Source organism: Talpa europaea (genome assembly GCF_964194135.1).
Source record: "Talpa europaea genome assembly, chromosome: 16".
Classification (NCBI taxonomy): domain Eukaryota; kingdom Metazoa; phylum Chordata; class Mammalia; order Eulipotyphla; family Talpidae; genus Talpa; species Talpa europaea.
Genome location: NC_140084.1, coordinates 47,682,201 through 47,752,341, shown reverse-complemented (window position 1 = coordinate 47,752,341; position 70,141 = coordinate 47,682,201). Strand labels below are relative to the sequence as shown.

The 70,141-nt window shown below is 54.6% G+C and overlaps 2 protein-coding genes across 2 annotated transcripts; one reads left to right on the top strand and one right to left on the bottom strand.

Annotated features, from left to right (window-relative positions):
* Positions 1–37,187: 37,187 nt before the first annotated feature.
* VRK3 (VRK serine/threonine kinase 3) lies at positions 37,188–61,390 on the top strand (the record flags this gene model as incomplete). The annotated part of the gene is made up of 13 exons (XM_084256990.1): positions 37,188–37,326; positions 39,415–39,468; positions 40,556–40,750; positions 44,257–44,339; positions 45,822–45,888; positions 46,457–46,541; positions 46,781–46,886; positions 48,522–48,614; positions 52,009–52,141; positions 53,078–53,198; positions 56,367–56,425; positions 58,240–58,388; positions 60,812–61,390. The coding sequence occupies 12 exons, from the start codon at positions 37,188–37,190 to the stop codon at positions 58,386–58,388; spliced, it is 1,284 nt and encodes a 427-aa protein (XP_084113116.1). The 3' UTR covers positions 60,812–61,390.
* Positions 61,391–64,323: 2,933 nt separating this feature from the next.
* On the bottom strand, positions 64,324–69,731 carry LOC311186101 (sialic acid-binding Ig-like lectin 5; the record flags this gene model as incomplete). The annotated part of the gene is made up of 8 exons (XM_084256989.1): positions 64,324–64,515; positions 65,726–65,780; positions 66,127–66,223; positions 66,450–66,743; positions 66,821–67,078; positions 68,635–68,682; positions 68,834–69,127; positions 69,287–69,731. 8 exons carry the CDS (start codon positions 69,729–69,731, stop codon positions 64,324–64,326), a joined length of 1,683 nt encoding a protein of 560 aa, XP_084113115.1.
* Between the last annotated feature and the right edge of the window lie 410 nt (positions 69,732–70,141).

Sequence of the window (70,141 nt, the reverse complement as noted above, 5' to 3'; positions counted from 1 at the left end):
TAATGACTTTAAGTGCTGACAGGGATCGCCTGTTTTTTTTCAGCTCTACCTCTCTCCTAGCTCCCGCCTAGCACATAGTAGGTGCTTAGCAAACACGTGTCTGCCCTGAGCGACCACACAGTAGGTGCTCAACAAACACGTGACTCGCCCCAGCGGGGGGGCGGGGCGGCCACCTGCTCCTGTGACGCCACAAAGGTCCGGCCATGCCTCTGGCCTTGGCCCTCCTGCTGCTGCTGGGCCTGGGCGCCCGCGGAGGCGGGGGCTGCCTGCAGTGCGAGGTCACGGTGGTGGATGCCCTGAAGCAGCTCCGCGGGGCCCTCATCCCCCAGCGCTTCCACCTGCAGGAGCTGCGCACCCGCGCGCAGGTCCTGCTGTTGGCCATGGAGGGGCCTTTCTTCCGGGACTACTCGCTGCACGCGTTTGTGGGGAAAGTGGGTGCGTGCAGGGAACAGCCCTGACGGGAAGGACTCGTGTGGGGGGCGCTCCGAGCTTGGGGGGACACCACGCCCCCAAGAGGGGAGGGCGGGAGCCAGGGCTGAAGAAAGATGGGGGGTCACTTGCCTCCTCCCCTCTCCCTCCCCAGGCTTAGATCCTCTGGAACAGGTGGTGACCTTCCTCAGGAATGAAACGAACACCGTGCAGCGGAGTTCTCTGAGAGGTAGGAGCCGAGGGGGGACCTCCCCGCCATGGCCACCCGCCTCCTCTTGCTATAAAACGAAAGCCAGCTCAGGAGCGCCTTGGCTGTTTGCCTGGCAGGGGTCAAAGTGCCTTGTGCAGAAAGTCTCCGACAGTCCATTGTGGGGGGCACCTTGGTGCCCCCCTTTACAGAGGGGGAGAGACTGAGGCTCAGAGAGGTTAGGCGCCATGCCCAAAGTCACACCGCTGGTGAGTAATACCTCAGAGGATCTGAGCCCAGAATACCTGGCCCAAACTCCTAGCCATCGCCTGTCTTTCTGGTTTGGTGTTGGGGCTCCCGGCGCCGGTTCCCCCGGGCGTGTTAGTAGGTGGAGACTTGCCCGGCGACCACCGCAGGTTCCCGGCAGAGGGCGGTAGAGGACTCTGGACTGGCGGCCCCGCCCCAAACGCCTAGCCTTGCTGTGAGGGGTGGGGCTGGAAGGACTCCCCAAAGAGCCCACCTTTTGGGGAAGATGTGAAACGTGCGTGTGCTTCGTATAAGGGGATGCCCGGAAGGGGGGCCGCCCAGGCGCTGAAGCCCAGGCCCTGGTGTAAAGGGACCGGTCAGCGATGTTTGCTCCCTCCCCTGTGCTCGTCCAAGTCTGATCGTTTTCCAGCCCTTTCCTTTCTCCCCAGCCCTTGGGTCATAGAATCAGAAATGGTAATCATTGTAATTCTGTAAAAAAAACAATCATCGCATTTTTTAGAAGTACTCTTCCATTTAATGAACAGGAAAATATTTTAGTTTTTTTTTTTTTTTTTTAAAGATTTGCTTATTTATGCATACAAGAGCTGGGGTGCAGCCCAGATGTGCTGGATTTGGGGGGTGAGAGGATTCACCAGAGACAGAGTGGGGAGCAGAACAGACAGACTGACTGAAATACACTGCTGAGGGGAGCAGCCGGGAGATAGGAGAGGTCTGCTGCGCTATGTGGGTAGCTCCCTGGCCAGGGATCAAACTTGTGCTGCAGAGGCTGGGAATAGCTTCACAGTGCTTTGCTTAACCCCTTCCTCCACCAGAGAGGCCAATTTTTTAAGTATGCTTTCTGAAGTAGTGAATATTCTAAGTTGGTTGTGGTGAGAGTTACACAACGCTGAATTGTACACTTTAAATGGGTGCATTGCAGTGCCTCCTCGGTGGTGCAGTGGGTTGAGCGCAGCGCCGTGAAACTGTCTGCAGCCTCTGCAGCACGGGTTCAATTCCCGGCCAGCCAGGGAGATTCTCACATGGCATGGCAGACCTCTCCTGTCTCGCCCACTGATCCCCTCAGCAGTGTATGTCGATCCGTCTGCCTGTTCTGCTCCCCACTCTGTCTCTGGTGAATCCTCTCACCCTCCTGTACCTCTGGCCTGTACCCCAGATCTTGTATAAAAACAAATAAATCTTTAAAAAAAAAAAGGGTGCATTGGATAGTATGTTAATTATATCACAATAAAGCTGTCAAGAGAAAAGACCCACATATGTAGTCCCCTGTGATCCAACTCCTGGGGAAATGAAATAGAATTAACCACCAGATCATGTTTCTCAGGGAGGCTGGGTTCTCATCTCAGCCCTTGGACAACAGTGTGGAAGGTGGAGGGGAGGCCCCAAGGGTCAGTTTTTCTGGGTTTGATGCCTGGCCAACGGTAAGCAAGCTGTTTAACCACCTCGTGCCTCAGTTTCTTCATCTGTAAAATGGGAATAACAGCTCTCATGCATAGTTACCTAGAAGTGTTTGTGAATATGCACTGACAGCAAAGCCTGCACCCAGGAAGTGCCCCCAAGTGTCAGCTTGATGATGGTGATGCTGGGTCTTGCCTCTAGACAGGGACAAAATACAACCTCTGGTTTTTGTAAATAAAGTTTTATTGGCACATTACCACACCCGTTCACTTAGAATTGCTTGTGGGGCTGCTTTTGCTCTCCAAGCAGAGCCCAGCTGGGGTCAGGGATATGTACCCCCCAAAGCTGACTGTGTGGATGAACTGGACCCTAAACAGAAAGCATTTAAAGTAGCGGGTTTCAAATGAGGCCCCACATAAGGAATCACCTGGGGTAGCATGTAAAACAAGGCAGAAGGCAGCTCGACCAGTTAAATCAGCATCTTGGGGTTTGGGCCTGAATAGCAGTAATGTTTAAAGCTCTCCCCCTGAAAAGGGAGAATTTTATGTTTGAAAAAATTCAAATGAGAAGTTATAAGAATAGTATAATATAACTTCTCATTGGAATTTTTTCAAAAGCTGCCTAACAAGGATATTCTTATACACAATGAAGCAACCTCCAGGATTCTGATTTAACTGGCTCGATAAATCAGCGCAACGGGGTCATTTAACACTGATTCCACACTATCACCCCATCAGTCCTCATGCAGATCCCCCATCATCCCCAGCTGCCTTTTGAGCCTTGATCTATCCTGATCTGTGATTTCACATTCCCTTCAATTGTCTATTATGAAAGTCACACTTTTGAAGAGATGATTAATATTGGGGCTCAGTTACGCAGGCAGGCAGTGCTTGAGGGACTGACCTTACCCAGTCCCCCTCAGCCCCTCCAGAGACCAAACTGCTGCCTTGTGTCTCCCTTCCGCCCCCCATGAATCTCATTGTTGGTGTAGATTCTCGGTGTGGCGCAAGGCTCCAAAGTACAGAAACACTCTCCACACTGGCCATTCCAAAGCCTGGAAGGTCACCTCCAGGAGCCAGGCAGGAGCCAACTCTTTGTGGAATGTGTAGCCAATTCTTTCTGGGCAGCTCAGAACCGCTGAGTTAATCCTTGGCTGCACAGTATAAGAAATCAAATGGGAACAAAGACTATGGAGGAAAAATAAAGCAGAGACCAGGGGATAGGAGGTGCTGGGAGTAGGGTGGGGTGTGCACTTTAAAATAGGGCAGCCAAGACGTCACTGCAAAGTCAGCTTGTGAAACCTGAAAATGGGGTGGGGGGCAGCCACAAGGGGGTCTGTGGTGGAAGCTGGCAGAAAGAACAAGTCATGCAATCCCTGACTTGGGACTGTGTTTGGCCTATTTGCAGAACTCAGGTTGGCAGGGTCTGCCGGAGTGGAGAGAGAGGGGGAGGTGTGGAAGATGAGGTCCCAGGGGGACCTCAGGGGAGGATGGGTAGCTCAGGTAGGACATTGGCACGTTGGTCCCAGGTCACATGGCAAGGTTCTGAGTGATATGAGTGAGCGGATGGGTTTCTGTCGCATCCCTCTGGCTGTGGGGATGAGCAGGGCGAGGGGGCAGGCTGGTGTAGCAACCCCCAGGGAAGAGACTGTGGTAGCAGCAGAGAGGATGAGAAGGGATTGGATTCCTGGATCTATATTGACTATTAAACAGGATTTTCTGACATGCAAGTTGCATCTCCCTTGAGAGGTGAGAAAGAGAAAGGAGCAAAATACCAAGATTTGGGGGCTAAGAAAAGAGAATCCCGGCCCCGCCTTCTGCTATGCTGGAGAAGACTCTGGAGCTGGAAGAGCGCTGACAAGAGAATATCAGAGGTGCAGTGTGGGATTTATTGAGTGTGCCTTGCAAGTGGAGATCCTGAGTGGACATGTGCATAAATGAATCTGAACTTGAATGACAGGTCTGGGCTAGGGATAGAAACTTCAGAAAGCATCAGCGTGTAAGATAGTGCTGTGCAGTGGAAATCAGATGAGCCACAAGTGAAAGCCACGTATGTCATGGGAAACTTTTTAGTAGCCAAATGTTTTAGGTGAAATGCACAGTAATATATTTTATTTAACCCAATATCTAAAATATGGCCTTTTCACATGCAATCAACACAAAAATTATTGAGCTCTTTTTAGGTTTTTTTTTTCATGCTATAGTTTTATAATCTAACATATACTTTACACAAACAGTACAGCTCAATTCAGACTAGCCATTTCCAGCACCCAGTGACCTTGTGGCACTGCCTGCCACCCTGTTGGGCAGGGCAGGTCTAGGTATAGACCCGTGGGACTGGATGAAAGTATGAAGGAGCGAGTGTAGACAGTGAAAAGAGGAGGAGCGGGGAGTAGAGGGAAGGACAGAGGTTCTGGAGTCCACTCCCTTAGCACTAACCAGATGAGGAAACTGAGGCCAAGGGAGGACAGCTTAGCCCGGGGCCCCACAGGGGATCTGAAGCCAGAGTAGGCCCTCCCAGGCCATGGATTTGGCCAGCAGACCAGTTGAAAAGGAGCTTTCCCACCCCTTCTCTTTGTTTTTTTTTTGTGTGTGTGTTTTTTTTAAATAATAAATTTTATTTTTATATTCCCCCATACAACTGCACATGCCCCATTCTGACCCCAATCCCTCCCCTCCCGGCCCCCACCCCCCAAAAAGTGTCTCTGGCTCATAGTTTTTTGTTGATTTTGATTTTCACTTTCTTATAGTTATTAATTTTCCTGATCCCTTATTTAAGTTTTCTAGATTCCTGCTATGAGTGAGACCATCCGGTATTTTTCTTTTTCTTTTTGGCTTATTTCGCTGAGCATGATCCCTTCCAGCGCCATCCATGTTGCTGCAAATTGCATGTGTTTATCTTTTTTGAATGCTGAGTAATATTCCATGGTATATATGTACCACATCTTCTTGATCCAGTCATCTATTTTTGGGCATTTGGGCTGTTTCCAAAGCTTAGCTATTGTAAACAGTGCTGCTATAAACATAGGGGTGCAGGTGTTCTTTGGAATTGATGTTTCTGTGTCCTTTGCCACCCCTTCTCTTTGAAACTGCAGATGGGAGGGCTTGTGGAGCGCCTCCCATCCACAAGGGTCTCTCTCTCCTCAGATGTGCCTCTCATGGAGGAGCTGGTGGCTCTTAGGGAGAGGGTGCTCAAGAGGCTCAAGAAAGCTTTAATATCATATGAATTTAAAGGTGCTCATCGCTCCCCCAACTAGCCCCTTCTTGTCTCGCCTCTATTCCCTCCATCCCCTTCATCCACTTTCCCTCTCAGACTCCTTCCCCATTGCCCTTTCCAATAATCTAATCCGACTTCTCATCCTCTCCCTCCTTCCCTAGACTCACCACTCCCTCCCACTCCTAGTCCCTTCCCCTGAAGCTCTCAGGTTGCTGTGCCAACTGAACTCACACCAGCTCTTTTCTCTTGCAGCCTGTGACCCTAAAACCTGCCGTGAGTCGTGGATTGATTCTGTCTCTCCCTTCTCTGCCCTCCTACCTCTTTAACCTGCTTCCCCAAATTAAACTCCATATCACACCTACTCCATGCAGTGGTTGCCAAGCCCGAAGCTAGAATGCCTCAAAGAGCTGATTTTTGAGGGTGTATGAAAATGGTTGCTACCTGCAAAAATAGTTGGGAGGGATGGATGTCATGTTAACAAATACCCCTCAATATTTCAGTATTTTAACAAAAGTTGGTTTCTCGCTAATGCAGATTCCACCGAGAGTTGAGCATTTCTTCCAAGTGGTAGGTGACTTAGGAATCCAGGCCCCACCTTTGTGTGTTTTCTTTGCTAACTTCATAAGGGATAGAAAGTAGGACACTTATGGTCAGGCTTGGAAGTCGCAGCCATTCCATTGGCTATAATTCGGTCACATGGTTGTAACCTGCTGCAAAGAAGCCTGGGAAAATGTAGTCTTCCAGTGTGCACAGGAAGAGAAGGAGAGGCGTGCGCATCCTCCAGCCCCTTCCAGCCTGAGCTGCAAAATGGGAGTAAAGAAGGGCAAACTCAGAATTTATAAATGTTTACCAGCAGGATGTTGGGTCAGCTGGACAACTGCCACTCACCCCATTCTTCCATGATATAGAAAGTGTTTTCAGGGCCTCCCCGGTAGCGCAGCGGTTGAGCGCTGGGTTGCGAAGCTGCCCGCAGCCTCTGTAGCGCCGGTTCGATCCCCGGACGCCAGGCGAGGGTCCCACATGGCGGGCAGACCTCTCCTGCCACCCACTGCGCCCCTCAGCAGTGTACCTCGGTCCATCTGCCTGTTCTGCTCCCAGCTCTGGCTCTGGTGAATTCTCTCACCCTCCCGCGCTTCTGACTGTACCCAGTGCTTGTATAAATAAATAAACAAATAAATAAATCTTTTTTTAAAAAAAGTGTTTTCAGTGTGAATCATCAGCACCTTTCATCCTGCATGCACTGTACAAACTCAGAAGGGCTGGGGACTTCTCTTCCCCCTCTGCCTCTCTGCCCCTTGCCAATCCTCTGCCATTTGCCCTCATCTCACGTCTCCCTTCCCCTCCCCAGACTTCCTAAAAGAAGAGGTCATGGACTGTCTACGTTGCCAGAAGATCAGCCCACAATGCATCAAAAAAAAGTACTGCGTCAGTAAGTACCTGGGGCTGGAAAAGACCTGGGACAGGTTGGTGAGAGAAGAAAAGTCGTGTCCCATGGGTTGTGGAGTTTGGGGACCCCAGGCAGCCTGGAATCCTGCCCTTCACAGTTACTGTGTGGTTCAGAAGCTGTTTGGACATTCTGAAATGCCCTTGCCCTCTAGCAAGGTCTAGAACCCCACCTGCCATAGAGAGTTTTAGGAGCAGATGGACAGCCAGACCCCAGGAGAGGTCAGGGGTCAAGCAGGTAGTTGAGGGACACTACCTGTGCCCAGGTCGCCCCGGTGGGGGGGGGGTGGCCATGGATGGGTGCTGATTTGGGGGTCTGTGTGGTCTCCCCTGCTGGCCCAGTGGATGGGCAACCCCGCATGGCCCTGCACTACAGGACAGAGAGAAAGATGCAGAACTCGGCCCTGCTCGGCAGCATTGCCGTTGTGTGTCTGGCTGCCTTGTTCTTGGGGGTCATCTTGGTTTCGTGAGTCATCCCTGCCCTCTCCTAAGGTCTCCAGATGTCCCTCTGGGCCCCTCAAAATTGGCAGGTCCCTGGATAGGTCACCATGTCCTTTAGGCTATCCCCATCAATTCATGTCTCTCTCTCTCTTTCCCTCCCCCCCCATCCCCGACCTCGTTGTCTTTCCCAAGTCTTCAGTACTTTCCGCCTTTGTGGGTCTCTTCCTCCGTAGAGCAGCCAAAACAACAAAGAACAGAAAAACCAAACATCACGTTTCATGGCTGTGCCGGCGTCAAGTCCTGCATAACCCAAACTGGACTCTCTCATTATCTGTGCCTCTTTCATTATCTGTACATTTATTTCCTTCTGCTCTTCATAGCATTTTAAATCAGGATCTTTCCCTGGGCCCCTGCACCCCCTCTCTGTTTCTTAGGGTTTCTCCCAACCCCTGTCTACCTGTCGCCCCATTCACTCATCCCCTCTCCAGCTCCCCTCCTCTCCTATCATGCTTCATTTCTATCCATCTCTCCTGCCTCCTCCAGTCATCCTAGTGTCCCGTTGCTTCCTATTCAAAGTGGGGGCGACCCCTACCTCCTGCTCAGGTGAGCATTACCTGCCCTCAGTGCCAAGGCTCACTGTGAAGTGTGCTGTGCCCCCCCTTCTCTCTTTCCCTAAAACAGTCTCCCTCCCCCTGCTTCTCCCGGGGGCTTTCTCCTCCCCTGCCCTGTCCTGTCCCAGTATGTCATACATCACCTTCCTTCCAACCGGGACCCTCACTCCTGCCCCCCCTCGTGCCTCCCCCATTGAGTGTGGGTGACTCCCAGGGACTCTCTCCCCACCTGTCGGTCCCTCTCTGCTAAGTCAGATCTCTCCTCTGGTCTGCCTTTTCCGGAGCATTCTGCACCTGAGGAGTTTTCATTTCTGTGGCTGAGTCAATCATTTCCTCCCCCACCTCCAGTTTCTGGCCTTGCGGTGCCTTCATCACTTCCACGTGTAGGGCCGCCAGTCTTTGATGTAGGGTCCAGCCTGAATCCAGGGTCATCTCATCTCACCTCCACTGGAGACCTCTGCAGAGATTTGACCTTCCGGAATCATGTCCCCTGCACAGGCACTGGGGGTTAGGATGTGGTTACAGCTTTAGGGGAACACAGTTCAACCCAGCCTGCTGCCTGCTGCTTCTCTCTCCTCACTTATCTCGCTGCCTCTGGCTTTTTTTGAGTCTGTCGTCCTGTATCTCTGCCCCACCTACCTGGCTTGCTTCCACCTTTCACCCTCCCGTGCACATCTTACCCTCACTCCCCACCCCACTGGTCTCTACGCGTACGCCAAGATGGATTGGCTGAGGCCCCCGGAAATCTGCCCAGAGACCCATGACGTCACTGACGTCCATCTAAGCCAGTGATTGGAGGGAAGTTGGCTGGGGGCGGGCTCTGGACGCGGACCTGGCGGGCCTGAGCTTTGTCTTCTAACCTCCGCTCTCTCTAACCAGGGCTGTCACATACAGGCAAAACCGGAAACTCTTGCTGCAGTGAGATGGTGGTTTTGGAGTGTGTAAGGGGAAAGGAAAAGAAGTTTAATAAAGTCTATGACAAATTGAGCGACTCCATCCTTTTCTGGGGGGACGCGCCCCTCAACTGGCGACCAGCTCTCTCTGCCCGGCTGGGTGCTTCTCAAGGTTTGGGACCAGGTCCCGCTCATCTGTAGAGACAAATCACCCCGATTCAAAGTGGAAGCGACCTTCAAGAGGGATGGGCAACCTGCGGGGGGAGGGGTGCTTGAAGGGCCCACGGTAGGTTCCTGGCCGGGGAGGGGAGTATCCTGTAAAGACACTGCCGGGGGACCCTCGGGACACAGAGGGACCCAGCGGTCATGTGGAGAATGCAGGGGGCCTCCCTACCTGAACGCTTCCATCTTCACCCTCGGAGTTCCTGAATAGGTTTGGGTGGCGTTCATGTAAATCTCTCGCTGCCCGAATTCTTGGTACAAGTTGATCCAAACCGCTAATATCCCTTTCCGGATTTCAACGATATGTGCCTGGGAAGGAGGGGGTAGGGGTGATAAGGCGGAGTTTAACCGGAGATGCGGTGCCCAGCACTATGCTGGGCCCAGAGCAGACACTTGGAAGACATTTGTTGCATGAATGGGCATGGCGGTGGTGGAGGCAAAAACCACGAAGTCGGCGTTGACGCCTGCACGCAAGGGCTTTAAAGGCCAGCGGCAGGGGTTTGCAGGTTTTCCCAGGGTGTGGGATTGAAACCTCCCATTTTTCATGGGCCCCTGTAGGTAAAGTGAACAACTGCAGGTCCCGCTCAAAAAAGGGAGGAAACCCTCCGCTCCAGCCTCAGCACCTTCAGAGCGTCGTATTTTTCAATAGAACCCCAAACTTGCGAGTTTTTGGTGAAGTCTCTCCTTAAGTAGTGTGGTATCTAGTTTATTTCCCATACGGCTAGCAGACCAAGATCCATTCTGCAATCATTGCGGAGTGACTATAGAATTGAGAGTACCAGAGGGAAGAGGGAGGACAAAGTGGGGAGCACAGCAGACTAGGGTGGAGGACCAGGGTGTCTTCGTGGTGGGTGCAGTGTGGTAACAATAACTGAACGAGGTGATCCTGTACCTCTAAATCGTACAGTGTTGGAAATCAGTGTTACCTCAATAAAAATAAATTTAGAAGACCGTGGGCTTGGATAGGTTAAATGGACTATGTCGTCACCTTCTGTGAGGGTCAGTGAAGACTGGTTGACATGGGGATCTTCGCGGTGCCGAGGCGGCCAGACACTTCCCAAAGACCAGGTTTCCTTCAGCCGCAAAGATGCTTTGAATTTAGAACGCGTTCTACTCCCTTTGCCCTGCTGCCGGACTTCATTTCCCAGCGTTCTGTCGCCCTCAGAGGCATTAGGCTGAGAAGAGCGTGTGCGCAATGGTTTCTGGGAAGTGTGGTCCAGCCTAGCAACCGTATTTAAAGGTCCGGGACAGCGAGTGCGCAGGCGCATTCCGCGGCGCGCGGGCGGTGGAGGCCTGGCCGCTCAGGTGAGTCCTGGACGCCTCGCCTCGGGGAGCCGGAGCCCGAACCCGAGCGGGAGCGGGAGGGTGCGGGCGGCCGGGCAGGCGGGTGCTCGGGCGAGCCCCTTCGTCGGCCTGGACAGGAGGGCAGCGCGCAGGGAGCCGCCCCCGCCCCCTCCTGCCACACTCCTGGTGGGCGCGAGCCCCAGCCCCGGGAGCGGGGCGCCCTTGTGAGCCGGAGTCCGCGAGCCCCCGGGGGGAGTGTGTGCCTTCCTCGCCTCCCAGGGAAAGGAGCGGCTGGGACCCCGCCCGCAGCGCCTCCCGGGTCACAGAGCGTGGGAGCCGCGGACTTGGGGGGGGTCACACGCTGGGGAGTCTCACGGGAAAGCCTCAGCTGCCCTGCGCAGTGACGCCCCCGGCCTCTGGCCCCTTACCCTGAGCATCGTCCCTGTCTCTCGGTCTCCCTGTGATCTCCCCCTACCCTCCCAACCATCATTAGTCCCCCCCTCTCTGGGTCCCTGTCCCCCTCTTTCTAGGCCCCTGTCCCCCTTCTCTCTGCATCTCGGTTCCCCGTTTTCTGGGTCTCTGTGCCCCAGTCTTTTTTTCCCCCCTAAAGTCAAGGTCATTCTCTTCCTTAATGATCACAGAAAGTTAGCACTGAGGGCCTCCCTGGTGGCGCAGGCGGTTGAGCGCAGCGCTGTGAGGCTGACCTGTGGCCTCTGCAGTGCAGGTTCTATCCCCGCCGCCCAGGGAGATGCCCACATGCCCACATAGTGGGGCAGACCTGTCCTGCCTCACCCGCTGCTCCCCTCAGCAGTGTATTTCAGTCAGTCTGCCTGTTCTGCTCCCCACTCTGTCTCTAGTGAATCTTCTCTCTCTCTCTCTCTCTCTCACACACACACACACACACACACACATACACAGCCCCCACACATCTGGCCTGTACCCCAGCTCTTGTATGAATAAATAAATCTTTAAAAAAAAAGGGAAGTTAGCACTGATAAATATCAGCTCACCTGCAGACCTCCTCCAAAGTCTGCTCACTGCCCAACACCGTCCTCACTGGCAAAAGAAAGTGCTGGCGCAGCCCACTCAGCCTGAGCTGACAGGTCTCGTCTGCCTCCTTTAAGCTGGAACAGCCCTCAGTCCCGCTTTTACCTGATCTTGGCAGTTTTGAAGGTTACAGAACATTTCCTTCCAGAACGTCCCTCCGCTGTTTGCTCACAATGAGACTTAGGTTGTAGGCTGTTGGCAGGAGGACCCCAGGAGCCGTGCCTCGTCCTTCTCTGTTTGCCTCATCACTGGTCACCTCAGCCTTGACCTCTTGGCTAAGGCAGTGTCTGCCAGGGCCCTCCCCTCTATAAAGTTAGCCTCTTCTTTCTGGGATTAATACGCGACTGGAGGGGAGCTAGTTAAGACTCTGTACGGCTCTGTTCCTCGTTTCCTCACTAAGACAACACCCGCTAGATTCAGCTTCCAGAGCTGGTTCCCCATGGAGTTTGTCCCATTCAGGCCAGGCACAGAGTCTTCTTACTCCTGGAATGTATCAGTGTCTTGCTGCTGCTGTAACGAAGGACCATCATCTCAGTGGTGTAAACCACTGGGCTGAAGTCAAGGTTTCAGCGGAGCCAGCATCCTTCTGGAGGCACCCAGACATCCCAGCTGCTGTGGCTGCCTGCATGGCTTAGGTAGTGGCCCCATCCTTTGCCTTCAGCACCCGGGGGACAGTGACTTTGCGTTCCGACTCTGCTTCTCCTCCTCCTGTCACATGGCTGCCTCCTCTGGTCAAGCCTCCTTCCACCCCGCTCTGTTAAGGACACCTGGGATTTAGGGCTCTCCCAGGCCAATCCGGGATCATCTTCCCATTGAAAGATGCTTGACTTAGTCCCATCACAGCTTCCTAGGATATCTTTCGGTTTCCTTATTCAGCCCCCACCTGGTCAGTGTCCAGATCTGTCTCCCTCACCAGTCAGGGAAGCTCGGGAAGGCTAAGCCAGGTTGCGCTCACCTTTCTGGCCCCTGACCCTGCCTGGATGGAACCTTTCACTCCAGCACACTCTGAGTGTGTCTGATGAATGATGTATGAATGAACGAACCCTCCACTTCTCATTGGCAAGTTTATTTCAGCAGGTGGAACATCTTAAGCAGGTGTCCAGGATACTTAAGCAGGAGGAGGGGACAGAACGACAGACAGAAGGAACTCTGGAGAGTGGGTCTCTCCGTCGGGTGGGCTAGCATTCAGCCATGAGAGCAGGGACACTTGCTGTCACGTGGAAGACCCCCTTTGTGTCAGATGTTGTAGGACCCCACTTCTGGGAAATGTCCTGAGGAGGCAGATCCAGAGAAGCAGACGAGTAGACTGGGGGGTCGGGCCTGGAGGAGTGACTGCTGAGTGGGTAGAGATTGTCCTTTTGCGGTGACGGTGAAATTGTACTGGAACTAGAAAGCAGTGATCGTACTTCATGTTTAACTGCTTCTCCCTAAGCAGTTAAAATGGTCCACTTTATGGTATGTGTCTTTTCCCATAACTAGGTTTAAATGGTTAAGATGGCAAATATTATAGTATGTGGATTTTTCCACAAAAATACATAGAGCAGGGGCCTCCCTGGTGGCGCAGCGGTTGAGCGCTGGGTTGCGAAGCTGCCCGCAGCGTCTGAAGCACTGGTTCGATCCCCGGCTGCTCCCCGGCCACCGGAGGAGGGTCCCACATGGCGCGCAGACCTCTCCTGCCACCCGCTGCTCCCCTCAGCAGTGTACTTCGGTCCTTCTGCCTGCTCTGCTCCCCGCTCTGGCTCTGGTGAATTCTCTCGCCCTCCCACGCTTCTGACTATACCCAGTGCTTATATAAATAAATAAATAAATAAACAAACAAACAAATAAATAAATAAATAAATATCTTTAAAAATAAAAATACGTAGAGCAAATATGTATTTTTTTTAAATATAAGAAAAAAGAGAGGCCGGGTTGGCTCTCTGGCCAGACCTTGAGCTCAGTCCCTCCCTGACACTTGGTGTCCCTGTGACCTTGAGCGAGTGCCTTGACCCCTTGTGCCCTGATTTCCTCCTCGGTGGATAACTGAAGTTCCTGTCCTGAGAACTGTGGGTGCAGGGAGCAGAACCCCATGATTGCTGGTTGGTACAGAATGGGGTCCCGCAGCAGGCAGCCGGTCCTGAGCCCGCAGCCAGGGCCCTCTCTGTCTCTGTCTTTGGGGATAGTGTGTCTGTCTGTCGGCCAGAACTGACCCTCCCTCCTCCATTCTCCTCTAGCTGCACAGACTCAGGCCTGGACATTCCTCCAGACGTGCGAGTTGGGACCTCAGCAATGGCCTCCAGGGCCCTGGAGGCCAAGGACCAGGTGAGCCGGGCTCCCTCTTCCCTGTCCCCGTGTGCAGCCTGAACAGCTTCTGCACTGCTCCCTGGTACTGGGGCGGCCCCGAAGGGAGGAGCTCAGGGCCGGGGGAGAGGAGCCCAGGGTCAGGGCGTGCTGATGTGAATCCTATGGGGTGACCTCAGAATCCGTCCCCTGGCGCTGGGGGGCAGCAGAACCCTGGGGCAAGGTGGTAGATGTGTGCCCACATTGAGGAGTGGAGCTGTGACCCTGGCACTTAGATGATGCTTAGTGACCAATCCATGCAGGTTTCATTTTTAAAATAAATAATACGAATCAACCTCTAATGCTCAACAGCCTATTTGTTAAAAAAAAAAGCACTGCCAGGTACAGGTGTGCAGGCTGCGCACTGCACCGACCGCCCCACCTCAGCTGCACGCCCATGTCGCAAGCCTCCTGCGTGGGTGTGAGATGGCAGCTGCACGCAGAGGGCAGTCAGCGTCTCCTACTGAAGGGATTGCTCTATTTGAAGGGTTTCCAGCCGGTGGCCCTGAAGAGGCATGTGAAGGGGGGCCTTGTTTTACTTTCTGCCAAGGTCCCTCAACCTTTCCGTACTCCATGGTCACTTGGATCCAGTCCTGTCACATCTGATTCAGAATGTTCCAGGTGGTTCCACTACCAGCAGGTGGAGGCTCTTCATTCTCCTGCCCCCGAGTTCTCAAAGGATGTACCCCTCCAGCATTTGAAATTGGCCTTTGCAGGGATCGGTGACTTTCATGGACGTGGCCGTGGACTTCACCCGGGAGGAGTGGGGCCAGCTGGGCCCCGGCCAGAGGAAGCTATATCGGGACGTGATGCTGGAGAACTACCAGAACCTTCTCTCGCTGGGTGAGGCCCCACTCCTGCCTCCCCAGGAAGCAACACATACACACACACACACACCCCACCCCCCCACCCCCGTAGGCCCTCGTCTCTACTGTGCCCAACTCCAGCTGACCCCCCGGTGTCACTCACTGGAGTCAAGGTGCCTCTTTCTTTCCTCAGGACCCTTCTGCGTGGCCTCTGTCTGTTTCCCTGTTGGCTTCCCCAGGGGCCCTGAGTCCTCGGCCTGTCCCAGAAGGTCTTCAGCCTGTGCCCCCACCCTCTTCTCGTGCCTCTGTCTCCACACGTGGTAACCTCCCCTGACCCATGGCCTCAGGCTGCTCACAGCATCTGGTGTCTTGGCTCCAGGAGGTCACTGGTCTTCTCAGTCCACGGAACTTCCTTCCCAAAGCACATGGCTCTTTGCTCTAAATGTGCCCCCAGTACTATGCTCACCCACCTACCAGCCTCCTGTCCATCCAGGCCCCTCACAGTCGCTACACCCCACTCTGAACTCCTCCACCTGTTCTTCAGGTCCCCTTCTCTGCTTGGCCACGCCCCTCAGCCCCACATAGCGGAGCCCCTGGGCTCCATCCTCACCCGTGCTAAGTCTCCTGCCTTTTCCAGGGACAGGGCTCCTGGGGCCTACACCGGATGTGATCTCACACCTGGAGAGAGGGGAAGAGCCCAGGATGGAGGAGAGAGGAAGCCAGCGAGCAACCCAAGCAGGTGGGTGCGGCCCGGCAGGGTCTAGTCTTCTTAGCCACCTGCTGTGCCCAGTGCCCGCCAGTCTGGCCATCACTGTGGGCCTCTGGCCCCAAGTCCTGCCCCACCGCCTCTGGGCTGGCAGACCATTGGGCAAGTCAATGAGCTGTGCTGTGCCTCAGTTTCCTCACCTGCAAAATGGGGTGAGTATCCCTAGGGTTGGGAGGACTTAGTGAGCTAAGACACAGCATACCCCTGAGCCTGGCGCAGTCACAGTAGGCCACGAGGGTTATCACTGTGGTTATTTAGTGGGAGCTGCCAGGAAAAGGCCAAGGAGTGGGGAGGCCTGGCCTGACTTGTTGGGGAAATGGAAGAAACCAGATTTTTGCACATGTACGCACACATACACACACACTCACACACACACACCACCATGGCCTGAACTCCAACAGGGCAGGACTAAAGCATCTTTGTCTCCTGCCATTATTCACCCCACCCTGTGACCAGGCCTTATCCCCCGTCACCCACCACAGCCATCAGGTCCTGGCCCTGGCTGTCCTGCCCCAGGAACTCTCTCCTTGCACACTCCCTCCAGCCTGGCGGGAATGCCCCCGCTACAACACTGGTCAACTCTGGTTATTTTTGCCGTTTTTAAGATTTTCTTGCGTAAAGGTGTTAGATGACACCATAGTTGATTATTTAGACCGGTACCGGCGTCAAACGTCTTTTCACACACTGGTCAGCCCCTTGATTTCCTTCTGTGGATTGTTGAGTGATATTCTTCACTGTCTACTAGATTTTTCTCTCTCGCTGATTTGTAAACATTTATTATATACTGTGGCTAATAAAGCTGTGTGCGCATAAACTGTTTTGCAACTCGGTTCTTTTCATCTTTAGAGTACACTGAGGCTTCCCTTCCATGACACAGTGTGACTGTATCTCCCTCACACCTCTCCAAAGAGCAACAGAAACTTTGAAACTGTTTAAGTGCACAACGCAGGTGCTGCAGTCGGCGCCCTGTGTCCCGGAGTATACGACTTTCATGTTTTCCGTCTCTTTCAGACTTGGCGTCAAGCTCTGCGTCTGCTCAGGAGACTTGTCCAAAAAAGAGTATTTCTGAAGAGGCAGCTTCCCAGCTGGGGAAGGTGGAGGGAATTTTGAGGGCTGTACTTGGAGATGCCAAGTGGGGATGTTCCAGGCTGGGCCCCTGTCTGTCAGAGGACCAGGGAAGTCAAGAGAGGCATATGGGATGTTTGTTTGCCCCTCCCAAGGAAAACACCCGTGGGGAGAGAAGCCTTAGCTATAAAGAACTTGGGAGAAGCCTCCGGCGTGTCTCTGTCTTCACGAGGAAGCAGAGAGTGCTGGGTGGAGAGAGGCCTCTGAAGAGGAAGAGGCCAAGAAAGAGCTTGAAACACCACCGGACCTTTGTGGAAAAGAAGCCATTTAGCTGCGCAGAATGCAGGAAGGCCTTTGTGTACCACGCAGACTATGTGCTCCACCAGAGAATTCACACCGGGGAGAAACCCTACAAGTGTCAGGATTGTGGGAAAGCCTTCAGTAACAGCTCGTACTTCATTCAGCACCACATCATCCACACCGGGGAGAAGCCGTATACGTGCAGCGAGTGTGGCAAGACCTTCACCCAGAGCTCGTCGCTCACCGAGCACCAGAGGATCCACACCGGAGAGAAGCCATACAAATGCACGGAGTGCGGAAGGGCCTTCACCCAGAGCTCCTCCCTCATCAAACACCAGCGCTGCCATACCGGGGAGAAGCCCTATAAGTGCAGTCAGTGTGGGAAGTTCTACTCGCAGGTCTCCCATCTCACCCGCCACCAGAAGATCCACACAGGGGAGAAGCCCTACAAGTGTAGGGAGTGTGGCAAGGCTTTCTGCCACACCTCCTCACTGGCGCAGCACCAGACCATCCACACCGGGGAGAAGCCCTACAAATGTAATGAATGTGGGAAAGCCTTCAGCCACAGCTCCTCCCTCACCCAGCACCAGCGTGTTCACACTGGAGAAAAACCCTACGAGTGCCCTGAGTGCGGCAAAGCCTTCAGCCACAGCTCCTCCCTGACTCAGCACCAGAGGATTCACACTGGTGAGAAGCCCTTCTGCTGCAATGATTGCGGGAAAGCTTACACACAGATCTCCCACCTCATGCGGCACCAGAGCATTCACATGGGGGAGAAGCCCTATGTCTGCCACGAGTGTGGAAAGGCTTTCAGCCACACTTCATCCTTCACTCAGCATCAGACAATTCACACCGGCGAAAAGCCCTACAAATGTAATGAGTGTGGCAAAACCTTTAGCCAGAACTCCTCTCTGACGCGCCACCAGAGGATTCACACAGGGGAGAAGCCCTATGAGTGTAAAGTCTGTGGGAAGGCCTACATGCAGATTTCCCACCTCATTCAACACCAGAGGGTTCACACCGGAGAGAAGCCATATGAGTGTGGTGAGTGTAGGAAAGCCTTCAGCCGGAGCACCAACCTCGTTGAGCATCAGAAAATCCACACGGGCGAGAAACCCTGTAAGTGTGGGGAATGCGGGAAAATGTTCAGTCACAAGTCCTCCCTGACACAGCATCAGAGAATTCACACTGGTGAGAAACCCTATGCCTGTCAGGAGTGTGGGAAAGCCTTCAACCAGAGCATTCACCTTATCCAGCATCAGAGAATTCATTCTGGGGAGAAGCCCTATAGATGCAACTGTGGGAAGACCTATGCCCAGATCTCACACCTTATACAACACCGGAAAGTTCATCTGGGTGACAAACACTATGTGTGTAGAGAATGTGGAGAGGCTTTCAACTGGAGTTCACACCTAATTGAACATCGCAGACTTCACACTGTGCAGAATGCCTGTGTCTGCAATGAAGCTGAGGAGGCCTTTGCTTGGCACCTGCAGCTTGCTGACTGTCAGATGACTCCCGCTGTCTAGCAGGCCTGAGGGTTACATACTGGCTGTTCTGTCAGGTTCCGGTCAGCTGTCACTCATGCTAGTGACTTCCTCCTGGGGTGGGGGGGAACTCTACAACACACTGAAAAGTTGGTTTCTCTGTTTCCTAGAGGAAGGATGGTGCCAGCTGGGACAGCTTCTTTTCAATTTCGGAGCTTCCTCCATGGATTTGTCAACCCTGAAACACCCCCAAATAGTGGGGTGCCTAGGGGCTGGTCTAAATGGGAGGTGTCTTCATCTGTGATTTTTTTTTTTAAGATTGATTTATTTATGCAGACAAGAACTGGAGTACAGGCCAGAGGTGTGGGGGTGAGAGGATTTACCAGAGATAGAGTGGGGAGCAGAACAGTCCGATCTACTGAAACACACTACTGAGGGGAGCTGCAGGGAGACAGGAGAGGTCTGCTGTGCCATGTGGGTAGCTCCCTGGCCAGGGATCGAACTTGTGGTGCAGTGGCTACAGGTAGCTTCACAGTTTGTGTCTTAACTCCTTGTGCCCCCAGGGAGGCCTTTCATCTGTGAACTTTAATAAGAAGTGGTCTCTCTGAGTCGCTTTCATTTATCAACCATTCATTAAATTGGAGCCTGAAAGTTCCCCGGAAAACCATAGCTGTGAAGATTCCAGTAAAAACTTTAGATAGGCATAACTGAACAAAAATAACTGCCTGATTTTAGTTTCTTTTTTTTTTTTAAGATTTATTTATTTATGTATACAAGAACTGGGGTACAGGCCAGAGGTGCAGGGGGTGAAAAGATTCACCAGAGACAGAGTGGGGAGCAGAACAGGCAGACTGACAGAAACACACTGCTGAAGGGAGCAGCGGGGAGACAGGAGAGGTCTGCTGCTCCATGTGGGTCAGCTCCCTGGCCAGGGATCGAACTCAGCTTGCAGTGGCTAAGGATAGCTTGATAGCGCTGAATTTAACCCCTGCGCCACGGGATTTTTATATATTGACCTTTGGGGATTAAAAAAAAAGTGAATGTCTCTACCTACAACTAGGTCACCCTCAGTAGACCTGTTTTTATTTTTTCATGTTTCCATCCAAATATTTGAAATGTTATTTTATTTAATTGTGATCAGTGTAGAAACAATGTTAGCTTCTCTTTCCTTCATCATGCCATGAGCACTGCCCTCGTCCCCACACACACCTCATACTCATCGATGACTTTGTACCCGACTGCTACAGGGTGTACGTGAATTTTCGCAACTATGAATGTTACTATGAGCATTTCTGTGCTTCCTCTCTCCATTTTTTTTTTTTTTTTTTTTGTGGGACCCTCGCCGGTGGCCTGGGAACGAACCAGCGCTGCAGAGGCTGCGGGCAGCCTCGCAGCCCAGCACTCAACCGCTGAGCCACCAGGGGAGGCCCTCCTCTCTCCTTTTGAGGAGATTCTTTCTCTAAGTCACATCCTCAGGGTAAGAATGACAGAATCTACACGCTGACCATCTTCCTGCTTCCTGAAACGCGTTGTCTTACTGCCTTCCAAGGGCTGGACCTAATCTGCCTGCCAGACTCGGGGTGAGCCCCCAGACCCACTGCGCCAATCACATCATCTCTTCATGTGTCACATAAAGTGACTGGTTCTTTTTGGATCTTGCTTGGCTCTCTTCTCAACCCTTGGCCCATGTGAACTACTTTCACTCTCTCAACAACCCTGGTGTTCTGGGTATAGAAATAATGTTGGCTTCACCCCTTCAGTACACCATGAGCATTGTTCCATTTCATAGGTGAGGACACTGAGGCACAGGAAGTGGCCAAAGTCTTAGGGCTATGAGGTGGCTTAGACTGCATTCAAGCCCTAGGAGTCTGGCTCCAGAAGTTTCGCTCTGGACCCTCTGCACGCTTCAGGTGACTATGTTCCATATATGTAACACACATGAAATGTCTCTGTGACCCCTGTGTGGGGCCAGTGCTTTCCCAGAAGTTCTGTGTCAGTTAGCAATTTGATTGGCTCTGGCTGTGGCTCGCCAGCATCATCCGTGTAACTATTAACAGGCCTGAAAGTCTTAACCAGGTTATTTCCACTAATCTTCTATGACGGCTTTTTTAAAGATTTATTTTATTTATGCATGTAAGAACTGGGGTACAGGCCAGAGGTGTGGGAGGTGAGTGGACTCACCAGAGACAGAGTGGGGAACAGAACAGGCAGATGGACTGAAATACACTGCTGAGGGGAGCAGCAGGTGGATCAGAAGAGGTCTGCTGCACCATCTGGGTCAGCTCCCTGGCCAGGGATCAAACTCAGGCCACAGTGGTTTCCTATAGCTTGATAGTACTGAGACAACCCCTGCGCCACCATTCTGTGGTGGTTTTTGAGGGTGAAGTAATACTCATTTGTTGTGAACAATTGAGACAACAGAACATGAAGAAACCTACAGCTCTATAAATCTCCATCCCAAAGATTCTAAACTTTATTCTATGAATGTGAACCTCCCTTTTTGTTTTTATAAAACTGATGTTCCGTATATAAATATATAAGCTTTGTAGTACAAATCATGTGCATCCGTCAGATTTTAAATGGATTTTTTTTTGTAATTTTTTTTTTTATAGAGGCATGCTTTATTTATTTTGTTTGTTTGTGTGTTTGTTTGTTTGTTTATACATGCACTGGGTACAGTCAGAAGCGCGGGAGGGTGAGAGAATTCACCAGAGCCAGAGCGGGGAGCAGAGCAGGCAGAAGGACCGAAGTACACTGCTGAGGGGAGCAGCGGGCGGCAGGAGAGGTCTGCGCGCCATGTGGGACCCTCCTCCGTTGGCCGGGGAGCAGCCGGGGATAGAACCGGCACTGCAGAGGCTGCGGGCAGCTTCGCAACCCAGCACTCAACCGCTGCGCCATCGGGGAGGCCCAATCCGTCAGATTTTAGAAGTCACTTTTCATTTGACATCATGTGAACATATTCTTATGACAACATAAAAAACGTTTCATACATGGTGTAAAAATAGGTGCTGTGGATGGGAAGTGTCTTCATCTGTGATCTTTATTTTTTTAAGATTTATTTATTTTTGCAGACTCTTAAGAACCAGAGTATAGGCCAGAGGTGTGGGGAGTGAGAGGATTCACCAGAGACAGAGTGGGGAACGAAACAGGCAGATTGACCGAAGTACACTGCTGAGGGGAGCTGCAGGGAGACAGGAGAATCATTTAATAATTGCATACCATTTCATGCTAGGCGAGGGTTTAAATTTTTTAAATTAATCTCTATTAATGGAAATTTAGGTGGTTTTGTTTTCTTTTCCATCATTGGACATTGAATTTCTACATGAATTCCTAGAAATTAACTCATGCGATCATAAATGTCCATGTTTAAAATTTTAATAAACACTCTCCCCCCAAAAGCAGTGAACCTGCATGACTCTGGAGGCATTATGAGTACCTGTTTCTCTGTTCCTCCACTTCCTTCACAGATACTTGGTATTAGTGTTCTTCTCTTTTTTACATTTCTGATCAGACAGGTTAAAATTGTGAAATGAATTAACTTTTTATGAGTTTATTGATGTTTTGCCTTCTGTGGGTTGCGTTTTCATGCATTTTGCCCATTTTTCACTGGGCTGCCTTTTTGTATAAACAAACAGGCAGGTGTTTGTACATATAAACACATTCTCCCAGCTTTTTATTTCCTTCTCAATTTTGTGATATACTTTGCTATACAGAATTTTTTAATTTTTAGATATTCAGGGCCTCCCTGGTGACGCAAGGGGTTAAGCACCGCACTATGAAGCAATCCGTAGCCTTTGCAGCATTTCAATCCCCGGCTGGCCAGGGAGCAACCCACATGGCACAGCAGACCTCTCCTGTCTCGCCCACTGCTCCCCTCAGCAGTGTAATTCAGTCAGTCTGCCTGTTTTGCTCCCCACTCTGTCTCTGGTGAATCCTTTCACCCCCCACCCCACACCTCTGGCCTGTACCCCAGCTCTTGTATGCCTAAATAAATTTTAAAAAAATTTTAGATATTCAGATCTGTTCGTATGTTTTTTTTTTTTTTTTAAGATTTATTTATTTATTTATACATACATACATACAAGCACTGGGTACAGTCAGAAGCGCGGGAGGGTGAGAGAATCCACCAGAGCCAGAGCGGGGAGCAGAGCAGGCAGAAGGACCGAAGTACACTGCTGAGGGGAGCAGCGGGCGGCAGGAGAGGTCTGCACGCCATGTGGGACCCTCCTCTGGTGGCCAGGGAGCAGCCGGGGATCGAACCGGCGCTGCAGAGGCTGCGGGCAGCTTCGCAACCCAGCGCTCAACCGCTGCGCCACCGGGGAGGCCCTGTTCGTATGTTCTTTTATAGCAATCAGATTTACTAGCATGCTGGAAAAGGCTTTCCTCAGCCCTGAGATTATTTATTTTCTGAACTTTTTAATTGTTAGCATCTTTTAAAATTTAATTTTTAAAATCTTACCCCATCTGTGCTTTTTTTATGGTTTGTGGTATGAAGTAGGTATTTATTATCAGCCAAGAGTTTTCTGCTTGCTTAAGAAACAAAGAGAATTTTACAGACTTCAATTATGGAATTGAAGTGTTCCTGCCTCAGGAACAGCTGTATCCAGGTGACCTGTCAGTTCTGCTATCTTTTGGTTAAGCTCATTCCAAGGCAGGTTCTCCCCTTATGGGCTCCAGCAACGTGGCCCTCCTTGCTGCTTCTCTACTGCACCAGCTCCATCTCAATACCTTCACTTCTGCTGTTTCCTCTGCCTGGAACTCTTCTCACAGATATGCTTGTTACACATTTCCTTCTTTTGGGGCTCTATTCATTCATCTCAGAAGGGCTGTTCCTTAGCCCCCCCCCTTCTTTTTTTTAAAGATTGATTTATTTTTATAGAATTGCTGGGGTATAGGCCAGAGGCACGGGAGGGTGAGAGGATTCACCAGAGACAGAGTGGGGAGCAGAAAAGGCAGACAACAGAAATACACTGCTGAGGGGAGCAGTGGACGTGACAGGTCTACTGCGCCATGTGAGATTCTCGATGACCGGCCAGGATTGAACCCGCACTGCTGAAGCTGCAGACTGCTTCACAGCACGGCGCTCAACTAGCTGTGCCACCGGGGAGGCCCAGCCCCTCTCTTCAATTAGCAGTCCCCCTTATCCTGAACCTCTGTAGCCCATTCCCTGCTTTCTTGTTCTCCCTAAGGTGTATCTGGGATCCTGTGTTTCACCTATTACGTATTGTCTGTCTCTTCTCCAACTGAAATGTGAGCTCCGCAGGGGTGGTTTGACTCCTGACTCCATCCCCAGCACTTTGGACAGTGCCTGCACCTGGTAGACCCTCAGTGTGCATTTGTTCAATGACAGAAAATAAAATGCTTGAAGATCAGACACCTGTTATTTAAAAACTTAATGTTGTTTGAACAGCCCTGTGCTACTGGGCATTTTGGTTCGTGGCAGATCTGGTGTGCACAATGGGCCCTGTGCGTGGCCCAGGTGGGCAGCACCATCTACTCCTTTAGACCACACCCCACAACTTCGTACAACGATAAAACGACCGCTCAGGTGTCCTGTGGTTTAGCAGCACATTACTGGCTAGTCTGCAGGGGCTGCCCTGACAGTCCCCGTCTGGCAGCTGCATTTTCTCACTGCTCCAGAGGCTGCAGGTGTGAGGTGCAGCTGTGGGTGGGGTCAGCTTCCCCTGAGGCCCCTCTCCTGTCATTGAAGGGGGGGAAAACAGGAGAGGATTTAAATAACCATCCACAGGAAAATAATATTGTTCCAGCTGCAATTAATGCTCAAGCCTGGCTGCGTCTGAGTGGGGAGCGGACAACACACCATCCATGGGGTCTCCTGCCACAGGGACAATGCCAGAAGTGTGTCCTGATGCCCCATCTCAGGGCCAGCTGAATGGCGGCCCATGTTCCACCCAGACTCCAGGGCAACAGGCTGACCTGCCCCTCATGGGGCACTTTTCCCAGTGCAAGCACCCGTACCCCAACAGGGACACTCGTGGCAGGCAGGAACTGGGCTAGCCAGCATCCGCCCATGTATTTGGCGTGAGCTCAAAGAAGCAACCTATGTTTTTAGATTCAAAACTTTAATCAGAGAACAAACACGCGTACAAGAGCATTTCTTCATTGTAGACATGGAGGGCAGCTCTACACCAACCCACAGCGACGTAAGGCACAAACAACAGACCGCTGTCTCCCACCTCTGCCCCTGGCTGTCAATTTCCCACCAGCCTTCACCTCTATTTTAGGGTATCAAAACATACTGAACATAGACTTATCAAATTGAGCCCCTCCTCTGCCTGATCCCACCCCACTTGCCACACAGCAGGTCACTCACCCGACGGGCGGGCGGTTAAATGTTGGGTCACTGAACAACTAGCTGGCACCCTACTGTGAGCCCAATATGTTCCCAGTTTCAACAAAACTAAGCAGGTGTGAGGCTGACAAAGCCGGGGCACATGCCCCTAAAACATCTTCAGCACCAAAGTCAGGAGGCAGTCCAGGTGTCAGTGTCTGCGTCTTCACAAGGTCTGTGTTCCAGCAGCGTGACCAGCTCCCTGGGCGGAGAGGACGCAGGAACCTGAGTGAGGAGGCGCCATTGAGGGGGAGCTGCTCTCGGGGTTCTTGAGGTGACTCAGCATGGCCAAGGTGAGTGGTGGGTCCCAGGGCTCCAGTAACAGGGTTTCCACATGGGGTCCTTGAACTTGCTGTGATGTGAGCAGTGTGCTACTCCAAGATGTTATTAGTGCACGGACATGGATCCTCTGAAAATGGGGTCACTGATTTCCCTTCAGTGAGAGAAACTTCAAGGCAGAGGCAGGATTGTATTCCCAGCCCTGGGATCTAGCAAAGCCCCAGCAAGCGGCCAGATTGGGTAAATGAGGAGGAACATCCCAGCAAGTTTCCACATCACGAACTGCGCCAGTGAGTGCCTCTGCGGACTGTGTTAACTGAGGCGCCCCCAACTGACTCCAGACTCATCCATCATCAAACCCAGTCCCGCGTTGCATGACAACTTGAGGGGGGAGATTTAAGAGGGGGCATGTGAATGTGGAAGGGGTTCCTTCCAAGTGAGAGGTTTTGGAATAGAAAATTCTAGCCATTTGACATTAGTTTAAAAGCTTTCCTTGGCTTTCTGAGGGTTAATGAAGCAAAAAAGTAGAAGAGATGGAGGGAAGGAAGAAAAGGCTCAACATAAAAAAAAAAATTGGAACTGAATTAAGCAAAGGGCATTTGGGAGAAAAACGTCAGAAGCTGCAGCGAACATTAATAAGAACATTAACCACAGAAAGTCGAGACAGGAGCTACTTCTTCCCTTCAAACTGCAAGGCCATTTCTGCCACACCCAGCGCTACCTGCAGCCACCCTTGCGGAGTGCTGTGCACTGGGTGCTCATCCTCAGCACCTTACATTTCTGCATGACATCATCAAACAGCCCTGAGGTAGGTGAAGTGTTAGCACGCCCATTTTACAGATGAGGACACCGAGGCTCAGGGGATCTGCGACTCTTTCCCAGGCCGTCTAGGGAGCAGATTTAGCTAGGATTTAGCTCAGCAGACACTAGCATCTCTACCTCTGCAGTCCGACTCACTAGATCCTCGCCACTCTGTTCCCGTTGTCCTGACGAAACTGTGAAACCTGTCATCAACCTTTATTAGTACAGATACACCTGTTCAGGGAGGGGAAGCTTGCCATGTAATGATCTCAACTTCCGGCCTTAGCTGACTACTTCCTCCGGTGTCTGAGATTCCCCCCCGCCCCCTGGCAGCCACAGGCAGGGCCCAGAGGCCTACTTTTGAGTGTGGACCCGTTGGTGTCGGCTGAGACCAGAGCAGCTCCGGAAGGCCTTCTGGCAGTGCTGGCACCGGTACGGCTTCTCCTGGGTATGGATCCTCCGGTGCTGAATGAGATGGGCGCTGAGGCTGAAGGCTCTGCCACACACGTCGCAGACGTAAGGCCTCTCCCCAGTGTGCATCCTCTCGTGCTGTGTCAGATTTGCCTTCTGGGTAAAGGCTTTCCCACACTCGGCACACAGGTAGGGCTTCTCCCCAGTGTGGATTCTCAGGTGGACAGCAAGGCATGAGCTCTGACTGAAGGCCTTTCCGCATTCCTGACAGACGTAAGGCTTGACTCTGGTGTGGACCCGCTGGTGCCGGGTGAGCTGGGTGCCTAGACTGAAGGTTTTTCCACAGTCGCCACACACGTGGGGCTTCTCACCCGTGTGAATTCTCTGATGCTTAGCAAGGCACGAGTTCCGCTGGAATGTTTTCCCGCATTCTTGACATTCACAAGTCTTTGCAGCATGATTCTTCTGGTGCTGAATGAGGTAGTGGCTGTGGGCAAAGACCCTGTCGCACTCACTGCACTTAATGGGTTTCTCTGTGGTGTGAACTACCTGATGCTCCAACAGGAGGGCGCTTTGCCTGAAGGTCTGTCCGCACTCGCCGCACTTCAAGGGGCGCTCGCCGGTGTGGACAGCCTGATGCTTGGCGAGGGCGGTGCTGCGCACGAAGGCTTTCCCGCAGGCCCCACACGCGTGCGGCCTAAGCCTGGAGTGGGTCCTCTGGTGGCCAACGAGCTGTTTGCTCTGCCCAAAGGCTTTCCCGCACTGGTGACACTTGAAGGGCTTCACCCTGGCATGAATCCTCTCGTGCTGAGTGAGGTATTTTTGGCAGCTGAAGGTTTTCTCGCATTTCTTGCACTTAAAGCGCTTTTCATCGATCCTTGGGTGCTCCCTCTGTTCTGGGGTCTGACTCGAGACACCCCCGCCCTCATCACTTCCTTGTTTCTCTCTGGTGTGAAGGCTCTGGTGGCAGGTCAGGGTCGAGCGGCAGATGAAGCGCTCCCCACACTCCTGGCACTCATAGGGGGTCTCCACAGCGTGGATCTTCTGGTGCTGAGCCAGGTGCTCGCTGCGGCTGAAGGTCTCCTTGCACCTGGGGCAGCCGTAGGGCCCCTCCGCGGCGTGGGTGGACTGGTGCCGCATCAGGTGGGAGGGCCGGCTGAAGCTCTTGACGCACCTGTGACACTGGTGGGGCCGGTAGCCCGTGTGGATCCTCCGGTGCTCGTTGAGGTGCGTGACCCGGAAGAAGGCCTTCCCGCACTCGCCGCACCGGTAGGGCTTCTCCCCGCTGTGAACCCTCTGGTGGATCTTCAGAGTTGAGGCGTGGCGGAAGGTTTTCCCACACTCAGCACACTTATGAGGCGTCCCTGGCGCCGACAGGTCCGTGCCGCGCGATGAGCCCTGCCCCGAGGCCATTCCCAAATCCCGGCGCCTGGAGGTGGCCTGCGCAGCGTGGGTCTTCTGGTGCAGGAGGAGGTGCTTACGGAAGCCGAACGTGGCCTTGCACTTGGCACACGCATAACGTGGCCGAGTGTGGGTCTTCTGGTGCTGCCTGAGACGAAAGGCCCGGCCAAAACTCTTCCCGCACTCGCCACACTGGTAGGTCCGGCCTGGCTGCGTTTTCTGGGGCTCTGCAGGCAGCGGGCCGTGCCCTGAGGCATGCTCACTGTGGCTGCTCTTCGGGGGTGTTTCTCCAGAGTGAGCTTTCTCTGGCCTCAGTTGTGTACCCTGACCGGGGTCCTGCCCACGTCGGCTAGACACACAGGCTCTGAAGCCCACGTGAGCCCCGGGCACGGAGAGGCAGGGACTCTGGCTGAGACCATCCTGGCACTCCTGGTGCAGGGCGGGGCCCTCCCGAGTGTGAGAGACCCAGTGCTGGATGAGATGGTAACTGTGGCCGAAGCTCACCCCGCACTCACTACATTTATAAGGTTTCTCCCCGCGGGACGGCTGGGCCGCCTCCTGCTGGGCCTGATCTGAGCAGTGGCCAAAGTCACTGCTACATCCCTGAGACTGGGCCGGTGCGGGGCTCTCATCAGGGAGACCGTGCAGCATGAAGTCCTCGCCTGTGAAAAGGAGGGACTCAGGACTCGGGGCTCTCTGGAATTTGTGACTCCTGCGTTCAGTGGGGCTTTCCTTGTTGGTGACAACGTCAAAGTGCAGAACACTTTCTGGATCTTCTAGGAAACTGTTTAACCAGCTCTCGCCCATGCTGGCTTCCCCCAGACTGGGGTTCATGAGGCCATCCGTGGAAAATGTCTCCACAATCTCCAGGGAGAGTCCTTCTTCCAAAAAGTCCTGTGGCAGAGAGTTCTTGGCCTCAGCTGCATCTGAAAGAAAAGAAAGTTCTAATGGCTCCTGTCGCCCAGGGTGAAAAGACAGAAGTGGGAGAGTGCGAACCCAGACGGGAACAGATGGGTCCTGAGTTCAGCCCGTCTGTCAAGGGGACAAAGGAGAAAGTGCACAGTGTGACCTGGCTGTGGCACCCCAAGGAACAGAGCTGTGTTCAGGAGGGCTGCTGGCCACCACGGGCCCAGGGACGTACCACTCTGTGGGGACTCAGCGCTGCTCAAGGGGCGGAGCGACCAGTAGTGGACACATCTGGTTGCCACTGAGTGTGGCCGCCCACATGTCCAGGTGGAGGAGACAGAGACCCCAGCTGCTGCAGACGAGTGTGCTCAAGGGGAGGGTGGTGAGGCACACGCCCTAGGGAGGCAAGCCCGGGACTGTGTGCAGTGGCGGGGGGGGGGGGGCAGTGGGGCTGAGAGGAGCTGTCAGTCGGTGCTGCATGGCCTCCCAGTAAAGGCCCTTCCCGCATGCTAGTGACCTAGTGATGCCCATCACTGGTTTCTCCCATGGGGGCCGTCCGGACCAGGGGAATGCCTGGACTCCTCACTCCCTAACTTGAGCCTCCAGGAAGGCTGTGGCCTGGGAGAGGGCAGTCAGGCCTAGGCATGAGTTAACAGATGTGGCCATCTCCTGTATCCTGTGGGCCAGAGGGGAGACTGGATGACGCAAGTGGGGAACAATGCGCAGAGGGCGCAGGGAGAAGGTGAGGCGCCTCCCCCCACCCCACCACCAACGCCGAGTCTGGAAGGGTTGAAGAGGGAGCAGAGAAAAGGCACTGAGACGGCCACATGCTGAAGGCTGTGGGGAATGGCCAAGCAGGCATGCAGCTGTGCTGGGGACAAGAGACAGAAGCCGGTGAGCGTGAACCCCAGAACGTGAGTGTTGCAACATCTGGTTGGAAGTTCTGAGGAGAAAGTGCACACAAAGGACCTGCACTCTCAGCCCAGTGGCTGGCGGCCCCCCCACCTCTCACCTGGGCCCGTGGCTTCCAGGCTTCCTCTCTGCTGAGCCTCCAGCTCATCCCCACCATCCGGGTGGGCCATGAGACTGGGCCTGGTGGGGTCTGCAGGGAGAGAACAGCATTTTCATCAATCAGGATGTGGCGGCCCATCCAGCAGGAACATTCTGGTCTCCCGACAACAGATGCTTCCTCGGGAGCCCACCGCTAAGAGCCAGTGCTGCACTGGGCCGGCCCAGGATGCCAGCCCTAAGGGCTCCTGGTCCGGTGGAGGAGGGACTGAGGCATACCAGGGCGGGCAGAGCTATGACAGCTGGGGCTGGGGACACAAGGACCTGCAGGGCCCCTTAAGCGACAAGCATTCTGCCAGCCGGAGGCACATGCTCAGTCACGCACACCCACCCACTCGGTGGCGGGTGCACTCACCCCAGCTCCGGGGCCAGGCCCTGTGACGGCGGAGCTTCCTCCAGCAAGGGCCGAGTCATCACCAGGGCCACGGCCATGGGGAGGACGAGCCCCGGTGGGCTGAGGATGAGGGCTGGAGCCAGCCGTGGAGGCAGGCACCTGACCTTAAGAAACCAGATCCTCTCCCTGAGCGTCACCCGCCAACACCCTGATTTTGCCCCCTCAGACCCATTTCACACTGGTGACCCCCAACGGTCGGGATAAACGTGCCTCGTTTCAAGTGTCTGTTCAAACGCGACGGCGCGCGTGGAGGCAGCATTAGGAGCCTGGGGCAGTTATACGCCGCGTCACTGAGTTTCGTCACTGAGTTTCCGGCCAGGGTGACCTGGGACTCGTAGGTGGCGCTGACAGGCTGCACCTGGGTCTGTGCGGCCACGTGCTGACGTGCGCCCCGCCAGTCCCGTCATCACAGGACCTTGACCGCGTCACTCGTATGTGCTCACACGTATGCAGGGAGGAGGGCAAATGTGTTTCTACCATGGACGGTGGTTCAAAAATCCGAAAGCCACCAAGGTCAGATCCCCCCCAGACCTGCGTCCATGGTGCGCTCAGCAGTTGGGAGAAAACCAGCCCCAGCGTGAAGTCACATCAACAAAGAGCTTCAAGTATACAGATTTTCTTTTTATCTTTTGAAACTATTCTCTGCTTTTGGAAAAGAAAGAACTGAGGAACTACAGAAGGGAAATGAATCAACCAGGTTGAGGGGACATGAATGTGGAGCTGGGCCTTGTGGCCCTGGAGCTGCCCGGGACCCATGCCGGCGTTCACGCCCGGTGAGAGGGTCCACACGGCAGGCTCACGGGTTAATACAGTTGCAAGGCTGGCGTCTGGGAACCCCGATTTCATATCCCGAAGTCTATTCCTGTTATTCCCTAACTGCTAAGAGGGGTGCCTTGTGTGATGGGAGCCATGGGTGGCCGTGACGCAGGGCAGCGACCGCCCGACCCCAGGCTTAGGGTGGACACTCACTCAGCAGGAAGAGATTCTGGTAGTTGTCCAGTGCCGTGTCCCAGAACAGGTGCCCCTGATCCAGTCCCAGCTGCTCCCAGTCCTCCAAGGTGAAGTCCATGGCCACGTCCTTTAGGGTCACAAGTTCCTGAAATGCAACACCCTGTCAGGCACTTCAGGGCAGGGTGCAGCTCACTCCGCGTCCCCTCCCACCCGCAGTCAAGGTGCCAGGTCTTTGGCAAAGATCATCTAGTGAGAACCCTGACTCCTATGAGTGGACAGCCCTGTGTTTTATAGGTCAGGACAGTCTTGGAGAGAGGACATCATGGTCCCCAAGGCCCCTTCGGCAAGACTGAAATCCAGACTGGCTGATCCGAAAACCCGTCTGTGCTGGCTTTGCTTGACTTTAGTGATTGCTCATGACTAAATAGGATGGACATTTTCAAACACAGGCGAGTACAGATACACGTAACAGACCCCACGTCTCCATCACCCAATTTCCAGTCCTACTAACCCTTGTCCATTTTATAAAGTCTCTTCCCTCCCCTTTCTTTTTTACTGAAACTTTTCCCAGTTAATCCCAGGCACCACCTGACTCCACCTGAAACCCGAGACCGCACTAGCCTTTGGGGACCATGGGTTAGGACAGAGGACCCTAGACTCACCTCAGTCATAGCCAACTGGGGGGCGGGGGCTGGAGTCTTGGCTTAAGCTCCCCCTCCTTCCCCGCCACGCTTCCGGCCAGCAGGGCTGCAAGAAGGGTAAGAGAGCTGGGGAAAAGCCTCTCTTCCTCGTAGAGCGGACTCCCTGGCCATGCTGGATGAGCCTCCAAAATGTCCAGAGGTAGAAAGGCCAAGATTCCTACAAGAATTACAACTGCATTTACTGAAATGACCCCAGGCTCACATTTCCACTGGCGGAGCCCACCAGCAACATGACAAGTGTTCTCGGCGCTGCCAGTCAGTGTGCTCGCTGGGAGTTGGGCCACAACGCTTTAGCATCCCTGAGGGACCTTGTCTTGCTCACCACTGTCTCAGCACAGCACAGTACCCAGCGCACAGTAGGTGCTTTTTATATTATTTTTTTTCTCTACCTTTTTTTTTTTTAAAGATTTATTTTTTATACAAGCACTGAGTATAGTCAGAAGCGCAGGAGGGTGAGAGAATTCACCAGAGCCAGAGCGGGGAGCAGAGCAGGCAGATGGACTGAAGTACACTGCTGAGGGGAGCAGCGGGCGGCAGGAGAGGTCTGCACGCCATGTGGGACTCTCACCCTGTGGTCGGGGATCGAACCGGCGCTACAGAGGCTGCGGGCAGCTTCGCAGCCCAGTGCTCAACCGCTGTGCCACCAGGGAGGCCCCAGTAGGCGCTTTTTAAGTATCTGTTAACAGAACAAAGCGTCTTTCTAAAGGAAAGGCCATGCACCTGGCTTTCTGATCATCATCTCTAGGATTTCAACCCCAGTCAGCTTCCAAACTTCTATTTCTACCACGTGAGAGTTTGTTAGCTTTTCTTTAAAAAAATATCATGACCCCCCAGTAATGAAGGGAATCTCTATCACCAGGACTCCTCATGCACAAATGTAACAAAACAAAAGCTCCCTGAGACAATGCTCCCCAATCTCACTAAGCAGAAGGCAGTGAGCAGCTTCCCATTCTGGTCTCTTTTGCTTTTACTTCATGAAAAGAAAAAAATGGTCTCTGCCAAGTGAGTCATATCTCTACTGTAACACGCAGCATTTACTGCATGTATTTATAAAAGCCAAAGCACTGCGCCATGGGTTTTTCCCCGCACATTTGTAGCCACCGTATTTCCCAAGTAGTCTGGAGTGCTCAGAGCCTCCCGTCATGAAGCAGCAAGCACACGGTCCCACAATGCTTAAGCCTCTGGGGCAGATATAATTTGAAATTCAGAAAATGTCCCGATTTTGAAAAAGCAACCCACGTGGTCGCTTAGTGTATTTCACTGCAATCACCGTGAGAAAAATGTTTAGACTCAAAGACCAAATAAGTGTATACCAGTAGGGAAGAGGGTAGAGGGTGGGTAAGCCAAGTAAAAGGAGTCCATTGTATGAGGGTGTGTATACAGACGTGTGTATGACGTGAAATTTTAGTGGTGAAGATAACGCAGTCTCAACAGATGTTGATTTACACAATGTTACTGCAGTAAAAAATATGAACAAGAGCCCGGTGCAGTGTGGGGCTGGGAGTATTTTGCAACTGAACCGGTTGGTATTTCTAGAGCATAGGGAGGATAATTAAAGGTTATACATCACAGCAGTTTGACCAGGTGCATGTAAAAAATGTTTGATTTTGGGAGTTTTCAAGATTTTGTGATTGCTGATAAGGGAAGATGCTAAGCCTAGACCAAGTCACCCTTACTCATCAATTTTAACTGGCCCCCTGCTGGCAGAAAGGATGTTTAGAAAGAAGATTCTCTGAAGTATCTCCGAACTTGAAAACTGGGAACTTTCATCTACAAATTTTATTTCCCGTCTATGAAAAATTCTACAACTTGGCAGCACTGGGGATGCATTCCCATGACATTAGATAGTTGAGCCCATTTAAAGCTACCCCCTTGGATGGGGAAAGTGCTCCCCAATATCCTCATTGCCCTCACCCTCAGCAGATTCTATTCTTCACCCTGAATTAAGACCTGTCTAATTGGGTCCACTTCCCATACACTCCCAGCCCTGGGAGAAGAAATTGGAATGAAGCTCAAGGTCACCCAGTCTGACCTCAGCTCAAAAAATAATGAGCTGAAAACCCTGGTTCCTGGAGTCGGCATTTTTGCCTCTTAGGGTGACCCTCTTTGCACTTCAGTTACCATAGGTCCAAAAGGGGCAAATAAACAGATCTGCAATTCTCAAAGCCAAAATGCTCTGGAATCCAGAACTTAATCCATAAACTAGTGGCAAAACTTAACCTACATTTTGCCACAGGATAGGGACAGTCTTGATTCCCTCCAATGTGAATATTCACACCTTTCTTGAGAAACTGATCTCCAAGAGCTGTCCCAGATCGCCCTTCAGAGGGTGCCTGATTACGAGCTATGTGCCCGATTGACATTCTAAAATCTAAAAAACTCTTGATTTCCCAGTAGACCCTGGTGCCAAGGGGTACCCACAATACAGAGGGGCTGTACTTAGTGTTCTCCGCTGCCGCCCAGGCTAAGTCAGAAAATACGAGAACAAGGCGGGCGTGGCGCACAGTGTGCGCTCCAATAAATACCTGTCACATGCCTGGACCCCCCCCCCCCCCAAGGGCTGCCATTCGTCCCCGCCCAGCTGTGCCAACCACTTCAGGCAACTCAGCCCCTCTCAGCCTCAGTGTCCTCAACCCTGAAGAACATAAATCGAGTCCCCCCCGGGCTGCGGGTGAGGCTGGAAACCCCCCGGTGGGAGCCAGGCCCACGACGGGCAGGGTCCAAAAGGGGCTTCGCCCGGAGCCCCCCGCCACCCCACGCGACGCGCCCTTTGCCCAAGTCGCCCCCTTGGCGTCGCGTCACCCCCACGAAGGATGGAGCGCCCCAGCCTCAGAGTCCTCGGCGACCCCAGCCTCGGCGTCGCCTCACCTCCGGGCCGCCGTCCGCCGGATTAACAGGCGCGACCCCGCCCCGAGGGAGCCGGTCACCCAAAACCGCTCACAGGCGCCTCCGCGCAGCCACTGGCGAGAGCGCGCGAATCTCCTCCCAGGAGCCTCCGCCACGCCCCCGGGAGTCTCCGCGCCTGCGCCAGGACTCCGCTTCCCAGGGGGCTGTGCGGCCGCCTGCCCTTCGCTTCCTTGTTCTTAGAGGTCCCGCTGAGCACTCTGGGAAACAGAGTAAAAAGACTCGAAGTTAGGGGGCGCCTGGGTTTCGTGGTCCAGCTTTTACCCTGAAGGACAACCTAAACGGCATCTTTTGCCTTTTCTAGAAGACTGGGCGGCTTTTCCATGGCTGATGGAGACAAGTGGAGGTTACCAGAGAAACGCTTTGAGGCGAAAGGTGAATTCCTGAGGAGGCGCTCGGGAGCAAGGGGCGGAGTTGAGGCCGGAGAAACGAAAATATGGCCTCTGTCCGATTGGCGCAGAGATGCCGCAAAGTTTATCCCTGCTTACGATTGGCTCCTCTGTCGCACATGCGCAGTAGAACCAAGCAGCGTCCCAATGGAGATGGGCGATGATGGCATAATCCCTCCTCCGGCTACGAGTCCGAAGGGGCGGGGCTGCCGCGCGGGCGTCTGGGAGATGTAGTTCCAATGTAAGGCACAGCCCGGGGGCCGTCGGGAGAGTGCGGCGTCTGCGCGGGCGCAGTCCTGCCACTGGGCCGAGGATGCGCGCGCAGCACTCCCCGCCCCAGCGGAAGTTTCCGCGGGGCAACCGAGAAGGTGAGTCCCAGTCCCCGCGGAGGATCGGAGGACCTGGCCGCCGACACCGGGGTCACCTCCCTGCTCACCTAGTCCGAGGGCGAGGGGAGGAGCAGGGGGAGGTCCGTTCCGCCAGCCGCGTGGTGACGTCAGCCACCCCTTGCGGGAGGCGGGGCCTGGGGCGCGGGTCTAGGGAGGAACGCGTCGGGCCGCGCCGGCCGCTGTGGGCCGCGGGGGGCTCGGGGCGGGCTCGCGGGGAGACGGGCGGGGCTTGGGAGCGTTTGACAGGTGCCCCGCCTCGACACTACGTCACGCTGGTTCCCCCCCGGGAGGCGGGGCCGAGGCGAGTCGCGGTCACCCAGGCAGCTGCCCGCCCCGCGTCCTGCGGGAATCCAGTATGAAGGAGAAACACTGTTGTGAATGTGTCGGGTGTAAGCCCGGAACGAGCCAGGTGACCTTAGACAGGAGACTTCAGCACCAGGAGTCTCCCTGCTTTCTTCCACCCCCATTTATGGAGCGTTTATGGTGGCCCTGCTCCTCCTGACCTATTAAACAGTTACTCGGTCCTCTGTGTGTTGTCTTGTTTTCCCCCACGGGCATGGGCCCATCCTGTGTTTTGTCCTTTGCTGCTGTATGGTCAGTGCCTGACATAGGCTGGTTTAGTGAATAGTTATTGAATAAATGAACTTAGCACATGTAGGTCACATAGCTAATGCTCACTAAACATTAACTGTTGTCTTTCATGTGCAGGGGATGCACCTGAGTCAGCCTCTCCACCTTCCTTCTCTTGCAGGTCGCTGTTAAGATGGAGTTGCCAGCACAGTGAATCCAAGGTCCAGCTGAGACCCCATAAAGGTACTGTTTCCCCGACCTTCACACACACCCCTAACATCCTGTTCCCTCCAACAGCCTGCTCCTCTGGCTTGCTACTACCAGACTTCATTCCCAGGAGTAACTGAAACTGAGCAGACCCCCAGGGAAATGACCCAATTGGTGGGTCCTCACTCAGGCTCTTATGACTACAGGACACGACAGGAAAATAGGCACAGTATGAAATAATAATAACAGTATTTACACAGGAAGTGAGAAAAAGAGAAACTATTTACTGGCTGGCACATGGCCCAGTGTCATCTGCCTTGCCCCAGATAGCATCCACTGAGCAGAGACTGGGGTCCAAGCCAGAGTTGTGAGCAACAAGCAGTGGCTTCTCCAGTGCCACCACCAGAGGCCCCAGCAATTTAATTGCCAGCTCATTGCTGATTCTGTGATGGGTATGATTTCTCAACCTGACTTTCCATGACCTCAAGCCATTCCACATTCTCCTGTGAGGCCTGCAGTTTCAGTTTGTTCTGCTTTGGGCCTACCCTGGTGGCTAGAGGCTCAGAATATGGATAGCAACTCACTTTTTTTTTTTTAATTTCTTTTTTTTTTTAAGATTTTATTTATTTATTAATACAAGCACTGGGTACAGTCAGAAGCGCAAGAGGGTGGGAGAATTCACCAGAGCCAGAGCGGGGAACAGAACAGGCAGAGGGACCGAAGTACACTGCTGAGGGGAGCAGCGGGTGGCAGGAGAGGTCTGTGTGCCATGTGGGACCCTCACCCGGCGGCCGGGGATCGAACTGGCGCTGCAGAGGCTGCGGGCAGCTTTGCAACCCAGCATTCAACTGCTGCGCCACTGGGGAGGCCCTAAGATTTCTTTCTTTATGCATACAAGAGTTGGAGTACAGGCCAGAGATGCGGGAGGTGAGAGGATCCACCAGAGACAAAGTGGGAAACAGAAAAGGCAGATTGACTGAAGTACACTGCTGAGGGGAGCAGTGGGAGAGTCAGGAGAGGTCTGTTGCGCCATGTGGGTTGCTCCCTTGCCCAGGATCGAACTCATGCTGCAGAGGCTGAGGATTGCTTCATAGTGTGGTGCTTAATCCCTTGTGCCACCAGGGAGGCCCAGCAACTCACTTTAGAAGCGTGTTCAGGTCACGGCTTACTTTCCTCCGTTTTGCAGTCTCTCCATCCTGGGGGACCTGGGTGGCTAATCTGCTACAGTGGATTACATCTTGTTTTTCTCAGCTTACTGTCTCCCCCACCCCCTTCTGTTTTCTAGCATGATTACCTTCTGTCCAAACTGTGGCAAAAATATCAAAGCAGCATTCAAATTCTGCCCTTACTGTGGGAAACCTCTGCCTACAGAGGAGCATGAGGGGGCCCAGACCTCCGTCAAGCCCCGTGTGTCATCTTGCCAAGGTAAGAACCAGAGATTTGCTTGCTTGGTGTCTACTGGATGTCCTGTCGGCATCTGCACATCCCAGAACTGAGTTCCCGAAATGACTGCTGCCCCCACCTGCCCTCCCATAGATCTCCCTATCCCCCACGGCCACATAATTTACCCAGTTTCTCAGACCAAACTTTAGAGTCATCCTTAAGTCCTCATCACACCCTCCCAGCCACACACACACATACAGACACACAACTCCAGGCCACAGAAAACCTCGTTAGCCCTCCCTTTAAAATCAGTGCTGACTTGACCCACTTCCTGCCACCTCCTCTCCCCTCACCCTGCTCCACCCCACCCTCCACTCTCTCTAATGTTTTTGCAGAACCTTCTCCTGGCCTCCCCACTGCGTCTGTGTCCTAGTAAGTGTCGATATTAAACACAGTGTTTTATTTCAATAATGCTTCTCCTCCTTATGCTCGATAAGGACAGGAGTGTACTGTGGTTTGTAAGTTGTGTTGATTGTGGTTTGGGACCTGCAATTTGGACAGCACCCAGGACCACGCCTACACACAGCTGGGTGCTGGAAACTTTATTGATGGACTGAGTCAAGGAATGAAGTGTCAGCAGGAGGTCCTGGCCAGTGGAAACCTAGGCACAGAAGTTTCATTGATAAATGAAATCACGCTCACTTTCCTGGGGACCCAAAAAAATTACTCCAAAGAGAAAATTGTTGGAAACATTTGTCTCTATCTCAACCTTAGTTGAAAATGCCCTCCTGAGAATTCTTTTTTTTTTTTTTTTAACAAAGTATTTTTTATTTATTTTATTTTTTATTTATTTTTTTTTTTGTATAGAGGCATGCTTTATTTATTTGTTTGCTGGTCTGTTTGTTTGTTTTGTTTATACATGCACTGGGTACAGTCAGAAGCGCGGGAGGGTGAGAGAATTCACCAGAGCCAGAGCGGGGAGCAGAGCAGGCAGAAGGACCGAAGCACACTGCTGAGGGGAGCAGCGGGCGGCAGGAGAGGTCTGCGCGCCATGTGGGACCCTCCTCCGGTGGCCGGGGAGCAGCCGGGGATCGAACCGGCGCCGCAGAGGCCGCGGGCAGCTTCGCAACCCAGCGCTCAACCGCTGCGCCACCGGGGAGGCCCCCCTGAGAATTCTTAACCAAGAAAAAGAACTCACATTATCACCAGTTAGGGCCAGAGTTCATCCTCATCTGTGTGGCCTCACAAAAACCCAGAGTTAATGTTAGTTAATGTAAAGTGATAAGATGTGGGTGCCACTCCCCAGCAGAAGCCAATCTTTTCTTGGAGAACATTCTTTAAAGAGATCTTAGAGAATTCCCACAGGCATGTGAGCTCCCAGCCAATCAGCAAAGATACCAGAAGCAATGAAGCAGTGAGCTGCAGAATCAGGCTGCAATGACCGGAGACCTTGGCGCAAACAAGAATCTGTGAAGGACCCATTTTACAAGTTTAAAGATATAAAAACTAAAAAATAGGGCCTCTCCGGTGGCGCAGCGGTTGAGCGCTGGGTTGTGAGGCTGCCCTCAACCTCTGCTGCACTGGTTCGATCCCCGGCTGCTCCCCGGCCACCGGAGGAGGGTTCCACATGGCGCGCAGACCTCTCCTGCCGCCCGCTGCTCCCCTCAGCAGTGTACCTCGGTCCTTCTGCCTGCTCTGCTCCCCGCTCTGGCTCTGGTGAATTCTCTCACCCTCCCGTGCTTCTGACTGTACCCAGTGCTTGTGTAAATAAATAAATAAATAAATAAATCTTTAAAAAAAAAAACTAAAAAATATAATGAAGAAACAAAAGTTAGTCATAAGTGATCAGGCAGATTTGAGTTTGGAAAGAATTAAAGGAAGGAAAGCTTTGCTCAGAGATTTAGATGAGAAACAAGGAGAAACAAGACTTGGCTGTGCAGGCCAAAGGGAAGGGAGTGGTTGAATAGGCCCTTGAGGTGTTAGAATTAAGGTTCCTTTTTAAATCCAGTCTGCATTGGGTCTGCCTTTCTCTAGGCTCAAGGAGAACGCTGAAGGCTGATTCTGAGGTCTCTCCCAAGAATATGAAGTGGTCTGGCGCTGTCTTTTCTCCCCCGCCACCCCTCTTCACAGACTGTGACAGTTCTGTGGCCAAGGAGACTTTGAGTTCCTGTGAGAAACCCAAAGGTAGGAGCTGGGATTGGTCTGGTCTGACGCTTCTTGGGGAAGAGGTCATACATCTGACAACTCGGGAGAATTCATTCCTTCTACCAGGATAAAAAGGCATCACCTCCCCTTACCTGGACCCTCACCCCCAGCCGCCTCCTAGCTTCCAGGCTTCCGCTTCACCCATGGCCTGAGCCGACCCCAACCCTCCCGGCTCACAGCCCTATCCTGGGCCTATCACCCACAGTCTCAGCTCTCCGGCCTGGCCTCTCTCACATGGTGGTCTGCTTCCTGTTTGAGCTCACCACAACCTTGCATGCAGAAAACTCCATTTTTGAAAATATTTTTTCAAGTTTTGCCTCTGTTCTTTGCAAAGTGCCCAGGGCACTTTCATCTTCCCCCTTTGCCTGGTGTGGTGCCGTCTTCCCCACACTCAGGGTTCAGGGCCCAGGCAGACCCATCTGCATGCCCTGCCCCATGCCCACCAGCGCGTGTGGGAGGCTTCTGGCTGAGTCTGTTTCCCCACCGCCAGCCCTTTGATCTGAAGTGGTGGCCTCTTTGTCATCCTTCGGGCCACACATCCCCTGGCCACCCTGTGTCCAAGCCTGTCTCCTCACTGCACCCACCTCCCTGTCTTGCCAGCAGGGCCTCAGTCTAACATAAATTTCAGGGCTCTCTTCACACACAGGACAAGGCCCGGTCCTGTTTCAGGGTGTTTTTGGTTGCATGTCTGGAATGTCTTTTTTTGCTCCCAGCAAAGTTCTCTTCATCCAGTAAGTCCCAGCTTGACTGTTCCCTCCTTCAGGAAGCCTCCCTGACTTCTCCAGGGGCAGGCTCTCTCATATCTCTGTATACTGCCTTTTCTCAGACTCAGCTCTGACTGGCTGTGTCCAGGTCAAACTACCCCGCTAAATTAGGGGCTTCTCAGGGTAGGTGCTGGTTCTGACTTATGGCTGGGTCCCCAGCTTTGTCACGCAAGGACCTGACCAAGTAAAGGCCTCAGGAAGCATTTGTTAGCGGAATAAGTGAACAGTATCATGAGTGTTGTCTCATTCCCCATCCACCTTTTCTCTCCTGGATGCCACTTTTTTATTCTGACATCCTGCAGGGTCCTGGAGCCGGTCCCCAACCCCCAAAAGCAGCCCACAGACGACCAAGCGAAGCCCTCAGACATTGAAGCGGAGCCGGGTGACCTCCTCCCTCGAGGCTTTGCCCTCGGGCATGGTGGTGACAGACAAGAGTGGGCAGCTCTGGAAGCTGGGATTTCTCCAGGGCAGGGATGACCAGGGCATTCTCTATGAAGGTACTCTCTGTCTGCAGACCTTTTTTTCAGCATCAGGGATCAGGGTGAGGGTAAAGTGACCCCTTCTGAAAATGGGAATGGAAGCCATATCCCAGCTGCATACCTGCCTCTAGACAATTCTCTTAGATTTAGGATTGAAAACCTACCTACCTGCAGGGAAGGTAAAGGAGTAAGGCAATTTGGAGTATTGGGGACTGTGGCTAATTGCATAGCATGCATCCTAAGAGGACCCTTTTCTTCAGCTCTACCTACTGTTGTCATACAGAGGTGCAGACCTGGTGTGGCTGAGTGGTAAGGATACCATGCAGTAGCTCCTTTGCAGAATTTGAATGGCTGCTCCTCTCCCCACAAAAAAAAAAAAAATGACTTGGATGTCAGGACTAATGACAATCTCACACAGACCCGGAGGGTATGAAATTCGGTCTATTGCTTACATAATTGAAGCTTCTGAGAACAGGTTTGAAATGCCCTGAGAAAGAAAGGGAAGGAATCGGGTGGGGCAGGGGTGTGGGTTCCAGCACATGGCAGAGCTGGGGTTCAAATCCTGGTTGTCTGGCTTCTCAGCCATTATGCCAAAAGAGAGTGGGAGAAGGGGCAATGGAAGGAATCTGGAATGAGAGGAAAAGGAAGTGAGAGGAAGAGGAAGTGAGAGGGGCCAAACCCAGCAGCTGGGGTTTGGTCATTACCCCGGCCGGATGGCCTTGACCTCCCACCAGTTTGTCCCAGTTCAGACGACGTGGTACTTCACATCCTGTTCACAACAGTAATGGGGAGACAGCGGCCACTGGGGTTAAGATTCCATGGCAGCAGCTGTCATTTAGCCCCTCTGGCCCATCTGAAGTCCTACACATCTATTAATGCATCTCGTCCCACGGCAGCCCGAGGGCTTGCTACTCTTTTCCGTGGTCACGTACTGAACTTTACCATCATCCCCCGCCTCCCCGGAGCATTTGAGAGAACCATTATCTGAGCAACTGCAGCCGCCCGCACCACCCACTGCTGTGAGGTGCAGGTGGAGTTCAAGTCCAGACCTGCGCTCCCGGTCTGGGCCCTCCTGCATGGAGTTTGGGGCCTTGTATCGGTGTCCTGTGGCCACCACTAACACCAGGCTTCAGACGGCAAACTCTGACCCTGACGGTTCTGGGGGTCAGAAGTCTGGAACCAACTTCACGGGGTGGAGTTAGGTGTGAGCAGGGCCGTTAGAGTCCAGGGGAGGCGCTCCACCCTTCAGAGCCACCCACATTCCCCAGGTCTCCTCTAGCTCCACAGCACATCACCCCATCCCCTCTCCTCTGAGTCAGATCTCTCCCACCCCCCTAGTTCCAGAGGCACTGGACCAAGGACAGCCTCTGCCCTTCAGGATCCTTCACTTAATCCTGTCCACCCAGATCCACGTTGCTTCTCTCCCTCCCTGTGGCAGCCCCAGAGCCTCTCCTTCTCCCTCAGCTTCAGCTGCTCTGGGAGAATGCCCCCCCCCCCACCCTGGGATTCCCTAGTGTCAGATTTACATAAGCCAGTTGCCCTCATACATACGGACTCGGCCTCGGCGCCACTGGCACCAGAACGGGGTAATTCTTACTTGGGGAGACCCCTGGCCTCTGCCCACTAGGTGCAGTAGCACGCCTCCCTTCCCCCAGTTGTGACTACCAAACTGTCTCCATCTAGGCCACGGCTGTTCACCCCGAACATGCCTCCAGGAGGCTGCCCAACTGGGGGCCGTCAGGTGGTGCCACTAGCTTTACGCACTGCCTTTCCAGCGACCACGATGAAGCAGTCGGGCAGTGAGTGCCTCCAGAGGGGCGGCAGACCCAGCAGGAAGTGGGGCATTCTGGTGTTGCCAGCAGGGAGCAGAGGGAGCTGGGGCCTGGAGGCCCCAGAGAGGCTTGGGGAGACAGGGAAGCCCACCTCTTACCCCACCGTCTGCTCGTCTGACCTTGTTCACTGACATTGTGACTTTATGCCTCAGTTTCCTCACCTGCAAAGTGGAGATCTTGATAGCACTGACCCTCAGGGTTTGGAGGTGGTAAGCTGCGCCTTCCAAGTGCGTCCTGTGCCTCTGATGCTCATGGGCCCCAGAGGAGCATCCCCGCTCCACTCTCAGTGCCCCCTGCTCAGTGCCAGTCTCCTGTCAGTGGGGTCTTCACCTGGCTGCTCTTGGCGTCTAGCAGGGGCCTGTATGGCTAAGCCCTTGGCCATGCCCCCTGCCCTTCCCGGGCTTCCGGTGGCGCCTCTTTCATGGGAAGGGCCTGCTGTGGGTGGGAGGGCCAGTCGGAAGAGTGGGAGAAACAGGGGCGCCTGTTTTAAGTTCTGCGCAGCTTTTACCTCCCGCATTGAGTGACCTCGCTCAGCTTCAGTCCCTTGTATTCTCATCCATGCAGAGGGCTCAGGGTGATAGCAGCAGTGAGAACGGCGTGGTGGCCTGCTTCCTGGGCCGTTGTCAGGGAAACGATGCGGTGAAGGCCACGCTGCTGAGCTCAGGGCCAGAGATGTGGCAGGGTTTGTGACTAAGCAGAGCTGGACCGGCTCGCCAGCCCACACAAGGAAGCGCCCCGTGGCCATCAGTACCCAGAGGGGCAGTGGACATGCGCTGTGATGTGGCCACAGTGGCCCCAGTAGGTCCAAGGAGCAGGAGTGGCCCCTCAGCATGGGCCCATGTTGGGCCATGGGGCTTTCCCTCTTCCCGTCATGCGGGCTGCCCTGGGATGTGCAGATGAGGGGTCTCCGAGGGGCCGAAAGCTGCCAGCAACGGCCCTCCTGAGGTGCGGCAGGGCCGGGGTCACAAGTGCATCCTTGAAGGGGAGTCTGCATCTAGCCCATATATGCAGACAGTGCATATCACTGGGGTTCCCAGCACCACCTCAGGCTCAGCACTTCACTGAGGCTCACAGGACCCAGCGTGTAGTCCTCGTGGCTGTGACTCTCCACAGCGTGGTCAGCCTGGGGAGACCAGCCCCAGTTCCCCGAATCTTTTCCTGTGGCTTTGCATGGACACACTCAATCCCCAGCCACTGGGCGGGACAACACATGTGACCTGCTTCTCCCTAGGAAGCTCGCCAGAGCTGAGTTTTCATTGAGTAATACCACATAGGCCCCCTCTGCCTGGCATGCACCCCAGAGTCCAGACGTGGCAGAAGGGAAGGGAAGTTCAGCAGAAACCATGTTTGCAGGGTTAAGGTCTGGGCCCTGTCTTCTTGCTTAGGGAATGCCAAACCCTCCCAAAACACAGGTTCCAAGATGCCAACCGAGGGCCAGCCCTGCTGGCGGGTCTTTGCAAGGAGAGCCTGGCCAGGCCATCTGCTTCCCTGTCTTTCATAGTTGGATGTTAACAGAGGGAGGGAGTAAAGTCAAGGGGGAAAGAGAACCAAATTTGAAAATAGGAAAGAGCAGGTCTTGAAAGCCACAGGTGCACTTGTCCTGGGGAGTGAGGGAGCCAGAGCTGCTGCTGCTTGAGACGTGACCCCCATCCCCCCGCATGTGATAACAGCGCTCATTTTGCCCATCCACAGCCGAGCCTGCCTCCGCCTCCGCCTCCGCCTCCACCTCCGCCTGCAACTCGAATCCCAAGATACAGAGATTCTCACTCAAACTAGTGAGTGGGCATGGGACAGAGGGAGAGGGAGGGCCGTCCTGAGTGGGAGTCTGGGGCTTTGGCCGATGCACCCTTGACCTCCAGCCCCTGTGTGGGCTGGGGCAGGCCACAGAGCAAAGCCTTGGACTGCAGGAGCTGTTTGACCTTGGCTGGTGCAGGTCTCCCTCTGGGCCGAGGTTCTTCATCACATCAAACCCCTCAGGAGCTGCAGTCGCTCGAGCCCGGCTGGAGCTGCCTCTGGCCGGCAAGCTCCCCACAGAGCCCAGTTCCACACGCGTGCGGTGGCGCCCGTGATACCCACAGCACAGCACACCTGCCTGCTCGTTGTCTGCCTGCCTCAGAGCAGTTGTTCACTAAGCACCCATGTGTAGGCAGGGCCAGGTATTGGGGACCAGTGAGTCACGTCTGACCTTAGCAGATGGGAGCCATGCGCTCGAGGGGGGCTCGGAGGAAAAAGTGATGAACAGCCAGGCTGCCCCCCGCTCCCCCAATTCAGAAAACCGGGACACCCGGACTGGTACCGGCTGCCCTCGCTCAGTGCTAGGTGGCGGCTGCGTGTGGTTCAGAACCAGGGTTCTGGAGCCCAGGCTCACGCGGAGGACTAGCACCTGCTTGTCAAGAGCCTGTTCTGGCCCTGGCCCTGGCCTGAGCGCTTCCCACAAGCCTGCGGGGTCGCCGCTGTGTTCCCTGTGTAACAGATGCGGAAATGGGAGCATGCAACCCTTGCAACCCTGGGCAACCAGCATGCAGGTTGCTTTGCACATTGCTGGATCCTGAGTACCCCAGAACAACACTCAGCACCGAAGAGGTGCTTTGGAAAAAGAATGCAGTAACAGTGGATCTTTGACTCTGTGCTCGTAAGAACCAGATGTTCTCACTGTGTTTCATGAAAATATTTGGTCTGATTGTTAGGGAAAACATGACCTGGTATTAACAATAGAATAAGTAAAAATTACATTTTACTTGTAAATAATATCTAAATAAGCCTGGGGCAGAGGTTCAGGACTGAAAGGATGGAGGCCCACTTTCCCTCTCCTTTGTCACTCCAACATCCTCAGCCATAACCTCCCCCTCATGGGCAGAGGTGGCTGCGCCATCTCCCACCGTCACATCTGCATTCCAGTCAACTGGAACAGAAAAGTGAAAGGAGAGCCAGCCCAAGCAAGCCACTTAAATGCAGAACCTGGAAGACGCCCACCTTCTCTACCGTACCCCATTGGCCAGAACTCAGTCATGTGGTCATACCTCGCTGCAAGGGAGGCTGGGAAATGTAGTTTTTTGCTGAAGACTGCGTGTCCAGGGAACACACATGGATCCTGTCAGAAGAATGAAAAGGACAGGGAGAGACAACTTCCCCTCTCTGATAGGTGTTCATGTGCAGCACCCTAGGGAATTTGGTCCTGAGGTGTGAGGCCTGACACCTTGTCTTAGACACCTTGTCACATCTGGCTTAGTGTGACAGCCTTCTCCACCCCCCACTAGGACGCCAAGGATGGGCGCTTGTTCAATGAGCAGAACTTCTTCCAACGGGCCGCCAAGCCTTTGCAAGGTATCCTCAGGGATGCAGGCAAGGGGAGAGAACTTGGGGGTGCCACTGGGTCAAAACAGTTAGCTTCTCCCAGCAGGGGTGCAAAGGATGGGAATTAAGGGCCTAGATTTGCTCTGTCAGACCTCAGGCCTCAGGACAGACAACGTGGGCTGGGGCCGGCCTGTACCTGCCCCTCATTTCACTGCTGGATCCACCCCATCCAACTGGGGTCCTGACACATAGACAGGCCCCTTGTGGCACAGGGGCTAGTTGTGGACACTGCCTGAGCTAATCTACAAATTCAGAAGTGATTCTGTCTTTGGTCCTTTCACTCGCCCCTACTTTGATGCGCCTTCTTGCATGTCCCGTGTTCTGCCCTTGTCACCAGCAGACAGATCACAGACACGCAGGGTTCACCCTGCTGCAACCCCTCACCATCATCCCCGGCAGGGATGCCATCTCCACACTGGGGAGCAGGTTGACCAGCCCGGGCAGCCTGGCAGCCTGTGCTTCTGGTCTGAGAACAGGCCCTTGTGCCTGTGGGCCTGGGACTAGGTGAGCTAACCTCTGCAGCCCCTGCCTCCCACAGTGAACAAGTGGAAGAAGCTGTACTCGACCCCCCTACTGGCCATCCCCACCTGTGTCGGTTTTGGCGTCCACCAGGACAGGTACAGGTGAGCCGCCTCACGCCGCCCACCTCCGTGGCCCTCTGCTCTCTCCTGGGCACAGCTGGGGCCCCGGAGCCTTGGCTGGATTGGTAGCGTCCTTGCCTCACCAGTTTGAGCCAGCTGGAGCCCTTAATCTTGCCAGGGGCTGGGATCTGTAGCTGCCCAGCCACGGCCCATCCTTGGCCGGTGCTCTGTGCCCTTCCCTGGTCACCTCGCCCACCTCATGGGGTCTCCGTGTCTTCCAGGTTCTTGGTGTTCCCCAGCCTGGGGAGGAGCCTTCAGTCGGCCCTGGATGACAGCCCAAAACACGTGATGTCGGTGAGGTCTGCGTTCCAGGTGGCCTTCCGACTGGTGTGTGCCTGCAGCTGCTCTGTGCCCATCTCGGGTTCGGGGCTCTGGGTCCTGGTTACTGTGGGCTTATACATCAGCATGCCCGCCCCGCGCCCCCTCTGGGGACCCTGCTGGCACGCTGACTGACGCGGGTCTCAGAGCAGACATGAGCATTACCGCAGCGGCATTCAGGGGAGCATAGAGCTGGAAAGGACCCCAGCGTCAAACTGAGGGGTTCAATTGGGTTTTCTATTGGAAGCAGGTTCTCAAGCCGAGGCTTGTGGGGTGAGTGGGAAGTGGCAAGACGCCGAGTGGATCAGCAGTGGGCATAGGTGGGGAGAGCGTTCCAGGCCCACAGTTCAGCTTGGGCAAAAGTGGAGAGGAACACCTTGCAGTTGTTCCTCCCTCACGCATCCTTTCATTCAACATCCGCTCCCTGCTGGGGGTTACTGTCCCAGGGTGGGGGCACAGACGTGGCTCCTGTGTCCAGTGGGAAAGGTGATATTAAACATTTGCACAGATGGCAAATATGCGCAGAATAGAAAAGTCCCCTGCTGTGACAGAGAAGAGCAGCAATTTAAATTGCTGCCAAGAGAGGGGCATGGAGGGGCACCAGAGTGTCTGCAGTTATACGTGGAAAGGGCAGAGTGGGTCAGAGGCGGTTGGTGTGGAGAGGTCAGCAGAGACCAGATGGTGCAGCTCCTCAGACACTGAGCTCAGACTCTGGGCTGTGGATCTGCATGGCCCTGGGAGGATGGACAACAGTGGAGGGGGAGGGCTAGGAGGACCCCATGGCCCCTGTGGGAGTTTGCATGGGGGTGGCATGGTGGGGGTGGACAGTGGAGTTTGTAGAACCAGCAGAACGTGGTAGACAGTAAAGTCTTGGGCTCAGGCTGGGGCTGGGATATAGCTGGCACTGAGACAGTTCAATATATGAGTCTAGAACTCAGTAGGGAGTCAGTATAAAATATAGTGAAATGTGTGACTTGCTTAATGAAAGGTATTTTAGCTCCACAGGGGAAAAAAGAATAAACTGATATATAAGGTGGTTCAGTTATTTTAGCAGGTGGGCAGTAGGCAGCCAACTTGTTTCCCTCCTGAGTTTGCAATCAACTAAGAACTAGATAAAAGACACACATGAGAAAACTAATATTAGGTTTAATGTTGAGTTGTTTGTTTTTTTTTTAAAGATTTATTTATGCATACAAGAGCTGGGGTACAGGCCAGAGGTGTGGGGGGTGAGAGAGCCCACCAAAGACAGAGTGGGGAACAGAACAGGCACACTGAAATAGGCTGCTGACGGGAGCAGTGAGGAGACAGGAGAGGTCTGCTGTGTCATGTGGGTCAGCTCCCTGGCCGGCTGGGGAATCAAACTTGTGCTGCAGTGACTGGCGATAGCTGATAGCGCTGTCTTTAATCCCTGTACCACCAGGGAGGCCCCTAATGCTCAATTTTTAAGAAGGTTAATTATGAGATGTGCTTAGGTGTGCCATCAGGGTGGGCTTCTAATGCTTCACCCAGAATTAGTCCGGGTTAGCCCCCCAGCCGCAGGGCCTGATGAGGCCAGGCTCACCAGTGAGGCCTCCTTCACTGGACCCTGCATCAGACTCTGTGTTATTCATGCTCCTCATGGAGGTGCTTCCTTTCTTCCTTCAGCTGGATGCCCTGGAATTCCTCCATGAGAACGAGTATGTGCATGGAAATGTGACAACTGAGAATATCTATGTGAATCCAGAGGACCTGTGCCAGGTAAGGACCTGTGCTTCCTACCCCAGGGGCTCTCTAGGCTCAGGATCTCATCTATCTGCAAACCTACATTTATTTATTTATTTATTTATTTATTTTTATAGAGGCATGTTTTTATTTATTTATTTATTTATTTATTATATTTGTTTGTTTTGTCCATACATGCACTGGGTACAGTCAGAAGCGCGGGAGGGTGAGAGAATTCACCAGAGCCAGAGCGGGGAGCAGAGCAGGCAGAAGGACTGAAGTACACTGCTGAGGGGAGCAGCGGGTGGCAGGAGAGGTCTGCGCACCATGTGGGACCTTCCTCCGGTGGCCGGGGAGCAGCCGGGGATCGAACCGGCGCCGCAGAGGCCGCGGGCAGCTTCGCAACCCAGCGTTCAACCGCTGCGCCACCGGGGAGGCCCTACATTTATTTTTTTTTTAAGATTTATTTATTTATGCATGCAAGATCTGGGGTACAGGCCAGAGGGGTGAGAGGATTCACTAGAGACAGAGTGGGGAGCAGAAAAGGCAGATTGACTGAAATACACTGCTGAGGGGAATAGAGGGCGAGTCAGGAGAGGTGTGCTGTGCCATGTGGGTAGCTCCCTGGCTGGCGAGCGAACTCATGCTGCAATGGCTGTGTATAGCTTCATAGGTTGTGTCTTAACTCCTTGTGCCACCAGGGAGGCCCTCCAAACCTACATTTAATTCACAATTCTTATTGCAGACAAAGAATTGTTATCCATCACATATAAAGAGCTCCTTTGAATAAATAAATGTAGCAATTTTGTAAAAAAAAATGGACAAAGGATAGAAAAAGAAATCCATAGGTTAGTTAAATACATGAAAAGGTGCTCAACCTCCCTGATAATTATAGAAATGAAAATGAAAATGTGCTGTTTTTCATCCTTTGGGGTGACAGAATTAAAAAGCATGATATCTATTGCTTGTAAGGATGTAAGGTAACAGAAATTTTTTATATACTGTTGGAAATGTAAATTTGGCAACCTTTTTGGCAGGTAATTTGGATATAGCAGTCAAAATTTTAAATACTTTTTTAATCCACCCATTTATCTATTTTAGGAATGCATCCCAGCTATAAATTCTAAGATTCATGTGCCTATTCAAAGATACATATACAAAAGGTTCCAATGACATTGACAGCAGATTAAAATGAGAAACACTTTAAATATATGCTCCTGGTAGGGTGCTGATGAAGTAGATTTTTAAAGTAAATTCTGATTATTCTTTCAATTGCAAGTGAGAGCCCCAATTGAACATTGCTTAGTTAAAAAAACAAAAGCCTTAAAAAGCAGTGGGTGCAGGGCCTCCCCTGGTGGCTCAGTGGCTGAGCACTGGGCTGTGCCTCTACAGTGCTGGTTCATTCCCCAGCCACCTGCGAGGGTCCCACAAAAAAAAGAAAAGCAGGGGGTTCAAGTTACTGTTCCATGGCAGGGAACATTCAGGACTTCTGGCCTTCATGCATGGCTGAATCTCAGGACTCAAGCCCTGACAGGGGATCCAGCTTTTGCAGCCTTTGCATTGCTCACTCACTGTCAGGAAGTCTCTCTTCCCTCATGGTGACAGAATCACTGCCAGCAAGTTAAGCTAAAATCCCCTTAGTTTAGAAATGCCAGTGGAAACGGATCAGGTGTTCCCTGACTCAAATATATGGACTAAGAGGTAGAGATCGAGATCGCAGAGAAAAATCCTGAAATTATAAAGCAAAGCTCTCAAGGATTTCCCTGTGTGTCTACACAGAAGAATCACTCTAAGGAAGTGGTTCTCATGATGACGGAGGCCAGGAGCCCCAAGAGCTTAGAGTAGTTGCTAAGCTGGAGATCCAGGCGAGCTCGAGTGTGCCTCTAATCCCAGTCCAGGGCCTGAAAATCAGGGGAGATTCATTGTAAGTTCTGGTCTGAGATCTCGCAGGCAGGAGACCAAGAGGGGCCAGTGTTTCAATTTGAATCAAAGGCAGAAAAAGACCAGCTGTCCTGCTCAAGCAGTCTTCCCTTCACTTGGCCTCCCTGCTCTACCCAGGCCAGCAACTGGCTGAGGCCACCCACCTCTGGGGACGATTTAAATGTTAACCTCATCCAGAAACGTCCACACACACATACCCAGAATAACATCTGGCCAAAGTCCAGGCGCCCCATCACCTGTCACAAACTGACCAGGAGACGGGTACAGGCCTCGCACAGATAGCCCACAGTCTCCGGCATCCATGCGCTCAGCAGGTGTTGCAGCCATGGAAAAGCAGGTGTGGTTGACTTTGTGGGACTGGCAGATAAGCACTTTATCTTTTAAATTCTGTTAAGCCCTGCTAGGTGGGAGCTGTTGCTGTCATCATTTTACAAATGGAGAAATCAAGACGTGGAAAATTTCATGATTATGAAAAGGGCCGTGAAAGGGGCGCTGATGTGCACCTGGGCTCTCTGGGTCCAGAGCCACTACCCTGAACCACAGTGAAAGTGCAAAGATCTGGTGTCCAACGGGAAGTGCCCTGTCACCCTCTCTGGAAAGTAGACCTTTTCCAGACACGCATATTTATCAATTATTTAAAGAAAATAAGTTAAAACTATGCATAAGAGGGCCTCCCTGATGGCGCAGGCAGTTGAGCACCGCACTGTGAAGCTGTCCGCAGCCTCTGTAGTATGGGTTAAATCCCGGCCGGCAGGCAAGAATCCCACATGGCGCGGCAGACCTCTCCTGTCTCGCCCACTGCTCCCCTCAGCAGTGTATTTCGTCAGTCTGCCTCTTCTGTTCCCCGCTCTGTCTCTGGTGAATCCTTTCACCCTCCCGCGGATCTGGCCTGTGCCCCAGTTCTTCCATAAATAAATAAATCTTAAAAAAAAAAAAAACAGGGCCTCCCCAGTTGCGCAGCAGTTGAGCGCTGGGCTGCGAAGCTGCCCACAGCCTCTGCAGTGCCATTTCGATCCCCAGCCGCCGAGCAAGGGTCCCACATGGCGCACAGACCTCTCCTGCCGCCTGCTGCTCCCCTGAGCAGTGTACTTCGTCAGTCTGCCTGTTCTGCTCCCTGATCTGGCTCTGGTGAATTCTCTCACCCTCCTGTGCTTCTGACTGTACCCAGTGCTTGTATAAATAAATAAAATAAATCTTTAAAAAAAAAAAAACTCTGCATAAGAAACTTACTAGTAATTACTTCTGGGAAGTAGGTTTTTCTTTTTTTTTTTTTTATTTTGGGGAAGTAGGTTTTTTGGGGGATTTTTTTGTTTGTTTTTTTTGTTTAGATTTAGGGAGCCCAGGTGCTAGCTGACTCATGTTCTTTTCACTTCATACCCTTCCATTTGGCACTGGGTTAGTTCAAATTGCACCCACGATTGAAATCCTAAACGTCAGCAGCTGAGCTCCTGTCCTCCGAGCCGTACAGCTTCTCCCCATGTCCACACAGGTGACCCTGGCAGGCTATGGCTTCACCTTCCGCTATTCCCCAGGCGGCAAACACGTGGCTTACACTGAAGGCAGCAGGACCCCACACGAGGGGGACCTCGAGTTCATTAGCATGGACCTGCACAAGGGATGTGGTAAGAGGCATTGAAGGGATTCAGGGCCATGAGGACATACTTCTCACACGAGGGTAGCGCTAGGTTTTCACAGCCACGACAGCAGATGGCCAGAGAGGAGTGAGTGACAGCCTGATTTGGGTTCAGAACCATGAACAGGGTTTAGATTCAGCATCTGGTTTAGACGTGAAGGTGAGAGTTGCCCCGGAGTAACTCAGGAGAGGCTGAGGAGGCCATTGGCTGTCCATGTCTAGAGCACAGGAGCAAGGAAACTCTGGATGGAGGTGCCTGTGTATCTTAGTGGTCCTCAGCTAAAGCCCGTGTGCCTACCTACATACTCCCCGAGACGGCTCTCCCAGGTGTGGATGGTACCTGTGCCTCCAGCATCAGGGGGCAGGGCTGGCATAGCACACTCTCAGTGGTGGTTGAATATCTACACAAATTGTTGTCTAAATCATATGATTCAGGAAGCATAAGAGAAACCCATGGTCTCCTTTGACTCCCCACTAGCTGGGTTCAGTGTCCACCCTTGTGGGCCCTCTCACGCCCTGCCCCATCTCCTCTGTAGCTTTGGTAACCCCACTTACTCCCCATTGAACTCTTAAAAGCTGGGACCCGACCAGACTCATGTCTGGGACTGAATGTGGGTCAGGGCCTCGTGCAGCATGTGCTGAGGACTCATTGAATGCACGGGTGTGTGGATGAGTGACAAGGAGGTAAGGCAGTGACAGTGAAAGAGATAACGAGAGAGGAGGTGAAAGGATTGCTGGGGGTGGAAAGTGATTGAGAGACTCCTGAGTGAGATCAGGCAAAGCAAAAGGACATGGATGAGACCCTGTGTTTCCTCGGCTGAGTGCGGGAGAGCTCCTTTGAGTCAGTGAGAGAAAGGGAAGGAGCTGATGTGTCAGCCAGTGTCACTTCCACACTGAGCCAGCACCTTTTTCCCTCCCCCGCCAGCACCCTCCCGCCGCAGCGACCTCCAGTCCCTGGGCTACTGTATGCTGAAGTGGCTCTATGGGTTCCTGCCATGGACAAAATGCCTCCCCAACACCGAGGATATCATGAAGCTGAAACAGAAGTGAGTCTGGGGATCAGCAGAGCCAGCATTAGCCTGGCATGCCTCTGGGTGGGGCAGAAGCTCAGACCCAACAGGAACAGGAAGGAGGGGCGCTGGTCCTGGCAGAGCAGGGCCTCTGTGCTTCTCAGGTGTGTCAAGAGTGTGGGCTCTGAGGCCACGCTGCCTGGGGACTCTTGTCCCACCACACCCCACACGACAGGGTGTAGTGTGTGCAGCTCAGCCTCCACACACCACAGTGTCCTCCATGAGGTGGAATCCTGATGGCACCAACTTGAGAGCAGTGGAAGGATGTGAGGAGTTAGGCACGCGTCTGTGTATGGTGCTCTTCTGGCCTGTGTGAAATGCTCTCTGTGCACAGGAAACCACTTATCCCCTCATAAACACATGGGGAGCCTGAGCAGGCAAGACATGGGCCAGGCTCGGCCTCAGGCCACACCAGCCCCCCGTGTCCACACTCCTCTGCCCATAAAATCACCTGGTCCTGCTGACTGTTTTAAGCGTTCAGCACCAAGGACAGGTGATCGGGGCTCAACGGGGTTTGCGTTTCAGCACCAAGGACAGATGCCCAGAGTGCTGCTTCAGCACCAGGAACAGCAGAAGAGCTGGGTGCAAAGGGAGGCGCTGGAGCGTGGTTCAGCACTGCGGACTGTGGACAGCTGGGCGTAGGGTAGCCCTGCAAGTCCAAAGGCAGCTGTAGACCTGGAGGGCGAGAGTTGCCCAGGAGTCATCCCGGTGGGGATGTCCAGGAAATGGTTGACCGTCCATGCCTGAAGTGCAGGAATGGGTTAGTTTATTTTTGAAGATTTATCTATACATACAAGAGCTGGGGTGCAGGCCAGAGGCGCAGGGGGTGAGACCATTCACCAGAGACAGAGTGGAGAGCAGAACAGGCACATCTACAGAAATACACTGCAGTGGGGAGCAGCGGGGAGACAGGAGAGGTCTGCTGCGCCCTGTAGGTCAGCTCCCTGGCCTGGGATCAAATTCGTGCTGCAGTGGCTGCTGATAGCTTCATAGTGCTGAGATTCTTTGTCTGAAAAGTAGGTATGACCTAAGCTGGTTTCCTTAGACGTGTCTGTATCCTTGACAGAGTCCATGTTGTTGGGTGTTGGATTGGTCTGATGGTGCCTTGCCCTGAGTCTCACCTTCCTTCAGGTTTTGACTTAATGGTCACTCCTCAGGAAGCCCTGCCCTCACCCCCACTGCGTCATTTCTCTTGCTTGCCCATACTCAGGAAGTCTTCTGTCCCTGCCACGCCGGCCTACACGTGATGGCTTCCATATGCTTGTCTGCTCTCAGCACTGCGCCCAGGGCTTCCAGAGTTACCCTCAGAGCAGCTCTGAGGTGGCGCTCTTCTAACCTGAGGTGCAGAACTACCAAGTCGTAGAGCTACCAAGTAAGAGCTTTTGGATTCAGTCCCATGTTCTTCAACTGCAGGGACATCCCCTTTTGATGCCAGCGTCCGCCAGCATCCCCCAGCCTCCCCCAGGACTTACGTAGGTGGACTGTGGCTCTTGGACTCAGCTTTCCTTCACTCAACAAATACCTGCTGGGTGCCTGTGTGCCAGGCTCCATTCTGGCCCCAGGGGCACTGGAATAACTAAGACAAGCCTCCCTGCCCTAAGGGAACTCACATTCTAGGGGGGAGACAGAGTAAAGAGAGAGTGAACCACACAGCAGGTAAGCAGGCAGGCTGTTGAGGGTTCTGTGCAGAGCCTGTCAGGGTGGGCACCCCACCAGGGCAGGTGTCATGCCAGTGATACAGACGGTGGTGGAGACTCAGGGGCGCATCTGCAGAGGGTCCCTCCAGCTCCCCACTCTCATCAGTGAGACCACCCACTGAGGCTCTGTTAGGTTGAATCCTTCCTCTCCTACTTCTTCTGGCTCCTAAGAACAGGCCAGCCTCACTTCTCTACCTGACCTTCCCCTCAGCTCGAGATAACCCGTGAATGAGATGAACCTCATTTGGAGGCCTGCACTCTCCAAGTGCCGGTGGCGATCCTAGTGATCACCTTACATTGATGATTTCGGTATGAGTAACAGTTTGGTCCAGAGCCCCAACTCCTGACCACCGCGGCGAGGGCTGGGCAGGTCAAGGTGCTCCAAGGGGTGTTGGTGTTGCCCTCACTGTCACAGGCGCTGTCCCAGCCGCTCTCCAGTGATCGAGGCAGCAACCAAAGGCGCCACGAGAGGGCGCCGTTGCGCCGCGCACATTTGTGACCCTAGTTGTGGCCACGAGGGGGCGATGTCGCCCCGTGCACATTTCTGAACCCTCCTTGTGCTCTGGAATGACTGGTGTGCGTGGTATTTTGCATTTCGTTTACCATGTATCTTTTTTTAATGTGCATGATGGAACGAATGACTAAAAGAAAGAGGACAGAGTTTGATTCCCCAGACCTTTAGGCGTGCAGAGCCCTCAGCTGGGACAGCGCAGACAGGAGACGGATTTGGTCCCTGTTCTCCCTGGAACCCACAGTGCAGGCTATGGTGGGAGAATCGCTCACAGGATGTGCCCCCCAATGGCACAGCGCTTGTGGGCATGGCTGAGGGGATGGTCAGATCTTGTCCTCTCTGGATCCGCAAGCGGCCTTTGCCCGCTCTCTGGCATCTGGATACCCACCGACCTTCACAGTCATAGTTTTGAGCTTCTGGATCCCAGGGTGGTTCTCTCCCGCTCCTGGATGAGGCTGCCTTTGCAGGTGTTTGCAGAATCGCCCGCGGCTGCATGGCCACTCAAGCGTTGGACAGCTCTAGTCTGCCCCAGCTACAGCCTCCTTTTCCACATTGTCATGCTTTCTACTGGTGATTACTTGCCTCAAAAGCCCGGCACAAAACTAGGGTCCTAAGCGCAGCGGGCTGTGGAGAGGGGCCTATGTCAGAGCGAGTTTCCGTGCTGTTGACCGCGAGCTCAGCGAGCACGAGTCAACGTCCTGTCAGGTGAGGTGTCTGAGTGAGACGCGCACAGAGCAAGGTGGTATCGTGGCCAGCGGATGAGTATTGTGGCTGCAGGCTCGGGGGACCCCATGCTGTGTTCCCAGAAAGTGCAGGTCCCGATTCACTTGTCCGGGTCCCGGGGACAGAGCAGGACACAGAGAGTGGGACAAGGCGCGTGTTCCCGAAGTTTGCGCCCCGCAAGGAAGCTCCTTAACATCTGCTCTGTCCCGTCAGGTTTCTTGACAGCCCGGAGGCCCTTGTGGGACAGTGCAGCCGCTGGATCAGCCCCTCAGGTATGTCCTGTAGTGGCACAACTGGGCTGTTCTCTTGGGGTTACCTCCCTCTCCACGCCTTGGCTTTGTCCAGTGAGTTTTCCAAATTGCATGTGTCTCTGTGTCGCCACGGAAAAACAGAAACCTTCTCCCAAAATGCAGAAGCATCCGTGAACGGGGCCAGAACCAGCCTCACACCGCACCAACCATATATGAAGCGGGTTGTTTAGTGGAACCACATTGTCTAGAATATACCGGTACAGGTTGCTTTTTTGTTTGCTTTTTTTTTTTTTTTAAGATTTATTTATTTATGCAGATAAGAGCTGGGGTACAGGCCAGAGGTGGCGGGGTGGTGAGAGGATCCACCAGAGACAGAGCAGGCAGATTGACTGAAATACACTGCTGAGGGGAGCAGCGGGTGAGACAGGAGAGGTCTGCCTTGCCATGTGGGTTTCTTCTTGGCTGGCTGGGAATCGAACTCGTGCTGCAGAGGCTGCGGATTGCTTCATAGTGCGTTGCTTAACCTCTTGTGCCACCAGCGAGGCCCTGCTTTCTTGTTTTCATTTACAAAGAGGGTGGCTTGGAAATATTCTGTGTCATTGCTTATAAGAATTCATCAGTTTCTTCTTAAATTGTGGTTACTCAGAATCCCTATATTTTTAAACTACCATCGTGACTCCTTGTCATGCAGTCAGTTGAATAGCCAAGAATGGGAGATACCTTTCTTGTTTATTACTCTGCTGTCACTGACATCTGACGTTATACTGGTTTCAGCTGTCAGTATAGTGACTTGATATATATGAGGTTTTTTTTCTTACAATGGACAATTTTTTTTTTATTCCCCATACAATTCCCACCCCCCCATTTTGACACTGGTTGATTTTGGTTTTTACTTTATTATAATTAGTCTTTTTCCTGGTCCCTTATCTAAATTCCTGCTGTGAAGGACAATTTTAAGATCTACTCTCAATGGCTTTTATTTTTACAATATTGGTCCTAAAATTCCATTGTACATCAGCATGAATTTTTTAATTTAATTTTTTAAAAAGATGTATTTATTTATGCATACAAGAACTGAGGTGCAGGCCAGAGGTGCCGGGTGTGAGAGGATTCACCAGAGACAGAGTGGGGAACAGAATAGACAGATTGACTGAAATACACTACTGAGGGGAGCAGCAGGAGAGTCAAGAGAGGTCTGCTGTGCCATGTGGATCACCTCCTTGGCCAGGGATCGAACTTGTGCTGCAGTGGCTGCCATTGCTTCATAGTGCTGTGTCTTAACCCCTTGCACCACCAAGGAGGCCCTAACTTAATTTTTAATTTTTATTTTGCAGTTACATTTTTCCTCTTCTACGTGTGCACATGTCCCACTAAGTTTTTTTCAATAATAGAAAGTTGCAGAAGTTAAGGAAGTGCCTGTGAGATCATTGTTTTGGGAATGCGTGTGCGCATAGGTGGTAGCGGGTTACAATGTAAAATGTATTTCAAATTATGTCTCAGTTTCAAATGCTTGCAAAGATTTTTAGCAGACCCCACCGCAACAGTCATTGCTCAAGCCAGGCCTGTTAGAAATGGGGTTGTTGGTATCTTAACTGGCACTTTTTAAAATGGGACAATGGTGTGGTGCTTATTTAGGGGAAAACCAAAACATGTTTGATGTTTCCCAAGAATTTAAGTTTCAAAAACAAGCTCAAGTGTCTCTGGCAATGCCAAGCACAGTAGCGAGCACCCAGCTGATGGGCACCATGCCTGAGGTCTGTGAGCCAGGCCCCCAGGCCCTGGCTTGGGGGCCTCTCTCAGGCCTCTCCCATGGTTGGGGGGTATCTTGACCACAGAGACCCTGCAGGAGTACCTGAAGGTGGTGATGGCCCTCAAGTATGAGGAGAAGCCGCCCTACACCCTCCTGAGGAACAATCTAGAAGCCCTGCTTCAGGACCTCCGGGTCTCACCCTACGACCCCATAGACCTCGAGATGGTGCCATAGGTAGGTTCCGGTGGGAAAAGTGTGCACCCTAAACCCTCTCCCTGTCCCACCCCAGCCCCAGGTGCCCCTGGATGTTTCCTCCAACTTCCCAGGAGACCCTGGCTTCTCCCACAGAGTTCTCTTTTCAAACCCCAGGAGTGGCAAGTAGCAGAAGCCTGACTCAAGGCGGTTCTGATCAGTTCCTGTAACTGGAAACTTCCAGGGGAGGGGTGTTCTGCGAATGACTGGACTTGGGCTCTGGAAAATGCCCTCCACACGCTGTCTGCCTCTCTTGCCCCTTCCTCCGTCCCATACCCGGCGGTCTCAGCTTTCCTTTGGGCTGCTCCCCGGAGTCCCCGCACACACTCTTGCGCCCTGGGCGGCCTCTGCTGTCTTCACTTCGTGCTCTGTCTCGCGCCACTTCTGTCAACGCAGAAGGTGCCTGCCCTGGATGGCACCAAGTGGTGCAGGGCTCACCTTAGACAACCGGCAGCCGGGCCCCTGCCGGCTTTCCCGGGTATGCCCTTGTGCGCTGCGCCTCTGGGTGGCCTTCTCACTTCAGAAGCGATACCGAGATGGCTTTCCGCCTGGGCTGGGCCTGCTCCTGTCCCAGCGCTGCCTGAGCGCCTCCTGGACCTTTCAGGTCAGAAGTAAACTCAGCGCCCTTTTCGGCGAGTTCTGGCCACGCGGATGTGCTGAGCTGCGCGTGCCCGGGCTGCCCTCTGGAGATGTCTGTCACGCGCCTGAGACCAAACTCAGGATTGTCTCCTCAGCTTCTCCGCAGAGGCGATGTTGTCTCAAGGGGGGCCGGTGGTAGCTGGCAGGGCGGGGTGGGGGGGGCAGAGCGGGGGAGGCCCCCTGTGGCTGTGGCGTCTGAAGGGTGGAGGCCCACAGCGCCCAGGACGAGACCGTGATGTCGGCAGAGCTGCAGATGAGGAGGCTGAGCCCAGCACGCCTTGGGGTGTCCTGAGGTGGACTTCTTCCTGCCAGCATGTGGTTGCAAGTGCTCCCCCTTCCTGAGATCGCTCCTTAGCGCCCAGGGCCAAAGCCCGATAATACAATACATACATGAAGCTCTTGGCACCACCCCTTCAGGGCGCTCCCAAAATACCAGCCTGTGGGGGTGGCAGGCTCTCCAGCGCACCAGTGACACCCTCCAGAAGTGAAGGGTGGTGACCTCCTCCTCCCAGCACTCTGTCTCGGTCCTCCCCACACCCCGCCCCCTCCCATCCCTCCAGGTGCTGCCAGGGCCCTTCTCATCCATCTCTAGGTCTCATCTCCATCCTCTTCCCGAGAGGCCCCAGAGGTGGCAGCTGTGGGGTGGGCTCCGTGAGGGCAGGGGCCTCTCTGTGTCCCCACAGGCCAGCCTGGCCTGACACGTGCGTGCATCAGTCCATTTGTACCCAGAGGGCCGCCGCGTCATCCCCTGCATGCCGGCCTGTCTGGTGCCTCCCTGTCCACCCTGTGCGGTAGAAGCCCGAAACCTGACCGCCCCGCTCAGATCGTCAGTTTCAGGTCTGCTCGCTCTGGACATCACTGACTCGCAGCAGATTTGTCCCTGGGTTAGAACATGACAAGGAGATGCGATTTAAGGAGCCAGTGACCTGGAGTTCCAGAAGATCAGTGTGCATCTCTTTTATTTATTTATTTTTTTAATGTCTTTTCCACTTTTTTTTTTTTAAAGATTTATATATTTATTTATACAAGCACTGGGTACAGTCAGAAGCGCGGGAGGGTGAGAGAATTCGCCAGAGCCAGAGCAGACAGACTGATGACGGACACTGCTGAGGGGAGCAGCGGGCGGCAGGAGAGGTCTGCACACCATGTGGGACCCTCCCCTGGTGGTTGGGGATTGAACCGGCTCTGCAGAGGCTGCGGGCAGCTTCGCAACCCAGCGCTCAACTGCTGCGCCACTGGGGAGGCCCATGCCTCTGTTTTAAAGTGGCTCCTTGCCTCGGCCTACACAGCTGACCTCCAGCCTCCTCACCCACCCCGCAGTCCACTCTGCCCACTGCAGTGTCCTCCCTTCAAGTTCTGGACCAGGCTGAGCTCGATCACACCTCAGGGCCTTTGCACCTGCTGTTCCCATGGTCTGGAACTTGTCCCTTTGGTTGGCTTTGTGGGCTTTTTTTGTATATCTGGCTCCTTATCATTGGCTCTTAGACCCTGAGGTCCTCCCTGATGGCCCAGTGAGGCTCCACTCCTCCTGCTGTCTTAGCACTTCACCCGTTTCCTGCAGGGTCCCTGTCCCCATCAGGAGGGAAGTACGTTTCAGTTTATAGCATATCCACTCCCCTCGCCCAAGTTGTAAGGCCAGCCGGGGTTTCCTGTTCCCCTTATTCAGGGTGGTATCCCGAGCCCCTCGAAGGTGCCTGTCATGTATTAGCAGCTGACAGAGTGATCCTGGAATTAAGACACTAACACTTCATTTTCTTGTTTTCCAGAACTTCCAACTGGCATTCTGAAGAAAAAAAAAAAAAAAAAGGAGAGAAAAATGTGACATGTAGCCTGCTGTAGAATCACAGATAAGCTTCTAGAAAGATCCCTCCAATGTGCATTCCTGGCTCTTCTTTAGGCACTTCTGCTCGTCAGCACCGCTAGTGCCAGTGAACCTCGCGGTTCAGCTCCGACAATGTGAACGTCTCTTTCAGCTGTCCCGGCCCCTCCCTGCAGCTGTCGCCTGCACCAGCCGCTGGAGTGGAGGGTGGAGACCACCCGCTCAGGGACGGGGCCTGGGCCTGCCCCCCCGTAGGACGCTCCCTACTATGGCCACACTGTGCTTTGGTAATAAATGGTTTCATTGGCGCGTGGAGAATCCAGTGTCCGCAGAAGTTCCCTTTCGAAGTTGAGCTCCTTTCCCCATCCATCCTCCCCATCAACCCGTCATCCAGACACCGCCCTCCCCTCGCGTCCCCAAGCTTTGAGGTCCCCATCCATCATGCTTCCCATCCCCGCCCTCCGTCTCTCCCGGCTGCCATCCTTCCCCCGCCCTCTTTGACCTCTGCTTTCATCTGGACACACCATCAGCGTCAGCCATGTTCCTGCTTGCCCGTCCCCCACCCGCCGTCCAGCCTTCTGTACCCTTGTCTGTCCATCCGTGTGTCTGTCCTTCCACCCCTTCCCATCCCCCTTCATGATCTCAGCCATCCCTCCACGGGTCCTCTTTTCATCCACCCGGTCACAGGGAACCCCGGTGTCTGCGGAGCAGGGAGAGTGGAGTGCACCCCCTACCTGACCTCCGCACCCACCTTTGCCTCCTGATCCAGGTGCTTCTGAGGCTCATTCCCAGCACCCCCTCTTACCCCCCACCCCCTGGTGTTGTCTTGGAATCAGATGAGACTCTCACGGCCCAGAGGACCAGGAGTGACACACCCCATGCTATGCAGTTGTAGGGGCTGGAGCCATCTGTGTTGCCTCTACCCGGCCCCCGCCTGCGGCTAAACCCCGGCTTACGGTGAACTGGGTGTTTGTGACGATGATGATGGGGGTGTTTGTTTTTTTTTAAGGATTCATTTTTACTGCAGAACACCCTGAGCCTTCAGTCGATGCAGGTGTGGGGCACATCTCCGCACGCGGCCCCGTGGGCAGCCGGGAAAGACAGATGATTTTCCGTTGCTGGTAGAATACTTTCCTTGTGAAAAAGACGTGCTTTTAAGGCTACCGTCGGTAAAATCCCTCAGCACTGAGACCTCAGCAGCAGTCATAAATGCTTGCAAAGCTCTCACTGAGTTGGAAGTTCATGAGAACACTTTCACTACTTTGCGAGTGTTTGTAAATTTGATCCCACAGCACAGATATGGATGGATGCTTGTGGAAGGAGAAGCATGGGCTGAGGGGCTGTGGAAGGCATCGCTCACTACATGAGACTGCTCAGAGCCTGCTGGCAGCTTCTCTGTTCACTTGGAAGTTGTGGGGAAGCTGTACCCCCAACTTCATGTTTTTAAAGGATTTGTACAATTCTGTGGTCTTTCGGTTCTTCGGTAAAACTCAGTAGGTCTCGTGAACAAAGGAGGTGGAGAAAACTCTCCGTGTATATATTTGAGGCACTGACATCATACTTTAGTTGTGGACTCTGTATAATTTCCACCATCTGCTTAGCAATAGGATGATGCAAATTGAAAGAGCAAAAGTGTTCAGGGCTCTTTCGCTTCCAAGGACTCATTGATAATGTTAAAGGGTTCATGAGAAATATATCTCTAAATGTCGAGGCGAGTCTTCAAAGGGACATGACTCAAAACCAGAAAAGAACTTTCGACTTGAAACAGATGATTAGTGCGGCTTTCTTGTGGCATGATGATCTCTTGAAAACGGTTTTTAGCCCTTGAAGATGGTTACTCTCTTAGATCGGTGTTTTTAAATACTTCTGCCAACACAGAGGCAGGTGTGGTGTTGAAGTGTTGAAGAAGGAAATGGAAAATGACCGCAAGGCTCCTTTTTGGTCAGGGACACCTTTTAAAAGTTCTTGATCAAGAGATACAACATAATCCTGAATAATGACAAAATAAGTTGTGCTGCGAAAGATGGAATTGAGAGTTTCAACAAATCAGACTTGAAGAGCAGTTACCGGCATTGTTAAACTCATGCGAACATGTCATCAAAAGATTGGCTCATCATGCCAGTGTTGGGCATGTTTCCTTATTAATGGGGGGGACAGAACTCAGTGGAAGTTGAATTAGAGAAGAGAACACAGTAAGTTGGATGTGAATACCATTAAAACTACATTACGATGTCAGTGGAACATAGGCCGTGCCTGCAAGGGACTCTGAAAGCAAATTCTGCAAAAAAGAAGCAAGTGTGAAGGAGAATCAAAACATCGGGACCTAGGAGTGAAGAGAAAGGTATGTGATTTGATAAATGATCATTTATTTCGGATAATCAGTGAAAATATCTTGGTGTGGCCAAACAAGCGCATAGGTCAGGTTTCCAAGAAGTGGGCTCTGAGAGACCAGCATCCTGGGTGTTCAGCATGTGTCCCCGGGGTGGTGTCTGCAGAGGGGGTGCAGAAGGTGCTTTTGGGCAGCCCAGCGACGGCCACAGCTGGCTTCTGGGGAGCTCTGGAGCTGGGACAGCCCTCCAGAGCGGGCCCCATCTGGTCATGGGGACCCTTGCATCACTGAGCGGAGGGCCTGCTGCCCCGTGTGCATAGCGGCCGAGACCAGGGCATCCGGTTTTGTGAAGAGTTTTATTGCAAGTCAGCTGGCAAGGAGATAGGAGGAGACTCAAACCTGCCTCCCTGTCCTGCAGAGGGAAGGGGTTGACACTGACCTGGGGGGGAGTGGGGTTGAGAACGAAGGAGTTAAACTTTGTTGGTGACATAGGGATCTCAGGGCAAACAAATGCAGTTGTGGCTGAAGTTCATCGGCAAGCGAGTGTGGTTCACATGGAGGGGTTAGAGGAGGCTTTTCTTCAGAGAACTGGAGTTTTGGATTTCTGTGGATGGGACCCTCGCTTCACGTGGCCCCTGCGCCCCCTCACCCCCGCCTCACCTGGGCATGGAGGACTTGGCTCGCTGGAGGTTCGTCGTAGTGCGCATGCTCAGCTGAGTCCTTTCAGGCAGCCTGGGCCACCGTGGAAGCAAGTCTCACAGAAAAGTGTAGATAAGTTCTTTTTTTTTTTTCTTTTGCACTCTAGGGTCTGAATAATTTAATCCTTTAACTCTGGTTTCTTTCACACCCGCCGGGCAGGGGGCGGGACCGGGCAGGTGCTCTCTGCGCAGACTCCCCAGGACTGTTCCTTCCACCTTGGCTCTGGCAACCCTCTGTTAGGGTTATTGTGTCCATCTTGCGGGGGAGGCTGAGAAGGAAAGTGGCCTGAGATGGGGCTGAAATCCAAGCACAGCTCCGCCCACCCTGGCGCAGGGGGCACTATGCCCGGGGGCATCCTGCTGCCACAGAAAGCGCTGCTCCCCTGCTGTTCCCCTTCCCTGAGAGGCCAAGGCTGCTGTGGCTGGGGGTCGTCATTTGTGGGTCAGTATCTCCGAGTACTCGGTGGTGCTGGTGGCGTCCTGGTCTGGTGGCTGCCGGGGCCTCAGGCTGAGGAAGCTGAGGGAAGCGTAATGGAGCTCCTGCTCCTCCCCCTCACGGGGGGAGGGGGGGGCGGGCACTGGCATGTCCGTGGCGCTGCCAGGCTGGCACTCAAGCTGGTGACCCTGCGCGGAGGGGACACAGGGGTCAGGTCAGGATGACGGGGCTGGGTAAGAACCTGGAAACAGCGTTTTGTCTTGATTTGTCCACAAACAAGGGCCGGGCCAGGGGCTCCGACCCACAAGGTCCCTCACCAGACACTTGAGTGTGGTGATGCTTGGTCCTTGGGGGGCATGGCCAGGCGCCCAGATTTCTCATGACAGTGCACGGGGGGGGGGCACTCCGCTTATCAGATGGGGAAGCTGCGGCCAGGCAGATGCCCCAAGGTTGCACTCTGAGCGGTGGGCCGCTTGGCCCAGCCCCGCCTGTGGCGCAGCGCCCGCAGGGTCGCCGCCTGCCGCAGCTGAGATGGGCCAGCAGAGCGAGCTGGCCGGGGCGGGCGCCTGCTCGGGCCTGGACTGCCCTGGACACTGGGGCATCCCGGCAGACGTGGTCACCAAGCTGTGTTGTGAGCGCTAAATTCAAGGGATTGGCGTGGTGAAGGCTAACTTGCCCGACGGAAAGTTTGACCTTTGAGCCCAAACCTGGTGGGACCCTCTACAGTCCAGAATGTCCTTCTCTCGGGGGTGTCTGCTCACCGGGGCCTGGGCAACCCCCCAGGAGCCTGCGCCGCCCGGGACTCACGGTGGGGCCCTGGGCCCCGAGGTGGCAGCTCGGCCCCTGGAGCCTGAGGCCGGCCATCTCGCGGGCTCCCCGCCTCCGTGAAGGGCTCCTAAAATCCAGACACCCCAGCTGGCTGAGCCTCCGCGGTGGCAGCGCTGCGGGCCCGCACCACACGTCACGGCGGCGGGGAGAGGAAGCCTGGTGTGCGCCTCTCCTGGGCACCCCACCCCCCGCTGACCTTAGTCTCCAGCCTCTCCCTGAAATAAACCCTAACTGTGAGCAGGACCCCCTGGGTTCTGAGTCCTTCCTGTGAGTGGGTGAACCTGACACCGCCTGGGGCACCCCTGAACTTGCGCTTGGAGACCCCTGGCCTTTGTGGGGACGGTGATTATGCTGGGGCGAGCGCGCTGGGGCCTGCGTGGGGGAGGCGAGGGGACTGGAGTGGGGCTGCCGAGAGACGTGAGGAGGCCAGGGCGGGAGGGTGGAGCGGGCACTGAACCCCTGGCTCGGGAGAGATGGAGAGCAGCCGGGCATGGGGTTGATGGGGACCCAAGACCAGGACCCGAGGGAGGTGGCCAGATGGGGTCCCATGGACAGAGGCTCACCGCTCACCCAGGAGGTAGGAGCCGGTGTGGAGGGGGCGGCGGCCTTCTTGCTGGTCTTCACCCTGGGTGAGCGGGGAGGGAGGCCGGGCCTTCAGCGGTGGCTCCGGGCCCAGGGGTGTGCTCCCCCACCCCCACCCCGCCCCGCTGAGTCTGCAAGGCCAGCAGGGTGCCGGCGCCGGGAGGGGTGTCTGCCCGGGCGTTCTCGTGGGAACAGGCACCCACGCAGACACGGACGGCTGGGCCGGGACAGACGCCCCCTGTGCTGCCCCACCCAGGCCCGAGCCTCGCCGCCTCTGCTCTGTGCAAGGCCGCCCTGTTTGGGGTTCCAGGACTAGCCCTGCTGACCCCCCCACACCCCGCTGACTCCTGCACAGACACCCCCGCCACCCCCCACCCGGTGACACTCACAGGAAGAAGACGAGGCCCAGACAGAGGGTGAGCAGGCCGGCCACACCGGCTCCCCCGACGGCCCCCAGGACAAATTCTCTCCCAAGCCCTGGTTTGCCTGCAAATGAGTGGGGTTTCGGGTGACTCCCCTCCAGGCCCCGGCCCCCTGTACCCCTCATCCCACATCCCAGGGAATTGGTGCCCTCATTCTCAGCCCCACCAACCCAAGACCAGATTCTGCCCCCTTCTCTCCCTCTGCTCCGGGCCAGACCCCACAGCCGTCAAGCTCCATCTTCTCCGGGATGGGGACCTTTTCTCCCTCAGCCCGCTCGGCGGCCCCTGACCTGCTCTCCTGGGCAGCAGCAGGAGGGCGGCGCTGCGGGTCCCCTGGGGGTTCCCGGCCTCACAGCTGAGTCTGAGTGCGGTGCTGGGCCCCCCGCTGAGGCGCAGGGAGCTGTTGGCCCAGAGCCCCGAGGGGCTGAAGGTGACCTCCATGGAGGCGTTGCTGCTGTTCCCCTCCAGCAGCCGCTCCCCCAGCCGCCAGCGCAGGGAGGGGGCCGGCCGGGCTCGGGCAGCGCAGCGGCAGAGCAGACCCTCGTCCTCCGGGGAGCAGGAGGGACCCAGCAGCTGCGGGGGTGCTGTGGGAGGGAGGAGGGGGGTCAGCGGTGCCTTCCCCTCCCCAGGACCCAGGGGGCCTCCCTCCTCCCCCACTCACTCTGCACAGAGAGCTGCAGGGAGATGTGCAGGGAGCCCCGAGGGTGCTGAGCACGGCAGGTGAATTCGCCTTCATGCCCCAGCTCCACCAGGGGCAGCTCCAGGACCCCAGGGCTGGGGGGCTGGGAGGGACTCGGGGCCCCGCGCCCCCAGGCCCAGCTCAGCCTGGCAGGTGGGTTGCTGTCGATGGCACAGAGCAGACGCAGGGACTCCCCTTCCAGGACTGAAAAGGATGAGCCGTTTCCCAGGTACTTTGGTTCTGGAAGAAGAGACGGAGGGCAGAGAGACAGGCAGGAAGAGGGCGCCGCTCGCATGAGGCGGGCGCAGGCATCTGGCAGCCGAACACGTGGAGCGGGAGGGGATTCAGAAGGGCGTTCCCTGGCGCCCCACCCCCGCGGCAGAGCTGATGTCGTCGGACAGCTTCCTGCGTGGCCCCCAGAGCCATGTAAAATGCACACGGGGCGCTGGAAAGGGACATCCCTGCCCACGATTTTGCTCCTGGACACAGAACCGACAGCACAGACGTTCGAGCTGTGGCCGGCAGCCCTGGGCACCTGCCGGGACTGGCTGATCCGCGGACCTCACACCTGCCCCGTGGCCTCCCGGCTCAGAAGCTGCATGGTCACAAGACCCTGAGGAAATGGAAGGCGCAGGGGCTGCACCAGACATCTCCGCCCCCGCCAGCGGCCCCCGTGAGCACAGCCCCGCCTCCCCCACCACGTTCACGTTCACCCAGGGCAGACGCCCTCCTGCCGCGCTCCGCAGAAGCCCCCTCCATCACCAGGGCGCCGCGAGCAGGATAGCCACATCGCGCGTGGGGGGCAGGCTCCCCACAAAGGTCAAGGAGGCTCTGACCTTGCAGACGCACTCCAGGGTTCAGACCCCCAAAGTCCAGCAGCTGGGACTCAGACAGACACTTGCATGGGGGTGTTCAGAACACGTCACAAAGCCCCGAGGGGGAGGTCCCCAGCCCCCAGCGTTCAAGACATGGACACCAACAGTGGCCGCGCTGCTCAATGGAATAGTATGCAGCCGTGAACAGGATGGCAGCCCCGGCCCAGGTTACCACGCGAGGGCCTTGGGCACGTGACGCGAGAGAAAGCAGCCAGCCAGGGGGGGCCGGCCCTGGGCCGCTCGGCGCTGCGGCGTGGACACGAGCACGTGAAGCCGGAAAGTGGATGATGGCGGCCAGCGTGGAAGGGCAGGGCTTCTGGGGGGATGAAGATGTTCTGGAACCGAATCGAGCGGGTGGTGGCACAGCCTGGTGAAGCCTTGGTCAGCTGGAGGGAGGGCTCGCGAGCTGGGCGCAGCCGCCCTCCAGCGTGTCCCTGCAGCAAGTTGAAGCGCCAGCTGCGCGGGGCCTCGTGACTGTGGCCAGTGACCGGGCCCCGTGCCACCGAGCCCGGCGGGACTGGCTCTCCCAGGTGCGGGTGGCCCTTCTCATGACACCCCCACAAGGGCATGTCCCCCCCTCGTGTGTGGTGGGTGACACGTGGCGACGTGGAATTTATCCGTCGATGACAGCTCCCTCGAAAATAAGGTGCCACCAGGTGCTTTTAAGGGCTGACAGCACCCCCTTACCGAGGCGGCTCCCCTGAGGCCAGATGGGTGGGCTGGCCCTGGGGGTTCAGGGCTCCACTCTGGCCACGCTGCCCCCCCCCCCCCGTGCCGCCGTCTCCCCGGAGCCCACCTCTCCTCGGCGGCCCGTCCTCGCCAGAATGCCCGGCCCATAGGGCGCGTCTGTGGAGAGCCCGGGGCTTCCGTCCGTGCCCCCCACCCCCGCCTGTGCCCACAGCCCGGGCTGGGCCGTCCTACCTGCGCAGTGTCCTCGGAAGAGGCGGACGGTCAGGTTCTGTGGGGCATCTAGGACAGAGAGGCGCTGTGAGGCGCGGGGACCCGGTCGCGACCGCCTCTGCCGCCCACTCCAAGGGACAGAAGGGACACGAGGAGCCGCCATCAGCCCGTGGCAGCACCCCCCGCCGCGCCCGGCCCCGCGCCCGGCCCGCGCACTCACAGGTCACGTTGAGCGTGAACGTCCCCGCCCTGCAAGCCCTGCACGGGGCGGGCCGGGGGCGGCCCACCCAGCACGTGAGCTCCGTGCCGTGGTCCTGCGGGCGCAGGGTGAGCAGGAGCTCGGGGGAGGTGTACCACGGCGGTCCCAGCCCCAGGGGCCCGAGGGCAGCCCCGGTCCAGAAGATGGGGGGGGGAGGCGCCCCGCCACAGGCCCCCGGCACGGAGCAGGTCAGGCGGCTGGGGCGGCCGGCCTCCAGGGGCTCCTCGAGGGCGATGTTGGGGGTCAGCGTCAGCGCTGGAGGGGAGAGGGGCCCTGTGGGTCTCCGAGAAAGACACTCCAGCCCTGAGCCGGCCCGCGCCCCTGTGCCCCCTAACGGCGGGGGCCGGAGGGGCCCTCCCGACCCGAGGACAGGCCCCCGCTCACCCCTGGGGTCTGCTCCGGGCCGCCCCGTACCTGTCACCCTCACGGTGAGCAGCTGGCCGCTGCGGGTGTAGCTGTGCTTGGTCTTGCCCTTCTCCACCTGGAAATAGTAGGTCCCGCTGTCCTCCCTCCGGGGGCGGGTGATGTTCAGGGCACAGCTGCCCGCCGCGGGGTCCCCGAGGTGGAATGAGAGTTTGTTGCTCTTCTGCACTCTCTGGTCCGGCTTGCTCGTGGCCACGAGGACATCCGGCGTGCCTTTCCGGAACCAGTGGCCGTACACGGGGCTCGAGTCTGTCTGTTTACCCCAGCGGTAGGAGAACGTGCAGGGCACGAGCACGCACAGCCCCTCCTGCACCGTCACGGGCAGCTGCATGTGCAGCTCCGGCTGGGCGCCCCCCTGCGGGGACCCTGGGGAGACACGGGCAGGCGCCCCCACGCACTCACCGGCCCACACCAGGGGCAGCAGCAGCAGCAGCATCTCGGGTCGAGGGGCTGGGCCTGTCCTGGGACCAGCGGGTGTCTGCGGGGGCCCGAATCTGCAGGAGACGCCAGCAGGAAGCTTCTGGGGCTGCAGGAACGGGGACCGTCCCCAAAAGGGAAACTTGGAACCACAGATGTCCCCGGCGATCCCCTCTTCCCACTTCTTTCATGGGCGCAAAGAGCACGGCAGAGAAAAGTTGCAGGACTTTCCCCAAACCAGGAAGGAGCCACCCCCCCGCCCCAAGCCTGGGGAGGAGGGTGCCCCACAAGTGGCGCTCTCAGGGGAAATAAGCAAATAAGGGCTCTGGGTGAGGTGCCAGGAACAGGCTTCCATTTATGCATCCATTGGTCCGCCGTCCCCCAGCCACCCATTCAGCCTTTCCCTCGGCCGTCCACCCTCCACCCACT